Source organism: Mercurialis annua, linkage group LG7 (genome assembly GCF_937616625.2).
Source record: "Mercurialis annua linkage group LG7, ddMerAnnu1.2, whole genome shotgun sequence".
Lineage (NCBI taxonomy): Eukaryota > Viridiplantae > Streptophyta > Magnoliopsida > Malpighiales > Euphorbiaceae > Mercurialis > Mercurialis annua.
Window position 1 is genome coordinate 24,493,802 of NC_065576.1, and position 72,089 is coordinate 24,565,890.

Sequence of the window (72,089 nt, forward strand, 5' to 3'; positions counted from 1 at the left end):
CTAAGCATGGTTCGGTTATGTTACACAAAGTGTGGGTTAAAAGTGACGCTAGTTTAGTATGTCGTGTCTAATGTCTCTTTAACGCGTCGTTCCAAATACCTAAGCATGGCTAGGTTATATTACACTAAATGTGCATTAATTGTGATACTAGATACAAGTCTCTTTAACTCGTCGTTCCGATTACCTATGCATGGTTAGGTTATATTACGCGAAGTGTGCGGTAGATAAGTATGTCACGTCACAAGTCTCTTTAATGCGACGTTCCGATTAGCTATAAGCATGGTTAGGCTATAATACGCAAAGTGGGCGTTAAAAGTGACGCTAGATTATTATGTCGCGTCAAAAGTCTCTTTAACTCTCTGTTCCGATTACCTATGCATGTCTAGTTTATATTACGCAAAGTGTGCGTGAAAAGTGAATTTAGATTACTATGTCCCGTCTCAAGTCTATTCAACGAGTCGTTTCGATTACCTAGGCATGGTTAGGTTATATAACGCAAAGTGTGAGTTAAAAGCGGCGGTAAATTAGTAGTATGTTGCGTCTCAAATCTCTTTAACGTGTCATTCCAATTTCCTAAGCGTGGTTAGGTTATATTACGCAATGTCTGCGTGAAAAGTGATGCTAAATTAGTAGTATGTCGCGTCTCAAGTCTCTTTAACGTGTCTTTCCGATTACCTAAGCGTGGTTAGGTTATATGACCCAAAATGTGCGTTTAAAGTGACGCTAGATTAGTATGTCGCGTCACAAGTCTTTTTAACGCGTCGTTCCGACCTAACAATGGTTAGATTATATTACGTAAACTGTGCGTGAAAAGTGACGCTATATAAGTATGTCGCATCACAAGTCTTTTTAACACGTCGTTCCGATTACCTAAGCATGGTTAGGTTATATTACGCAAAGTGTGCGTAATAAGTGACGCTATATTAGTATGTCACGTCTCAAGTCTCTTTAACGCGTCGTTCTGATTGCCTAAGCTTGTGTGTTAAAAGTGTCGCTAAATTAGTATATCGTGTCTCAAGTCTCTTTGTCGCATCGTTCTGATTACCTAAGCATTGTTTGGTTATATTGCACGAAGGGTGCATGAAAAGTGACGCAATAAAAGTATATCGCGTCACAAGTCTCTTTAATGCTTCGTTCCAATTACCTATGCATGGTTAGGTTATATTACACAAAGTGTGCGTTAAAAGTGACACTATATAAGTATGTTGCGTCTTAAGTCTCTTAGTATATCGCGTCTCAAGTCTCTTTGACGAGTCGTTGTGATTACCTAAGTATAGTTCGGTTATATTACGCAAAGTGTGCGTTAAAAGTGATGCTAGATTAGTATGTCGTGTCTCAAGTCTCTTTAACGTGTCGTTCCGATTACCTAACCATGGTTAGGTTATATTACGCTAAGTGTGCGTTAATTGTGACGCAAGATACAAGTCTCTTTAATGCGTCCTTCCGATTACCTAAGCATGGTTAAGTTATATTACGCAAAGTGTGCGTGAAAAGTGATGCTAGATAAGTATGTCGCGCACAAGTCTCTTTAACACGTCGTTCTGAATACCAAAGCATGGTTAGGCTATATTACGCAAAGTGTGCGTTAAAAGTGACGCTCGATTATTATGTCGCATCACAAGTCTCTTTAACGCGCCGTTTTGATAAGCTATGCATGGTTAGGTTATAATACGCAAAGTGTGCGTGAAAAGTGACTTTATATTGCTATGTCCCATCACAAGTCTATTCAACGAGTTGTTCCGATTACCTAGTCATGGTTAGGTTATATAACGCAAAGTGTGCATTAAAAGTGACACTAGATTAGTATGTCGCGTCACAAGTCTTTTTAACGCACCGTTCTGACCATACAATGGTTAGGTTATATTACATAAAGTGTGTTTGAAAAGTGACGCTAGATAAGTATGTCACATCACAAGTCTTTTCAACACGTCGTTCCGATTACCTAACATGGTTAGGTTATATTACGCAAAGTATGCGCTATAAGTGACGCTAGATTAGTATGTCGCTTCTCAAGTTTCTTTAACGCGTCGTTCCGATTACCTAACATGGTTAGGTTATGTAACGCAAAGTGTGTTTTAAAAGTGTCACTAGATTAGTATGTCGCGTCTCAATTCTCTTTGTTGCATCATTCTGATTACCTTAAGCATGATTAGCTAATTTTACGCGAAGGTTGCGTTAAAAAGTGACACTTGATTAGTATATCGGGTCATTAGTCTCTTTAACTCGTCGTTCTGGTTACCTAACAGTGGTTGGGTTATTTTACGTAAAGTGTGCGTGAAAAGTGACGCAATATAAGTATGTCGCATCACAAGTCTCTTTAACGCTTCGTTTCGATTATCTAAGCATGGTTAGGTTATATTACACTAAGTGTGCGCTAAAAATGACGCTAGATTAATATGTCGCGATACAAGTCTCTTTAACGCGTCGTTCTGATTAACTAACAATGGTTTGATTATATTACACAAAGTTTGCGTGAAAAGTGACGCATAAGTATGTCTTGTCACAAGTCTCTTTAACGCGTTGTTCTGATTACCTAAGCATGGTTAGGTTATATTACGCAAAGTGTGCGTGAAAAGTGACGCTATATAAGTATGTTGCGACACAAGTCTCTTTAACGCGTCGTTCCGATTACCAAAGCATGGTCAGGTTATATTACGCGAAGTGTGCGTTAAAAGTGAGGCTAGATTAGTATGTCGCGTCACAAGTCTCATTAACGCTTATGCATGGTTAGGTTATATTTTGCAAAGTGAGCGTGAAAAGGGACGCTATATAAGTATGTCGCGTCACAAGTCTCTTTAAGGCGTCGTTCCAATTACCTATGCATTATTAGGTTATATTACGCAAAGTGTGCGTTAAAAGTGACGCTATATAAGTATGTCGCGTCTTAAGTCTCTTTAACGCGTCTTTTCTATTACCTAAGCATGGTTCGGTTATATTACGCAAATTGTGTGTTAAAAGTGATGCTAGATTTGTATGTCGCGTCTCAAGTCTCTTTAACGGCTTGTTCTGATTACCTATTGTTTGGTTATATTACGCTAAGTTTGCGTGAAAAGTGACGCTATATAATGTCGCGTCACAAGTCTCTTTAACGCGTTGTTCCGATTAGCTAAGCATGGTTAGGCTATATTATGCAAAGTGTGCGTGAAAAGTGACGCTATATAAGTATGTCGCGACACAAGTCTCTTTAACGCGTCGTCCCGATTACCAAAGCATGGTTAGGTTATATTACGCAAATTGTGCGTTAAAAGTGTCACTAGATTAGTATGTCGCGTCTCAAGTCTCTTTATTGCATCATTCTGATTACCTTAAGCATGGTTAGGTTATTTTACGCGAAGGGTGCGTTAAAAAGTGACACTAGATTAGTATATCGGGTCATAAGTCTCTTTAACTCGTCGTTCTGATTACCTAACAGTTGTTGGGTTATTTTACATAAAGTGTGCGTGAAAAGTGACGCCATATAAGTATGTCGCATCACAAGTCTCTTAATCGCTTCGTTTCGATTATCTAAGCATGGTTAGGTTATATTACGCTAAGTGTGCGTTAAAAATGACGCTAGATTAATATGTCGCGACACAAGTCTCTTTAACGCGTCGTTCTGATTAACTAACATTGGTTTGGTTATATTACACAAAGTTTGCGTGAAAAGTGACGCATATGTATGTCTTGTCACAAGTCTCTTTAACGCGTTGTTCCGATTACCTAAGCATGGTTAGGTTATATTACGCAAAGTGTGCGTGAAAAGTGACGCTTAATAAGTATGTCGCGACACAAGTCTCTTTAACGCGTCGTTCCGATTACCAAAGCATGGTTAGGTTATATTACACGAAGTGTGGGTTAAAAGTGAGGCTAGATTAGTATGTCGCGTCACAAGTCTCATTAACGCGTATGCATGGTTAGGTTATATTATGCAAAGTGAGCGTGAAAAGGGACGCTATATAAGTATGTCGCGTCACAAGTCTCTTTAAGGCGTCGTTCCAATTACCTATGCATTATTAGGTTATATTACGCAAAGTGTGCGTTAAAAGTGACGCAATATAAGTATGTCGCGTCTTAAGTCAATTTAACGCGTCTTTTCTATTACCTAAGCATGGTTCGGTTATATTACGCAAAGTGTGTGTTAAACGTGATGCTAGATTAGTATGTCGCGTCTCAAGTCTCTTTAACGGGTTGTTCTGATTACCTATTGTTTGGTTATATTACGCTAAGTTTGCGTGAAAAGTGACGCTATATAATGTCGCGTCACAAGTCTCTTTGACGCGTTGTTCCGATTACCTAAGCATGGTTAGGTTATATTACGCAAAGTGTGCGTGAAAGTGATGCTATATAAGTATGTCGCGACACAAGTCTCTTTAACGCGTCGTTCCGATTACCAAAGCATGGTTAGGTTATATTACGCAAAGTGTGCGTTAAAAGTGAGGCTAGATTAGTATGTCGCGTCACAAGTCTCATTAACGCGTCGGCCGATTACCTATGCATGGTTAGGTTATATTATGCAAAGTGAGCGTGAAAAGGGACGCTGTATAAGTATGTCGCATCACAAGTCTCTTTTAGGCCGACTTCTAATTACCTATGCATTGTTAGGTTATATTACGCAAATTGTGCGTTAAAAGTGACGCTATATAAGTATGTCATGTCTTAAGTCTCTTTAACGCGTCGTTTCGATTACCTAAGCATAGTTTGGTTATATTACGCAAAGTGTGCGTTAAAAGTGATGCTAGATTAGTATGTCGCGTCTCAAGTCTTTTTAACGGGTTGTTCTGATTACTGAAGCATGGTTAGGTTATATTACGCTAAGTGTGCGCTAAAAGTGACGCTAGATTATTATATCGTGTCACAAGTCTCTTTAACGCGTCGTTCCAATTGGCTATGCATGGTTAGATTACATAACGCAAAGTATGCGTTAAAAGTGACGCTAAATTAGTAGTATGCCGCGTCACAAGTCTCTTTAACGCATCGTTTTGCATACCTAAGCATGGTTAGGTTATATTACACAAAATGTGCGTGAAAAGTGATGCTAGATTAGTATGTCGCTTCTCAAGTCTCTTTAACACGTCGTTCCGAGTACCTAAGTATGGTTAGGTTATATTACGCAAAGTGTGCGTTAAATAGTGACGCTAGATTAGTATGTCATGTCACAAGTCTCTTTAACGCGTCGCTCTGATTACCTAACAATGGTTATGTTATATTACGTAAAGTGTGCGTGAAAAGTGACGCTATATAGTACGTTGCGTCTCAAGTCTCATTAATGCGTCGTTTCGATTACCATGCTTATTTCGCGTCACAAGTAACTCTAATTCGTCGTTCCGGTTACCTATGCATGGTTAGGTTATAGTAGGCAAAGTGTGCGTGAATGGATCAATAGATTAGTATGTAGCGTCTCAAATCTCTTTAACGCATCGTTCCAATTACCTAAGCATGGCTAGGTTATATTACGCGAAGTGTGCGTGAAAAGTGACGCTATATAAGTATGTCGTGTCACAAGAATCTTTAACGCGTCGTTCTGATTACCTAATCATGGCTAGGTTATATTACACAAAGTGTGCGGTAAAAATGAGGCTAGATTAGTATGTCGCGTCATAAGTCTCTTAAAAGCGTCGTTCCGATTACTATGAATGGTTAGGTTATATTGTGCAAAGTGTACGTGAAATGGGACGCTATATAGTTATATCGTGTCACAAGTCTCTTTAACGCGTCGTTCCAATTACCTATGCATAGTTATGTTATATTACGCAAAGTGTGCGTTAAAAGTGACGCTATATATGTCGCGTCTCAATTTTCTTTAACGCGTCATTCCAATTACCTAAGCATGGTTAGGTTATATGCGCGAGGTGTGCTTGAAAAGTGATGCAATGTAAGTATGTCGCATCACAAGTCTGTGTAATGCGTCGTTCCGATTACCTAAATATGGTTGGGTTATATTAGGAAAAGTGTGCATTAAAAGTGACACTAGATTAGTATGTCACGTCACAAGTCACTTTAACGCGTCGTTCCGATTATCTATGCATGGTTATGTTATTTTATGCAAAGTGTGCGTGAATAGGGACGCTATATAAGTATGTCGCATCACAAGTTTTATAATAGCGTCGTTCCGATTACCATGATTACCTCGCGTCACAAGTCTCTTTAACGCGTCGTTCCGATTACCTCTAAGCATGATTATATTACGCAAAGTGTCCTTGAAAAGTGACGTTGGATCAGTATGTCGCGTCTCAAGTCTCTCTAACGCGTCGTTCTGATTTCCTAAGCATGGTCAGGTTATATTACGCAAAATGTGCGTGAAAAGTGAAACTAGATTAGTATGGGCATCTCAAGTCTCTCTAACGCATCGTTCCGATTTCCTCAGCATGGTTAGGTTATATTACGCAAAGTGTGCGTACAAAGTGACGCTAGATTGATATGGCGCGTCTAATGTCTTTTTAACGCGTCGTTCCGATTACTTAAGCATGGTTAGGTTATATTACACAAAGTGTGTGTGAAAAATGACAATAGATTAGTATGTCGCGTCTTAAGTGCATTTAACGCGTCGTTCTAATTACTTAAGCATGGTTAGGTAATATTGCGCAAAGTGTGCGTGAAAAATGACAATTGATTAGTATGTCGCATCTTAGGTCAATCTAACTCATCGTTCCGATTACCTAAGCATTGTTAGGCTATATTATGTGTACGTTAAAAGTGACGCTAGATTAGTATATCACGTCTCAAGTCTCTTTAACGCGTCGTTTTGATTACCATACTTATGTCGCGTCACAAGTCTCTCTAATGGGTCGTTCCGATTACCTAAGAATGGTTAGGTTATATTACGTACAGTGTGCGTGAAAAGTAACAATAGATTAGTATGTCGCCTCTCAAGTCTCTTTAACGCGTCGTTCCGATTACCGAAGAATAGTTAGGTTATATTACGCAAAGTGTGCGAGAAAAATAATGCTAGATTAGTATGTGACCTCTCAAGTCTTTTTAACGTGTCGTTCCGATTACCTAAGCATGGTTAGGTTATATTACGCAAGGTGTGCGTGAAAGGTGACGCTAGATTAGAAAGTTCCGCCTCAAGGATCTTTTATGCGTCGTTCCAATTTCCTAAGCATGGTTAGGTTATATTATGCAAAGTGTGAGTGAAAAGTGAAACTAGATTAGTATGGGCGTCTCAAGTCTCTCTATCGCGTCATTCCGATTTCCTAAGCAGGGTTACGTTATATTACGCAAAGTGTGCGTACAAAGTGACGCTAGATTAATTTGGCGCGTCTAAAGTCTTTTTAACGCGTCTTTTCGATTACCATGCTTATGTCCCGTCATAAGTCTCTCTAACGCATCGTTCCGATTACCTAAGCATGGTTAGGTTATATTACCCAAAGTGTGCGTGAGAAATGACAATTGATTAGTATGTCGCATCTCAAGTCCATTTAACGCGTCATTCCAATTACTTAAGCATGGTTAGGTAATATTACGCAATGTGTTCATGAAAAATAACAATAGATTAGTATGTTGTGTCTTAGGTCAATCTAACTCGTCGTTCCAATTACCTAGGCATTGTTAGGTTATAATATGCAATGTGTACGTGAAAATTGACAACAGATTAGTATATCGCGTATCAAATCTCTTTAACGTGTCGTTTTGATTACCATGCTTATGTCGCGTCACAAATCTCTCTAACGGGTCGTTCCGATTACCTAAGAATGGTTAGGTTATATTACGCAAAGCGTGCGTGAACAGTAACAATAGATTAGTATTTCGCGTCTCAAGTCTCTTTAACGCGTCGTTCCGATTACACGAGAATGGTTAGGTTATATTGCGCACAGTGTGCGAGAAAAGTAATGCTAGATTAGTATGTCGCGTCTCCAGTCTCTTTAACGCGTCGTTCCGATTACCTAAGTATGGTTACGTTATATTATGCAAGGTGTGCGTGAAAGGTGAAGCTAGATTAGTATGTCGCGACTCAAGGCTCTTTAATGCGTCGTTACGATTACCTAAGCATGGTTAGGTTATATTACGCAAAGTGTGCGTGAAAAGTGCCTAGATTAGTATGTGGCATCTCAAGTCTATTTAACGCGTCGTTCCGATTACCTAAGCATGGTTAGGTTATATTAAAGGGTGCGTGAAAAGTGACGCTAGATTAGTATGTCGCGTCTCAAATCTCTTTAACGCGTTGTTCCGATTACCTAAGCATGGTTAGGTTATTTATGCAAAGCGTGTGTCAAAAGTGACGCTAGATTATTATCCCGCGTCTCAAGTCTCTTTAACGTGTCGATCGGATTACCTAAGCATGGCTAGGTTATATTACACAAAGTGTGCGTAAAAAGTGACGCTAGATTAGTATGTCGCGTCTCAAGTCTCTTTAACGAGTCGTTTAGATTACCTAAGCATGGTTAGGTTATACTACGCAAAGTGTGCGTAAAAAGGGACGCTAGATTAGTATGGCGCGTCTCAAGTCTCTTTAACGCGTCGTTTCGATTACCATGCTTATGTTGCGTCACAAGTCTCTTTAACGCGTTCTTCCGATTACCTAAGCATGGTTAGGTTATATTACGCAAAGTGTGCATAAAAAATGACAATTGATTAGTATGTCGCATATCAATTCTATTTACGCATCGTTCAGATTACTTAAACATGGTTAGGTTGTGCGTGAAAAAGACAATAGATAAGTATGTCGCGTCATAAGTCTATCTAACGCGTCGTTCTGATTACCTAAGCTTTGTTAGGTTATTTTACGCAAGGTGTGCGTGAAAAATGAAGCTAGATTAGTATGTCGTGTCTCAAGTCTCTTTAACGCATCATTTCGATTACCATGCTTAGGTCGCGTCACACGTCTCTCTAACGCGTCGTTCCGATTACCTAAGCAGGGTTAGGTTATATTATGCAAAGCGTGCGTGAAAAGTGATGCTAGAATAGTTTGTCCAATCTTAAGTCTCTTTTACGCGTCGTTTTGATTATCTAAGCATGGTTAGGTTATATTACGCATAGTGTGTGAAAAAGTGACTCTAGATTAGTATGATTCGTCTCAAGTCTTTTTAAAGCGTCGTTTCGATTACCATGCTTATCTCGCGTCACAAGTCACTTTAACGCGTTGTTCCAATTACCTATGCATGGTTAGGTTATATTACCCAAGTTTGCGTGAAAAGTGGCGTTAAATCAGTATGTCGCGTCTAATGTCTCTCTAACGCGTCGTTTCAATTTCCTAAGCATGGTTAGGTTATATTACGTAAAGTGTGCGTGAAAAGTGACACTAGAGTATAGTATGTCGCGTCTCAAGTCTCTCTAATGCGTCGTTCCGATTTCCTAAGCATGGTTAGTTATATTACGCAAAGTGCGCATAAAAAGTGACGCTAGATTAATATGGCGCGTCTCAAGTCTTTTTAACGCGTCGCTTCGATTACCATGCTTATGTCACATCACAAGTCTCTCTAACGCGTCGTTCCGATTACCAAAGTGTGCATGAAAAATGACAATAGATTAATATGTCGTGACTCAAGTCCATTTAAAGATGGTTAGGTTGTATTACGCAAAGTGTGCGTGAAAATTAATAATTGATTAGTATGTCGCGTCTCAAGTCTCTTTAACGCGTCATTCTGATTACCCAGGAATGGTTAGGTTATATTACGCAAAGTGTGCGAGAAAAGTAATGCTAGATTAGTATGTCGAGTCTTCAGTCTCTTTAACGCGTCGTTCCGATTACCTAAGCATGGTTAAATTATATTAGCAATGTGTGCGTGAAAGGTGACGCTAGATTAGAATGTCCCGTCTCAAGGCTCTTTAATGCATCGTTCCGATTACCTAAGGGCGGTTGTTGTATTATGCAAAGTTTGCGTGAAAAGTGACGCTAGATTAGTATGTCGTGTCTCAAGTCTCTTTAACGCGTCGTTCGATTACCATGCTTATGTCGCGTCACAAGTCTCTCTAACGCGTCGTTCCAATTACCTAAGCATGGTTAGCTTATTGTACGCAAAGTGTGCGTGAAAAGTAACAATATATTAGTATGTCGCGTCTCAAGTCTCTTTATAGCGTCTTTCCGATTACCTAAGCATGGTTAGGTTATATTATGAAAGTGTGCGTGAAAAGTGACAATAGTATGTCGCATCTCAAATCTATTTAACGCGTCTTTCCGATTACCTAAGCATGGTTAGGTTATATTTCGCAAAGTGTGCATAAAAAGTGACGCTAGATTAGTATGTCGCGTCTCAAATATCATTAACGCGTCATTCCGATTACCTAAGCATGGACAGGTTATTTACGCAAAGCCTGCGTGAAAAGTGACGCTAGATTAGTATGTCGCGTCTCAAGTCTGTTTAACGCGTCGTTTTGATTACCTAAGCATGGTTAGGTTATATTAAGCAAAGTGTTCGTGAAAAGTGACGCAAGATTAGTATGTTGCGTCTTAAGTCTCTTTAACGTGTCGTTCCGATTACCTAAGCATGGTTAGGTTATATTACGTAAAGTGTGCGTAAAAGTGACGCTAGATTAGTATAGCCCATCTCAAGTCTCTTTAACGCGTCGTTTTCGATTACCAAGCTTAAGTCGCGTCACAAGTCTCTCTAACCCGTTGTTCCGATTACCTAAGCATGGTTAGGTTATATTACGCAAAGTGTGCGTAAAAAATGACAATAGATTAGTATTTCGCCTCTCAAGTCTATTTAACGCGTCGTTCCGATTACCTAAGCATGGTTAGGTTATATTACGCAAAGTGTGCGTGAAAAATGACAATAGATTAGTATGTCGCGTCTTACATCTATCTAACGCGTTGGTCTGATTACCTAAGCATGGTTAGGTTATATTACGCAAGGTGGGCGTGAAAAGTGATGCTAGATTAATATGTCGCGTCTCAAGGCTCTTTAATGCGTCTTTTCGATACCTAAGCATGGAATTATGCATAGTTTGCGTTAAAAGTGACACTAGATTAATATGTCACGTCTCACAGCTCTTTAATGGGTCGTTCCAGTTACACCTAAGCATAGTTAGGTTATATTAACCCAAGTGTGCGTTAAAAGTGCTGCTAGATTAGTATGTCGCGTCCCAAGTCTTTTTAAAGCGTCATTTCGATTACCTAAAGGCTATATTACGCAAATTGTGCGTGAAACGTGATGCTAGATGAGTACGTCTCGTCACAAGTCTCTTTAACGCGTCGTTCCATTACCTAATCTTTGTTAGATTATAATACACAAAGTGTGCGTGAAAAGTGACGCTAGATTAGTATGTCGTATCTCAAGTCCCTTTAACGCGTCATTCCAATTACCTAAGCATGGTTATATTACGCAATGTGAGCATGAAAAATGACGCTAGATTAGTATGTCGGGTCTCAAGTCTGTCTAACGCGTCATTTCGATAACCATGTTTATGTCGCGTCACAAGTCTCTCTAACGCGTCATTCCGATTACCTAAGCATGGTTAGGTTATATTACGCAAAGTGTGCATGAAAAGTAACGCTAGATTAGTATCACGTCACCAATTTGTCTAACGCGTCGTACCATTACCTAAGCATGGTTAGGTTATATTATGCAAAGTGAGCGTGAAAAGTGACGCTAGATTAGTATGTTGCTACTCAATTCTCTTTTACGCGTCGTTCCGATTACCTAAGCATGGTTAGGTTAGGTTACACAAAGTGTGCGTAAGAAGTGACGCTAAATTAGTTTGGCGCGTCTCAAGTCTCTTTAATGCGTCATGCTTATGTCGCGTCAAAAGTCTCTCTAACGCGTCGTTCCGATTTACTAAGCATGGTTAGGTTATATTACGCAAAGTGTGCGTAAAAAGTGACGCTAGATTGGTATGTCGCGTCTCAAGTCTCTTTAACGCGTCATACCGATTACCTAAGCATGGTTAGGTTATATTACACAAATTGTTTGTAAAAAGTGACGCTAGATTAGTATGGTGCGTCTACAGTCTCTATAACGCGTCGTTTCGATTACCATGCTTATGTCGTGTCACAAGTCACTCTAACTCGTCGTTCCAATTACCTAAGCATGTTTAGGTTATAACTTTTCAACAAAGTGTGCGTGAAAAGTGACGTTAGATTAGTATATCGCATCACAAGTCTCTTTAACGCCTTGTTCCGATTATCTAAGCATGGTTAGGTTATATTACGCAAAGTGTGCGTGAAAAGTTACAATAGATTAGTATGTCGCGTCACAAGTCTCTTTAAAGAGTCGTTCCGATTGCCTAAGCATTGTTAGGTAGCAAAGAGTGCGAGAAAAAGGACGCTAGATTAGTATGTCGCGTCTTAAGTCTCTTTACCGCGTCGTTCTGATTAACTATGCATGGTTTCATTATATTAAGCAAATTGTGCGTGAAAACTGACGCTAGATGAGTATGTCGCGTCTCAAGTCTCGTTAACGCGTCGTTCCGATTACCTAAGCATGGTTAGGTTATATTACGCAAAGTGTGCTAGAATAGTGACGCTATATTAGAATGCCGCGTCACAAGTCTCTCTAACGCATCATTCCGATTAGCTACGCATGGATAGGTTATATTACGAAAAGTGTGCGTGAAAAGTAACGCTAGATTTGTAAATTGCGTCACAAGACTCTCTAACGCGTCAATCTAATTACCTAAGCATGGTTAGGTTCTATTACGAAAAGTGTGGTGGAAAAGTGACGGTAGATTATTAAGCCGCGTCTTAAGTCTCTTTAACGCGTCGTTCTGATTACCTAAGCATGGTTAGGTTACATTGCGCAAAGTGTGAGTGAAACGTGACGCTAGATTAGTATGTCATTTCTCAAGTCTCTTTAACGCGTCGGTCTGATAATCATGGTTAGGTTATATTACGCAACGTGTGCGTAAAAAGTGACGCTAGATTAGTATGTCGTGTCTCAATTCTATTTAACGCGTCGTTCTGATTACCTAAGCATGGTTAAGTTATATTACGTAAAGTGTGCGTGAAAAGTGACGCTAGATTAGTAAGCCGCGTCTCAAGTCTCTTTAATGCGTCGTTCTGATTACCTAAGCATGGTTAGGTTATATTACGCAAAGTGTGCATTAATAGAGCCACTAGATTAGTATGTCTCGTCTCAAGTCTCTTTAACGCGTCGTTCTGATTAGCTCAGCATGGTTTGGTTATATTACTAAAAGTCTGTGTGAAAAGTTACACTAGCTTAGTATGTCGTGTCTCAAGTCTATATAACTCGTCGTACCGATTACCTAAGCATGGTTAGATTATTTTACGCAAAGTGTGCGTGAAATGTGACACTAGACTAGTATTTTCCGTCTTTAGTCTCTTTAATGCGTCGTTCCGATTATCTAAGCATGGTTAGGTTATATAAGCAAAGTGTGCGCTAAATGTGACGCTAGATTAGTACGTCACGTCTAGAGTCTCTTAAACGTGTTGTTCTGATTACCTAAGAATGGTTTTGTTATATTATGAAAAGTGTGCGTAAAAAGTGACGCTAGATTAGTGTAGCGCGTCTCAAGCCTCTTTAACGCATCGTTTCGATTTCCTAAGCATGGTTAGTTTATATTATGCAAATAGTGCGTGAAAAGTGACACTAGGTACTAAGTCGCATCTCAAGTCTCGTTAATGCATCGTTCCGATTACTTAAGCAAGGTTAGGTTATATTACTAAGAGTTTGCGCAAAAAGTCGCTAGATTAGTATGCCGCGTCTCAAGTGTCTTTAACAGGTCATTTTTATTACCATGCTTATGTTGCTCCAGAAGTCTCTCTAACGCGTCGTTCCGATTACCTAACAATGGTTAGGTTATAATATGCAAAGTGTGCATGAAAAGCGACGCTAGATTAGTATGTCACGTCACAAGTCTCTCTAACGCGTCGTCCCGATTACCTAAGCATGCTTAGGTCATATTTTGCAAAAAGGCGCTAGATTAGTATGCCGCGTCTAAAGTGTCTTTAACGCGTCGTTCCTATTACCTAGGGATGGTTAAGTTATATTACGCAAAATGTGCGTGAAAACTAACGCTAGATAAGTATGTCGCATCTCAAGTCTCTTTAACGCGTCGTTCCGATTGCCTAAGCATGGTAGGTTATATTACGCAAAGTGTGCTTGAAAAGTGACACTAGATTAGTATGTCGCGTCTCAAGTCTATTTAACGCGTCGTTCAGATTATCTGAGTATGGTTATGTTATATTACGCAAAGTCTGCGTAAAAAGTGACGGTAGATCTGTAAGGCGCGTCTTAAGTCTCTTTAACGCGTCGTTTCGATTACCATCCTTATGTCGTGTCACAAGTCTCTCTAATGCGTCGTTCCGATTACCTAAGCATTGTTCGGTTATATTACGGAAAGTGTGCGTAAAAACTGATGCTAGATTAGTATGTTGCGTCACAAGTCTCTCTAACGTGTGTTCTAATTACCTGAGCATGGTTAGGATATAATACGCAAATAGTGCGCGAAAAGTGACTCTAGGTTAGTAAGTCACGTCTCAAGTCTCTTTAACGCGTTGTTCCGATTGCCTTAGCATGATTAGGTTATATTACGCAAAGTGTGCGTTAAAAGTGCCGCTAGATTAGTATGTCGCGTCACAAGTCCCTTTAACTCGTTGTTCAGATTAACTAAGCATGGTTAGGTTAAATTATGCAAAGTGTGCGTGAAAAGTGACGCTAGACTAGTATGTCGCATCTCAAGTCTATTTAACGCGTCGTTCCGATTACTTAAGCATGGTTAGGTTACTTTACGCAAAATGTGCGTGAAAAGTGACGTTGGACTATTATGTCTGGTCTCAAGTCTCTTTAACGCGTCGTTTCGATTACCTAAGCATTGTTGGGTTATATTACGCGAAGTGTGTGTGAAAAGGGATGCTAGATTAGTATGTCCCGTCTCAAGTCTCTTTAACGCGTCGTTATGAATGCCTTAGCATTATTAGGTTATAAGGAAAGAGTGCGAGAATAATGACGCTAGATTATTATGTCGCGTCTTAAGTCTCTTTAACGCGTCGTTCCGATTATCTAAGAATGGTTAGGTTATATTACTCCAAGTGCGCGTTAAAAGTGCTGCTAGATTAGTATGTCACGTCACAAGTGTCTTTAACGCGTCGTTCTGATTACCTAAGCATGGTTGCATTATATTAAGCAAAGTGTGCGTGAAAACTGACGCTGGATTAGTATGTCGCGTCTCAAGTCTCTTTAACGCGTCGTTCCGATTACCTAAGCATGGTTAGGTTACATTACGCAAAGAGTGCGAGAATAGTGACGCTATATTAGTATGCCGCGTCACAAATCCCTCTAACGCGTCATTCCGATTAGCTACACATGGATATGTTATATTAGGAAATGTGTGCGCAAAAAGTAACGCTAGATTTGTAAATTGCGTCACAAGTCTCTCTACGTCATTCTGATTACCTAAGCATGATAAGGTTCTATTATGCAATATGTGGTGGAAAAGTGACAGTAGATTATTATGCCGCGTCTTAAGCCTCTATAACTCATCGTTCCGGTTACCTAAGCATGGTTACGTTATATTGCGCAAAGTGTGCGTGAAAAGTGACGCTAGATTAATATGTCACTTCTCAAGCCTCTTTAACGCGTCGTCCCAATTACCTAAGCATGGTTGGGTTATTTTATGCAAAGTGTGCATGAAAAGTATTATTAGTATATCGCATCTCAATCTCTTTAACAAATTGTTCCGATTACCTAAGCATGGTTACATTATATTACACAAAGTATCCGTGAAAAGTGACACTAGATTAGTAAGTCGCGTCTCAAGTCTCTTTAACGCGTCGTTCCGATTACCTAAGTATGGTTAGGCTATATTTACGCAAATTGTGCGTGAAAAGTGATACCAGATTAGTATGTCGCGTCACTTGTCTCTTTAACGCGTCGTTCTGATTACCTGAGCATTGTTAGGTTATATTACGCAAAGAGTGCGAGAATAGTGACGCTAGATTAGTATGCCGTGTCTCAAGTCTCTTTAACGCGTCGTTCCGATTACCTAAGCATGGTTAGGTTCTATTACGCAAAGTGTGCATGAAAAGTGCTGCTAAATTAGTATGTCGCATCTTAAGTCTCTTAAACGCGTCGTTCCGATTTTCTAAGCATGTTTATGTTATATTATGCAAAGTGAGCGTAAAAAGGGACGCTAGATTAGTACGGCGCGTCATAAGTCTCTTTAACGCGTCGTTTCGATTACCTACCTTATGTCGTGTCACAAGTCTCTCTAACGCGTCGTTCCGATTGCTTAAGCTAGGTTAGGTTATATTACGCAAAGTGTGCGTGAAAAGTGACGCTAGATTAGTATGTCACGTCACAAGTCTCTCTAACGTGTTGTTCCGAATACCTAAGCATGGTTGGGTTATATTACGCAAATAATCCGTGAAAAATGAAACTAAATTTGTAAGTCGCATCTCAAGTCTCTTTAGCGCGTTGTTCCGATTACCTAAGCATATGGTTAGGTTATATTACGCAAAGTGTGCGTCAAAAGTGCCGCTAGATTAGTATGTCGCGTCAAAAGTCTCTTTAACGTGTCGTTTTGATTACCTAAGCATGGTTAGGTTATACGAAGCAAAGTGTGCGTGAAAAGTGACGCTAGATTAATATGTCACTTCTCAAGCCTCTTTAACGGGTCGTTTCGATTTCCTACGCATGGTTAGGTTATTTTATGCAAAGTGTGCGTGAAAAGTGACGCTAGATTAGTATGTCGCGTCTCAAGTCTTTTTAACGCGTCGTTCCGATTACTTATGCATGGTTAGGTTATTTTACGAAAAGTGTGCGTTAAAAGTGACGCTAGATTAGTATGTTGCGTCTCAAGTCTCTTTAACGCGTCGTTCTGATTAGCTAAGCATGGTTCGGTAATAGTACGCAAAGAGTGCTTGAGAAGTGACGCTAGATTAGTATGTCATGTTTCAAGTCTCTTTAACGCGTCGTTCCGATTACTATGCATGGTTCGGTTACATTAATTTGGTGTGCGTGAAAAGTGACGCGAAAGTACTATGTTGCATCTCAAGTCTTATAACCCGTCGTTTCGATTAGCATGCTTATGTCGCGTCACAAGTGTTTAACGCGTCATTCTTATTACCTATGCATGGTTAGGTTATAGTGATGCTAAATTAGTATGACGCGTCTCAAGTCTCTTAAACGCATTGTTTCGATTACCATGCTTATGTCGCATCAAAATTCTCCCTAACGCGTCGTTCCTATTACCTAAGCATGGTTAGGTTATATTACACAATGTGTGCGTGAAATGGGACGCTAGATTAGTATGTTGCGTCACAAGTCTCTCTAACGCGTCGTTCCGATTACCTAAGCATGGTCAGGTTATATTACGTAAAGTGTGCGTGAAAAGTGACGCTAGATTAGTAAGTCACGTCACAAGTCTCTCTAACACGTCGTTCCATTACCTAAACATGGTTAGGTTATATTACGCAAAGTGTGCGTGAGAAGTGATGCTAGATTATTATGTTGCATCTAAAGTCTCTTTAACGCGTCGTTCTGATTACCTAAGCATGCTTTGGTTTGGTACCCAAAGTGTGCATATGAAGTGACGTTAGATTAGTATGGCGCGTCTCAAGTCTCTTTAATGTGTCATGCTTTTAACGCGTCATAAGTCTCTGTAACGAGTTGTTCCAATTTCCTAAGCATTGACAGGTTATATTACACGAAGTGCCAATGAACCAATGGTTAACCCTCTTTTTTAGTGGTTGCCGTACACAGACAAGTTCGCGCTTTCTCCTTAGAAGGAAAGCCTCTTCATTCCAATAATCATGATGAAGAATCCAATAGCTCCTCTCAGGACCCACAATCATCTATCTTTGAGAAAGATTTGAAACCGGAGCCTCCGAACAAGGCAAACAAACGGCAGCACCTGGGTAAGATAAGAGCGCGACTACTAGGACACAGTCCAAACTTGAGGCTAAGCCCCACCCCACTATATTTCAAAAATTTCCACAATTGCAATTGTTTCGAGCGTCAGAAATGACCCCACGCGTAGACGTCTCGACGATCTTGCTCGGACCGGGCTTTAGTCTTTGGTTGTCATCCTGATACCAGGTCCAACTATGTATCAAAATGGAAGCGGAAATTTCGTATGGATGGATGAATGTCGAACATCTCGGATGAATCCCCTGCCAATATCTTGGTCTTTTGGAGAGAAGATATCCTTGACCTGTATATGATCGAAGCAAATGCCCAATTCAATTCATTTCTACCAATGCTAAGATAAAATCTAAAAATGCTCTTGTCCTTTCTACTACAATTATCCCTGCTCTTCGCCCCCCGCCCCGAAACTGACGTACAGGGCCCATTCGCTTCGCGCGCGGGAAGGGTAGGAAGTTCTCCAAGAAAGTAAAGGACTTCGTCTTAGTCTATCTACTTGTTGGTCATTGAAGAGTTCGTCCTTTGAGTCAGTGGATTCTTGCTGCCTTCTTAAGGCCCGGCTCCAAGCTGTGTAAGAAAGTGAGTCAAGTTTCCTGGCCTTCATTCTGGTCAAGGAAGTGGGCGATCGTATCCCTCGAAGGCAAAAGGGTGACCAATCAGCGCAGTCATTCCAGGACATCGAGCCATCGAAGTGTCCCCGGCCCTTTGAAAAGATGAGTCCGAGTGTGAGTCTGTGCAGACAATCTCTTTTTTCTTCTCATCACAAGAAAGTAAGCCCGAGAGCTTTTTGGCTGCTTTCCTTCCCCCTTTATTTACAAAGACCCCTCAGTGCTGGACTTGAAAAGAGAAAGTCACTATCAACGATGGATTGATCAGCCAATGGAGGAAGAAAAAGCGCAACTGTTAAGGAGAGTCTGGTAGGAGTAACTCGAGTGAAACGTTTGGGAGGGGTTTGGTCCTTCCTTAGCCCGATCAGAGAGAGTAGTCATTTTGGTTCAGAGAGCTCAGCTAGAAAACATAGTCCTCAGATTTTGTGCTAGAGTTCTAGCTAGGGCTAACGCGCACCTAAGCTCTTTCTGGATGAGTTGGATAGAAGCAATCTTTCTAAGACCGAAGGAATTTCATAACCTTCTTCATTGTTTTTAGTTTTTCAGGATCTTCAGTGTAGACCGAAATGTGCTTCCTTTTTCCTTTTTTGGCGAAGTAAAGTCCTTCGAAATGAGCTCAAGAAGTCTCGGATAACATAACTATAGGGGAGAACCTCAAACTTCTAGCTTTCCTAAATAAGTTTTCTAATCTTAGCCAATAGGAGTCAGAGAATCCTGGAAAGGCTGGGGATGAAGACCCCGGAATGACTGCTACTTCAAGGGGATTGGCTTTTCTGAGTTGGTGGAAGATGAATTAGGCCTTAATTAAGGAATAGCATAATCATTAGATTCGCCAGTACTGAAAGACGAATATTGTACGCATTTCCAGGGCGAGCAAGCGCTTTCTCTTAAGAAGAAGAAGACAGAGAAAAAGCAGCAAAACCTGATAAGACTAAGACAAGCTAACCCAAAGATCTACCAGTGGGACTACCGAGTTCAGTGCCTGGGGGGCAGAGCAGCAAAGCAGACTTACCAAAGTGGGGATAAGTCTTTAAAAATCTCTTTACAGGACTCTGATCAGATGGTTGGCTTGGAGAAGAAGCAAAATTCGGCAAGGAGAGAACCCAGGTGACGCCTATTGTAGTGTAGCACCTGGGGCCGCGCGACTTAGACAGACTCTCTACCCGTGCGCGTGTCTATTTCGCTTTAGGAGGTATCAGAGCAGAGTTTTTTGTAAATCCCTTTCGATTTCTGCTAATTCATTTTCTATCTTTCTTTTTGCACCATGTCCAAGCTTGATGATAGCAGTGGAGCGCTGTCTGCGACGGCTGTTGCTAAGGAAAGACTAAAGGATCGAGTGACCCAACTTGATGGCAAGGTCGACCATTTGGGCGGACAAGTGTAGACTATGGCAGAAAGGCAGTAGAATCAGGAATCGTTGGTCACCAGACGCTCGCTAATGAGTACTGCGTCTTCCCAGTGAAGGAGAGCCGTCTTCATGGGGCCTCAACGATCCCGGTGGCGATGTCCAAAGCGTGACGGACCAGGTAAAATTGAAGAGCTTGCTGTAGAGATAGGTCTTCGGTTTGTGAACCGAATGTTTCACCTAGCGACTCCAGACGCATTTGAGTCCTGGAACCACAGCCATTCAACGGGATTCGAAATGCCAAGGCTCGAAGACCTCTGGGCCATGGAAGAGTACTTTAATTAAAGTTGTTCGTGCCCCTTTTGACGACCAAGTCACAATGGCAACAATGTCTCTCTCTGGGGATGCGAAGCTGTGGTGGCGGACGCGATATGAGGACGTGCTGGAGGGCCGTTGCGAGATCAACGCCTGGGAGGAACTAAATAGAGAGCTCAAGGAAAGGCTTGGTTTAGAAGGGGAACGTTGCATGGCTCGCACGAGAGTCCCTGATGCAGGCCGGAACTGTTCGAGAAAATAAAAGCGGACCATGGGGGACTGACCCGAGCTATAGACAAAAAAAGACTTTGATAGATAAAATAAGGCACTCAGACATCAAAAAGAGATATGGAATCCGAAGGGGAGGGGGGTTTTCTTCGGGGGCTCGAGAGATGGAATAGATAGTCAAACCCTATGAAAAGTCTACAGGCTTCAAGTGCAGACGAGTACAGACTTTACTTGATGACTAGAGTAGGCTTTCAACTAACTGGAAACCGATATCCAACTAGCTCTCTCTCTCTCTACGGGTCCCTCCTTTCTATAACGGGGTACGCATAAGGAAACAGGGACTGTCGCTTGAGAGCTGTCGTACGGGACCTAGGCACTTGCTAACGAGCAGGCGGGACAAGACGCTCTACTTGAAAGGCAATGTCTTAGTCGAAGAGTCTTTATCCGCTGTTGATCAATGGGCTATAGTGAAATGGCCACATTCCCGATCCAATCAATGCTATTGATCCAATCGAAGAACCTGCTCCAGAGCCACCAAGCAAGGGACCTGCTCTGTTGGAGACAAAGAAGCCTCTTAGTTCGTCGAAAGGTATGGGATCGATCTCCGCATCGTATAAGGCCTTTCATCTTTGTCCGCTCTCGATTTTTTTTCATTTTTTCTTAGCGGATTAGCGCCCCCTCAACCAACAAGTCAAGCGAATCGACCTGAACCAATCGACGATTCGTCCGTCGTCAGATCCTCATAAACGATAGGCGGCTGGCTTTGCTCATGGCATAAGAAGAAAAGAAGCTACTCAACTACTAAAGCGAGGTTTTAAATCCTTTTTTATATATTATATATATTGAATAGTTCTTCCTGCATGGCTTCTTTCCAACATGACTGAGATGCAGCTTCAGAATCAGATTAAGGCTCAACAATGGAATGAACAGAAAGGCAAAAAAATGGGAAGAGGAAAAGAATCATATGTGAGACGATCAGGAGGACGAGAGATAAGAGAGGAGCGACGTACCTCAAAATAAAGAGGAGTAGGAGTAGAACCTGTGACCAAAGGAGCAGCTGATGACGAAGCGAAGAGAGTTTGGTGAGCTGAATCTGTCCGGAGTTGCGCCTCTGATAAGTAAAAACTAAGAGGCTGACGGAATCAAGGGACGGATCCAGCCTTGGGTTACTACGGCATGTTCAGTAGCTATTCGCTTACGAAGTGGCTCTCTTTTAAAGTACCACTTCTCGCAGATCTTAGGATACTGCCTTCCCTATCCTTGCTAGGCTTCGTCTTTTTTTTGGATTTCTCAGATGAAATAAAAAATTTACCTATCCATTGTTTTTACATTGAGGTCGGTAACGTTGGTGAATTAGGTGAAGGTACGGAAAGAGAGGGATTTGAACCCTCGGTAAACAAAAGCCTACATAGCAGTTCCAATGCTACGCCTTAAACCACTCGGCCATCTCTCCTAATCTATTCATGTTTGTGAAGACGGCGCTCCCGTCTTTTTTTGATATCTATACTGGCTTAAATCAATGAATTGGAACTGGCTGCGAATGATAAATTCTTCCTGACCTGGTGGTATTGACTGATGCTGTCTGTAGCACAAGGTCAGGGTATTGATGCAAAGATCATATCATCAAGCCTCAATGGAATGGGCCTAGCCAAGGTGGTAAAACGCTTGACTGGACATGTCATATGGATTGCAATTAACCCATAAGGGTGCTGATAGTTCATTATGCAATTCAGTGACACAGGAGATAAGTCCACGGTCACATTCCTTGCATAAAACTTCTTAGCGAATTCCAAACACCCATTGTTAGAGGCAAAGATGAGTAGTATCCTAAAGGCTGTCCAGCCGCAAAGTCCACAACCTTCCCTTTCTTTGGTGTCAGGGTACTGAGAAGAAGTTTGTTGCCAAACCAAGCTCCACAGCAGACCAACTAAACGCCTTTCCAAATATCTGACTAACCATTGACACAGAAGCTGGAGATTGGCCATCGGTCAGTTGCAGATTTTAAGTCAAAAGAGTAGCCATATTTGGAGCCAACTAGCCTTTCAATCGGCTTTGTTTGATTAAAAGTCCCATCCATTGGTATCAGACCAAGAACAGCCATCAACCAATCATGAAAGGGCTTCTGAAGCCTTTGATTAAACCAGTTACCAATGGCAAAGATAGGTCTCTTTCCTCCTCCCTCAATTGAACACCCAAGCCGCCCTGTTGGAGGACAACCTTGTATACCAAGTTCTGTCAACGGCCTTTTTCCGAGCTCACTTCGGGAAATCTGTCGTTATTGACATCAAAGGCGTATCTAGTATACTCAGGCCACAAGGCCCCCTGGAACGTACCCAGGAAAGGATTAGTAAACCCTAACTGGATATGTACATGGGCAATAAGTTGACACCAAGCTTCCATTTCAAAGAAGAAACATTTAAACATGGATTTCGCCGAAGCTACTTTCCTATCAATCCCCCTTGAAATGAGAGCATTAGTAGCCCACCTATTGGTTGTCAGAGCTTTCCAGGTGGGATCCCAAGTCATACCCTGAAGTAGGGGTATTTCCGAGATCCTAGGAATATACCTCCTTCGGAGTATTTTGCTCCACTTAGTAAAAGCTTTGTGAAGCATCATGACACCCTCTTCAGATTCGGGAGGTTGAACGATACTAGAAAGTGTACTTGCATTTACTCGCTTTGCAAGTTTTATCAACTTAGCAACAGTGAATAAAGACAAAGAATACTTATTAACTAGTATGTCCGCCCTCTCATCCCGTCCTCGTATTATCTTTCTATGAAAAGGAGGGATTATCCGAGGTAGTCCCATGGTTAGGTTATATTACGCAAAGAGTGCGAGAAAAGCGCCGTTAGATTAGTATGGTGCGTCATAAGTTTCTTCAACTTGTTGTTCCGATTACCTAGGCATGATTAGATTATATTACGCGAAGTGTGCGTGAAAACTGACACTAGATTAGTATGTCGTGTCTCAAGTCTCTTTAACGCGTCGTTCGGATTACCTAAGCATGGTTACGTTATATTATGCAAAGAATGCATAAAACGTGACGCTAGATTAGTATACCGCGGCCCAAGTATCTTTAACGCGTCGTTCCGATTACATAAGCATGGTTAGGTTATATTACGCAAAGTGTGCGTGAAAAGTGACGCTAGATTAGTATGTCGCGTCTCAAGTCTCTTTAACGCGTCCGTTTCGATTACCTAAGCATTGTTGGGTTATATTACACGAAGTGTGCGTGAAAAGGGACGCTAGATTAGTATGTCGTGTCTCAATTCTATTTAATGCGTCCTTAAGTTCACCTAAGCATGGTTAGGTTATATTACGCAAAGTGTACGTGAAAAACGACGTTAGATTAGTATGGCGCGTCTTAAGTCTCTATAACGCGTCGTTTCAATTGCCTTAGCATTATTAGGTTATAAGCAAAGACTGCGAGAATAATGACGCTAGATTAGTATGTCGCGTCTTAAGTCTCATTAACGCGTCGCTCCGATTACCTAAGAATGGTTAGGTTAGATTACTCCAAGTGCGCATTAAAAGTTCTTCTAGATTAGTATGTCACGTGACAAGTTTCTTTAACTTGTCGTTCTGATTACCAAAGCATGGTTGCATTATATTAAGCAAAGTTTGCGTGAAAACTGGCGCTGGATTAGTATGTCGCGTCTAAAGTTTCTTTAACGCGTCGTTCTGATTACCTAAGCATGGTTTGGTTATATTACGCAAAGTGTGCGAGAATAGTGACACTATATTAGTATGTCGTGTCACAAGTCTCTCTAACGCATCATTCCGATTAGCTACGCATGGATAGGTTGTATTACGAAAAGTGTCCCTGAAAAGTAATGCTAGATTCGTAAATTGCGTCACAAGTCTCTCTAACGCGTCATTCTGATTACCTAAGCATGCTTAGGTTCTATTACGCAAAGTGTGGTGGAAAAGTGACGGTAGATTATTATGCCGCGTCTTAAGTCTCTTTAACGCGTCGTTCCGATAACCTAAGCATGGTTAGGTTACATTGCGCAAAGTGTGCGTGAAAAGTGACGCTTGATTAGTATGTCACTTCTCAAGTCTCTTTAACGCGTCGTCCCGATTCCCTAAGCAAGGTTGGGTTATTTTACGCAAAGTGTGTATGTAAAGTATTATTAGTATTTCGCATCTCAAGTCTCTTTAACGCGTTGTTCCGATTACCTAAGCATGGTTACATTATATTACACAAAGTGTCCGTAAAAAGTGACGCTAGATTACTATGTCGCGTCTCAAGTCTCTTTAACGCGTCGTTCTGATTACCTAAGCATGGTTAGGTTATATTTACGCAAATTGTGCATGAAAAGTGATGCCAGATTAGTATGTCGCGTCACAAGTCTCTTTAACGCGTTGTTCCGATTACCTGAGCATTGTTAGGTTATATTACGCAAAGAGTGCGAAAATAGTGACGCTAGATTAGTATGTCGCGTCTTAAGTCTCTCTAACGCGTCGTTCCGATTAAATAAGAATGGTTAGGTTCTATTACTCCAAGTGCGCGTTAAAAGTGCTGCTAAATTAGTATGTCGCATCTTAAGTCTCTTTAATGCGTCGTTTTGATTACCATCCTCATGCTGCGTCACAAGTCTCTCTAACGCGTCTTTCCGATTACCTAAGCATGGATAGGTTATATACACAAAGTGTGCGTCAGATTTGTAAGTTGAGTCACAAGTTTCTCTAACGTGACATCCTGATTACCTAAGCATGGTTAAATTATATTACGCAAAGTGCGGTGGAAAAGTGACGCTAGATTAGTATGTCACGTCACAAGTCTCTCTAATGCGTCGTTCGAATAACCTAACCATGATTAGGTTAAATTAAGCAAAGTGTAAGTGAAAAGTACCGCTAGATTTCTATGTCGCGTCTTAAGTCTATTTAACCCGTCGTTTCGATTAGCATGCTTATGTCGTGTCACAAGTGTCTCTAACGCATCGTTCTTATTACCTATGCATGGTTAGGTTATATTACACAAAGTGTGCGTGAAAAGTGACAATTGAATAGTATGTTGCGTCTCAAGTCTCTTTAATGCGTCCTTCCGATTACCTAAGCATGGTTAGGTTATTTTACACAAAGTGTGCGTGAAAAGTGACGCTAGATTAGTATGTCGTGTCTCAAGTCTCTTCAACGTGTCGTTCTGATTACCTAATCATGGTTAGCTTATATTACGCTAAGTGTGCGTAAAAAGTCACGCTAGACTAGCATGGCGCGTCGCAAGTCTCTTTAACAGGTTGTTTCGATTACCATACTTATGTCGCTTCACAAGTCTCGTTAACGCGTCGTTCCGGTTACCTAAGCATGATTAGGTTATATTACGCAAAGTGTGCGTGAAAAGTAAGGGTAGATTAGTATGTCGTGTCTCAAGTCTCTTTAATCCGTCGTTCCGATTATCTAAGGATGGTTAAGTTATATTACGCAAACTGTGCGTGAAAAGTGACGCTTGATAAGTATGTCGCGTCTCAAGTCCTTTTAACGCGTCGTTCCGATTTCCTAAGCATGGATTACGCAAAGTTTGCGTGAAAAGTGACGCTAGATTGGTATGTCCCCTCTCATGTCTCTTTAACGCGTCGTTCCTATTATCTAAGCATGGTTATGTTATATTACGCAAAGTGTGCGTAAAAAGTAACGCTTGATTAGTATGGCGCATTATAAGTCTCTTTAACTCATCGTTTCGATTACCATCCTTGTGTCGCGTCATAAATCTCTGTAACACGTCGTTCTGATTACCTAAGCATGGTTAAGTTATATTACGAAAAGTGTGCGTTAAAAGTGCCGCTATATTAATATGTCGCGTCACAAGTCTCTTTAACGCGTCGTTTCGATTACCTAATTAGGTTATATTATGCAAAGTGTGCGTGAAAAGTGACGGTAGATTAGTATGTTGCGTTACAAGTCTCCCTCACGTGTTATTCTGATTACCATGGTTAGGTTATATTACGCAAATAGTGCGTGAAAAGTGGCACTAGATGAGTAAGTCGCGACTCAAGTCTCTATGACGCGTTTGTTCCAATTCCTTAAGCAAGGTTAGGTTATATTACGCAAAGTGTGCGTGTAAAGTGACGCTAGATTAGTATATTGCCTCACAAGTCTCTCTAACGTGTCGTTCAGATTACCTAAGCATGGTTAGGTTATATTGCGCAAGTAGAGCGTGGAATGTTACACTAGATTAGTAAGTCGCGTCTCAAGTCTCTATTACGCGTCGTTCCGGTTGCCTATGCATGGTTAGGTTATATTAAGCAAAGTGTGCGTTAAAAAGTTCCGCTAGATTAGTATGTCACGTCACAAGTCTCTCTAACTCGTCGTTCCGATTACCTAAGCATGGTTGTGATATATTATGCAAAGTGTGCGTTAAAAGTGCTGCTAGATTAGAATGTCGCGTCACAAGTCTCTTTAATGCGTCTTTTCGATTACCTAAGCATGGTTAGGTTGTATTACGCAAAGTGTGCGTGTAAAGTACCGCTAGATTAGTATGTTGCCTCACAAGTCTCTCTAACGTGTCGTACTGATTACCTACGCATGGTTAGGTTATATTAACGCAAATAGACCATGGAAAGTGACACTAGATTAGTAAGTCATGTCTCATGTCTTTATAACACGTCGTTCCGTTTACCTATGCTTGGTTAGGTTATATTACATGAAGCGTGCGTTGAAAGTGCCGCTAGATTAGTATGTCACATCACAAGTCTCTTTAACTCGTCATTCCGATTACCTAAACATGGTTGTGTTATATATTATGAAAGTGTGCGCGAAAAGTGACGCTAGATTAGTATGTCGCGTCTCAAGTTTATTTTAATGCGTCGTTCTGATTACCATGCTTATGTCTCGTCACAAGTCTCGCTAACGCGTCGTTCCAATTACATAAGCATGGTTAGGTTATATTACGCAAAGTGTGCATGAAAAGAGACGTTAGATTAGTTTGTCCGGTCACAAGTCTCTCTAACGCGTCGTTCTGATTACTATAACCACTCAAAGTGTGCGTGAAAAGTTACGATAGATTTGTATACCGTGTCTCAAGTCTCTTTAACGTGTCGTTCCGATTATCTAAGGATGGTTATGTTCTATTACGCAAATTGTGTGTGAAAACTGACGCTAGATAAGTATGTCGTGTCTCAAGTCTCTTTAACGCGTCGTTGCGATTTCCTAAGCATATTTAGGTTATATTATGCAAAGTGTGCGTGAAAATGACGCTAGATTAGTATGTCGCCTCTCAAGTCTCTTTAACGCGTTGTTCCGATTATCTATGCATGGTTATGTTATATTATGCAAAGTGTGCGTAAAAAGTGACGCTTGATTAGTATGGCGCGTCTCAAGTCTCTTTAACGCGTCGTTTCGATTACCATCCTTGTGTCGCGTCATAAGTCTCTCTAACGCGTCGTTCCGATTACCTAAGCATGGTTTGGTTATATTACGCAAAGTGTGCATGAAAAGTGACAGTAGATTAGTATGTTGCGTCAGAAGTCTCTCTAACATGTCATTCCGATTACCTAAGCATGTTATATTACACAAATAGTGCGTGAAATGTCACACTAGATTAGTAAGTCGCGTCTCAAGTCTCTATATGTGTCGTTCCTATTACCTATGCAAGGTTAGGTTAGTTATATTACGGAAAGTGTGCGTTAAAAGTGCTGCTAGATTAGTATGTCGTGTCATAAGTCTCTTTAACGCGTCATTTCGATTACGCTGGTTAGGTTATATTACGCAAAGTGTGCGTGAAAAGTGACGGTAGATTAGTATGTTGCGTTACAAGTCTCCATCACGTGTTATTCTGATTACCATGGTTAGGTTATATTACGCAAATAGTGCGTGAAAAGTGGCACTAGATGAGTAAGTCGCGACTCAAGTCTCTATGACGCGTTTGTTCCAATTCCTTAAGCAAGGTTAGGTTATATTACGCAAAGTGTGCGTGTAAAGTGACGCTAGATTAGTATATTGCCTCACAAGTCTCTCTAACGTGTCGTTCAGATTACCTAAGCATGGTTAGGTTATATTGCGCAAGTAGAGCGTGGAATGTTACACTAGATTAGTAAGTCGCGTCTCAAGTCTCTATTACGCGTCGTTCCGGTTACCTATGCATGGTTAGGTTATATTAAGCAAAGTGTGCGTTAAAAAGTTCCGCTAGATTAGTATGTCACGTCACAAGTCTCTTTAACTCGTCGTTCCGATTACCTAAGCATGGTTGTGATATATTATGCAAAGTGTGCGTTAAAAGTGCTGCTAGATTAGAATGTCGCGTCACAAGTCTCTTTAATGCGTCTTTTCGATTACCTAAGCATGGTTAGGTTGTATTACGCAAAGTGTGCGTGTAAAGTACCGCTAGATTAGTATGTTGCCGCACAAGTCTCTCTAACGTGTCGTACTGATTACCTACGCATGGTTAGGTTATATTACGCAAATAGACCATGGAAAGTGACACTAGATTAGTAAGTCATGTCTCATGTCTTTATAACACGTCGTTCCGTTTACCTATGCTTGGTTAGGTTATATTACGCAAAGCGTGCGTTGAAAGTGCCGCTAGATTAGTATGTCACATCACAAGTCGCTTTAACTCGTCATTCCGATTACCTAAACATGGTTGTGTTATATATTATGAAAGTGTGCGCGAAAAGTGACGCTAGATTAGTATGTCGCGTCTCAAGTTTATTTTAATGCGTCGTTCTGATTACCATGCTTATGTCTCGTCACAAGTCTCGCTAACGCGTCGTTCCAATTACATAAGCATGGTTAGGTTATATTACGCAAAGTGTGCATGAAAAGAGACGTTAGATTAGTTTGTCCGGTCACAAGTCTCTCTAACGCGTCGTTCTGATTACTATAACCACTCAAAGTGTGCGTGAAAAGTTACGATAGATTTGTATACCGTGTCTCAAGTCTCTTTAATGTGTCGTTCCGATTATCTAAGGATGGTTATGTTCTATTACGCAAATTGTGTGTGAAAACTGACGCTAGATAAGTATGTCGTGTCTCAAGTCTCTTTAACGCGTCGTTGCGATTTCCTAAGCATGGTTAGGTTATATTATGCAAAGTGTGCGTGAAAATGACGCTAGATTAGTATGTCGCCTCTCAAGTCTCTTTAACGCGTTGTTCCGATTATCTATGCATGGTTATGTTATATTAAGCAAAGTGTGCGTAAAAAGTGACGCTTGATTAGTATGGCGCGTCTCAAGTCTCTTTAACGCGTCGTTTCGATTACCATCCTTGTGTCGCTTCATAAGTCTCTCTAACGCGTCGTTCCGATTACCTAAGCATGGTTTGGTTATATTACGCAAAGTGTGCATGAAAAGTGACAGTAGATTAGTATCTTGCGTCAGAAGTCTTTCTAACATGTCACTCCGATTACCTAAGCATGTTATATTACACAAATAGTGCGTGAAATGTCACACTAGATTAGTAAGTCGCGTCTCAAGTCTCTATATGTGTCGTTCCTATTACCTATGCAAGGTTAGGTTAGTTATATTACGGAAAGTGTACGTTAAAAGTGCTGCTAGATTAGTATGTCGTGTCATAAGTCTCTTTAACGCGTCATTTCGATTACGCTGGTTAGGTTATATTACGCAAAGTGTGCGTGTAAAGTGACGCTAGATTAATATGTTGCCTCAAAAGTCTCTCTAACGTGTCGTTCTGATTACCTAAGCATGCTTAGGTTATATTACGCAAATAGAGCGTGGAATGTGACACTAGATTAGTAAGTCGCGTCTCAAGTCTCTATAACGCGTCATTCTGGTTACCTATGCATGGTTAGGTTATATTACGCAAAGTGTGCTTTAAATTTTTTTGCTAGATTAGTATGTCAAGTAATAAGTCTCTTTAACTCGTCGTTCTGATTACCTAAACATGGTTGTGTTATATTACGCAAAGTGTGCGTTAAAAGTGCTGCTAGATTAGTATGTTGCGTCACAAGTCCCTTTATCGCGTCGTTTCGATTACCTAAGCATGGTTAGGTTATATTACGCAAAGTGTGCGTGTAAAGTACCGCTAGATTAGTATGTTGCCTCACAAGTCTCTCTAACGTGTCGTTCTGATTACCTACGCATGGTTAGGTTATATTACGCAAATAGAGCGTGAAAAGTGACACTAGATTAGTAAGTCATTTCCAAAGTCTCTTTCCGGTTACCTATGCATGGTTAGGTTATGTTACGCGAAGTGTGCGTTAAAAGTGCCGCTAGATTAGTATGTCATGTCACAACTCTCGTTAACTCGTTTTTCCGATTACCTAAGCATGGTTGTGTTATATTACGCAAAGTGTGTGTGAAAAGTGGCGCTAGATTAGTATGTCGGGTCTTAAGTCTCTTTAATGCATCGTTCCGATTACCATGCTTATGTCGCGTCACAAGTCCCGCTAACGCGTCATTCCGATTACATAAGCATGGTTAGATTATATTACGAAAGTGTGCGTGAAAGGTGACGCTAAATTAGTTTTTCCGGTCACAAGTCTCTCTAACTCGTCTTTCTGATTACCAAAGTATGGTTAGGTTATATTTCTCAAAGTGTGCGTGAAAAGTGACGATAGTTTTGTATGTCGTGTCTCAAGTCTCCTTAACGCGTCGTTTCGATTATCTAAGGATGGTTAGGTTATATTACGCGAAGTGTGCATGAAACCTGACGCTAGATAAGTATGTCGTGTCTCAAGTCTCTTTAATTCGTCGTTTCGTTTTCCTAAGCATGGTTAGGGTGCTAGATTAGTATGTCGCCTCTCATGTCTCTTTAACGCGTCGTTCCGATTATCTAAGCATGGTTATGTTATATTATGCAAAGTGTGCGTAAAAAGTGATGCTAGATTAGTATGGTACGTTTTAAGTCTCTTTAACTCGTCGTTTCGATTACCATCCTTGTGTCGCGTAATAAGTCTCTCTAACGCGTCGTTCCAATTACCTAAGCATGATTAGTTTATATTACGCAAAGTGTGCAAAAAAAGTGATGGTAGATTAGTATGATGCGTCACAAGTCTCTCTAACGTGCCGTTCCGATTACCATGGTTTGGTAATATTACGCAAATTGTGCGTGAAAAGTTACACTAGATTAGTAAGTCGTGTCTCAAGTCTCTTTAACGCGTCGTTCAGATTACCTAAGCAAGGTTAGGTTATATTACGCAATGTGTGCGTTAAAAGTGCCCCTAGATTAGTATGTCGCGTCACAAATCTTTTTCACGAGTCGTTTCGATTACCTAAGCATGGTTAGTTTATATTACACAAAGTGTGTGTGAAAAGTGACGCTAGACTGTTATGTCGCGTCTCAAGTCTCTTTAACGCGTCGTTCTGATTACTTATGCATGGTTAGGTTATATTACGCAAAGTGTGCGTGAAAAGTGACGCTAGATTAGTATGTCAATTCTCAAGTCTCTATAACACGTTGTTATTATTACCTAAGCATGGTTAGGTTATATTACGTAAAGTGTGCGTCAAAAGTGACGCTAGATTAGTATGGCGCGTCTCAAGTCTCTTTAACGCGTCGTTTCGATTGCCATGCTTATGTTGCGTCAAAAGTCTCTAACGCGTCGTTCCAATTACATAAGCCTGGTTAGGTTATATTACGCAATGTGTGCGTGAAAAGTGACGCTAGATTAGAATGTCGCGTCTCAAGTCTCTTTAACGCGTCGTTTTTATTACCTAAGCATGGTTAGATTATATTACACAAAGTGTGCGTAAAAACTAACGCTAGATGAGTAGGGCGCTTCTCAAGTCTCTTTAAGGCGCCGTTTTGATTGCCATGCTTATGTCGCGTCTCAAGTCTATTTATCGCGTCGTTCTGATTACCAAATCATGGTTATGTTGTATTACATAAAATGTGTGTGAAAAATGACAATGGATTAGTATGTCGCGTCTCAAGTCTATCTAACGCGTCTTTCCGATTACCTAAGCATGGTTAGGTAATATTATGCAAAGTGTGCGTGAAAAGGGACGCTAGGTTAGTATGTCGAGTCCCATGTCGCTTTAATGCGTCGTTCGATTACCATGCTTATCTCGCGTCATTAGTCTCGTTAACGCGTCGTTACACTTACCTGAGCCAGGTTAATGATACGAACCTTCAGCGATAGGCTATACGAACCCTTAATGCAACGCCCAAGAACCCGAATAATCACTAACCTAAAAACCCAATACCTATCTGATTCAAAACCCTAGGATCACTCTAGATCAGATTATGAAGATCAAGTGTAAATAGAACCTAAAAGATTAAGTCTTTTAATCCTAATTACTAGCACGCCACAAAGATTGATCAGATCCTTGATAAGTGAAAAGCATTCAATATGAATACAAGAATAAAACAAGGGTTTCTATGAAACAAATATCAATATATCATAATCTGATTGTAAAACCCTAAAACAAAGTATTTATAATCTCAGCCACCAATGGCATACTTGTAAATAAGTAAAATTCGAAATAATAAACCCTGGTCTTGAATATGGGCTTTAAGTATGTTATACAAAGCCCATTCTTCAGAATCTTCATTTGAATAAGTTTGAAGATTAGCCCAGCCTTGTATATAACCATTTAAGGTCTCTTGAAGCTTCTTGGTCCGTGACCTTGTAATTGGTCCTTGGGATAAACTCAACGGATCTTGGATATGCATTCTGCCCTCTTCATCAAGCCCATCAAAATTAGCATATTCAAGCTTTTGAAGTCCTAGCCCATCCGTAACATTCCCTCCTTCTTTTGGATGATTCGTCCTCGAATCAAGCTCATCGCCTACATCAAAAGGAGTTAAGTCAGCAACATTGAATGTACCACTAACATTATACTCACCCTTTAAATCAATCTTGTAGGCATTGTCATTGATTCTTTCCAGCACTTGAAATGGACCATCTCCCCTTGGACTCAGTTTTGACTTTCGCTGGTTTGGAAACCTTTCCTTTCGAAAATGAACCCAAACCCAATCACCAGGTTGGAAAATAATGCGCCTTTTTCCTTTATTCATTTGCCTAGCCACGTTTTCATTTTGCTTCTCAATTCTTTCTTTCACCTGTTTGTGCATCTTTTGAGCCAAATCAGCCTTAAAAACACCATCAGCACTAACAAGGTTAGTCATAGCCAAAGGAATTAAATCAATTGGAGACAACAGATTAAAACCATACACAATTTCAAAAGGTGAAGTGTGTGTAGTGCTATGAACAGCCCTGTTATATGCAAATTCGACATATGGTAATAAATCCTCCCAAGATTTTAAATTCTTAGAAATTAAAGAGCGAAGCAATTGCACCATGGTTCTATTAACCACCTCAGTTTGCCCATCTGTTTGTGGATGGCAAGTAGTAGAAAATAGTAATTTAGTACCCAATTTAGCCCACACAACACGCCAAAAATGACTGAGAAATTTTGTATCCCTATCACTGACAATTGTCCTAGGTATTCCATGTAAACGCACAACTTCCCGAAAGAACAAATCAGCAATATGACAAGCATCATCAGTTTTATGGCATGGTATAAAGTGTGCCATCTTGCTTAAACGATCAACCACAAAAAATATATTATCCTTACCCTTCCTAGTTCTTGGCAAACCAAGTACAAAGTCCATAGACAAATCTGTCCAAGGCATATCATGTATGGGTAAAGGTGCATATAATCCATGAGGTTTCAGTTTGGACTTAGCTTGCATGCAAACAATACATTTACTACACACTTTATGAACATCTCATTTCATGCCGGGCCAAAAGAAATGATCACAAATAATAGCATAAGTCTTACTAACCCCCCAAAGTGACCCATCAGTCCACCACTATGTGCTTCGTTTATCAGCAACAAACGCAAAGAACAACTAGGCACACACAACCTGTTCTTTTTAAACAAAAATCAGTCAAAAACATAAAAATCATCAAATGCATTCCCATTAATACAGGTTCCATACACATTGCGAAAATCAATATCATCTTTGTACAAATCCTTAATATACTCAAAACCTAACAATTTAGAATCAAGAGTATTAAGAAGTGCATACCTTCTTGAAAGTGCATCAGCAACCACATTTACTTTACCTTTCTTGTACTTGATGACATAAGGAAAGGTATCGACAAACTCCATCCATTTAGCATGTCTTCGATTCAATTTATCTTGCCCTTTTAGATGTTTGAAGAATTCATGATCTGTGTGAATCACGAAACTCCTTAGGCCACAAATAGTGTTGCCATGTCTGAAGTGCGCGTACCAAGGCAAACAACTCCTTGTCATATGTTGGGTAATTCAAGGCTGCCCCATTTAGTTTCTCACTAAAGAAGAAAATTGGACGCCCCTCTTGCATCAATACAGCCCCAATTCCAACGCCACTTGCATCACATTCAATCTCAAAGATTTTATCAAAATTAGGCAAAACTAACAAAGGTGCACTACACAATTTTTCTTTAAGTAAATTAAAAGCATGTTCTTGTGCATCACCCCAATTAAAAGCAACATTTTTCTTGACTAATTCATTCAAAGATGCAGCTAAAGTACTAAAATCTTTAATGAAACGCCTGTAAAAGCTAGCCAATCCATGAAAACTCCTTAATTGACTCACATTTGTTGGTTTTGGCCATTCATGAATAGCTTTCACCTTTTCAGTATCAACCTCCAAACCATTAGAACTAACAATAAATCCAAGAAAATTGACTCGATCTAAACAAAAACTACACTTCTTCAGATTGGCGAACAACTTGTCTTTTCGAAGAACTTCTAAAACAGCCCTAACATGGATTATATGATCAGAATCAGACCAGGAGTAGACTAAAATATCATCAAAATAAACAACCACAAATTTACCAAGAAATTCACGCAAGACATGGTTCATCAATCTCATGAATGTACTAGGTGCATTTGTAAGCCCAAATGGCATAACTAGCCACTCATACAGCCCATACTTGGTCTTAAAGGCAATTTTCCACTCATCCCCATTTTTCATGCGAATTTGATAATAACCAGATCGTAAATAAATCATAGTAAAAACACATGCACCATGCAATTCATCAAGCAATTCATCTAACCTAGGGATAGGATGACGATACTTTACCGTTATCTTATTAATTGCACGACAATCCACACACATTCTCCACGTGCCATCTTTTTTTGGAACCAGAATCACAGGAACCGCACATGGACTTTAGCTCTCTTTAACATATCCTTTTTCCATTAAATCATCCACTTGCCTTTGAAGTTCCTTTGTCTCTTCAGGGTTACTTCTATAGGATGGTCTATTTGGTATGGCAGCCCCGGGTACAAAATCAATTTGATGCTCAATGCCTCTTTCAGGTGGTAAACCACTTGGCATATCATCGGGAAAAACGTCATCAAATTCCTGCAACAAATCACAAAATTCTCTTGGCAAGGCAAGATCAAGATCAGAAGTGTTCAAATATATATCCTTGTAAGTAACCACAAACACTACCCTATTAGAATACAATGCATGCCTAATTTCGCCTTCTCTAGCTAAAAAGCTACTCCCGTTGTGTTTTGATTTCTCACTTGATTGAATACCATTATTTTTATCACTCTTTAGTGATTCGTCAATGCATTTGCTATTTTCAGTTTCAGGTCTTTCTCTCTCAATTTTGCACTGATCATCATACATATCCTTAGGAGAAAGAGGTGTTAATGTAACTTTTCTTCCATCCTTTGCAAAACTATATCTATCAAGGAAACCATCATGTGTAGATTTTCTATCAAATTTCCATGGTCTACCTAATAAGATATGTCCAACATGCATTGATACTACATCACATAGCACCTCATCAGAATATCTACCAATTGTGAATGGTACAATAACCTGTTTAGTCACTTTAATCTCACCACAATTATTAAGCCAAAGCAATCTATATGGTCTAGGATGAGGTATGACATTCAAATTTAACTTTCGAACCATAGCAATACTAGCAACATTAGTACAGCTACCACTATCAATAATAAGGTTGCAAATCTTACCTTGTACATGGCATCTTGTGTGAAACATGTTGTCCCTTTGCTGCTCTAAGTCATTTCCATCCTTCATTTGTACACTAAGTGTACGTCTAGCAACCAGCAAATCGCCTCGCATTGGTTCTTCAATACCATCATCACTACAATTTTTCTAGTGATGGAATCTCTTCATTATCACTTTCATCACTTTCAGTCTCAATATCACCATGATATTTGAGCACCATTGCTCTTCGATTTGGACATTGTGAAGCAATATGACCATTACCTAGGCACTTGAAACATTTTATATCTCGGTTTCTTGCCATAGGTGTCTCAGATTTGAATGAACTTTTTGGATCTGCCACTCCTTTTTGCTTAGAATCCTGCAAAACAGATTTGTTAGAATCAAATTTTCCGCCCTTTGAAGATCCACCCCAATTAGGTTTTGAATTTTAAGTAGCACCCCAATTCGAATTGGAATTTGCATTTGATGTCCAATTAGATTTGGCTATCCAGTTTGGTTTTAATTGCTTCTCAATCTTGATGGCGAGATGCACCATCTCTTCAATCTCTCTATAATGGTTTAATTCAACCCGGTCAGCAATCTCCTTATTCATTCCTCTAAGAAAACGAGACATGGTTGCTTCCATTTCCTCATGTAAATCTAGCCTAACCATTAACATCTCCATTTCCTAATTAAAGTAATCCTCAATATTCTTTGTACCTTGTCTTAAGTACTGAAGTTTTTGATACAACTCTCTTTGATAATATAAAGGTACAAATCTTCTTTTCATCACATCCTTAAGACCTACCCAACTATTAATAGCATTTTCTCCGCTTCTGCGCCGAGCTTTTGCCATTTGTTCATACCACATAATGGCATATTCAGTAAAATGACTAACCACTAACTTCATTTGCTTCTCATCAGAAAAATTATGGCAATCAAAAATGAGATCTACCCTTTTCCCCCACTCCAAATAGGCTTCAGGGTTAGTCTTACCGGCAAAATTAGGAATTTGAAATTTGATGCTACCTAGATTTTTGTCCACATCATCGTGATTATTATGCCAATTGCCACCATAATGACCATCTGGATTGCCTCTACCAATATTAGGGTTTCTCCTCGTACCGGGACCAGCAACAAATCCTCTACCTAAGTTAGGTTCATGCCGACCAAACTCATGATAATCGTCATAATCAACATGTTGATGATGAGCATTATTATGAACTCCCATGTTCACTCCCACATTAGGTACATTAGCTCTCCCATTTATTGCATTTACACCCGAATTTGGAGCATTTTCCCTCACTTCTTGTCGATTTGCACCTACTAACCTAGTTGTATCATCACCAACTCGTTCACCCGTTGATCCACTAGACATAGTGACCCTGAAAAAGAAAGATGGCAGAATAGCAAAACAAAACAAAACAAAAATTAAGAGCAAACAGATTCCTCACACACTCCCTCACGTGTTTGCACTCAAAAGATGGGGTCGTTCACTCGTGTTTAACACACAAAAATAATGATCTCACAAGGCTTAACTCACACCACTCAAGCTTTATATCAAGTATTCTTATGTGAATCAGTTCAACTACAAATTTCCAACCAAACCTTATGAAATACTAATAATCAAGTTTTAAATACTTAAGAAGCAAAAACGCAATATATATCAAGAAAACAACAAATGTGTATCCAGATCAAAGAAAACAGAATTGAAAGAAAAGAAAACTCAAATGGAATCAAAAGACAAATAAAAGAAATATCTAGATGCAAAAATATGTCTAGGAAACAAGAAAGAAAAAAAAAGGTAAAGAAAAGCAATTTGGAAAGTAATCAAAGAAAGCCTAGAAAACTTTAATCTGATTTGAAAAGATCTTATATGGTGTCAATCTTTTCAAATTCGAATTTCTCAAATAAATCACTTAAAACAGCCTTAAACTCAATACAAATCCCCTTTAGATTAGAAAAAAAATTCAGAACTGATTTGCCAATTAATAACCCCTTTAAGGCTCTTGATTTCCACCACTTCACTTGCACACATTAATTTTTGCAATCAAACTCACAAATATCAAAACCAACAAAAGACCTTATAACTTCTTCAAGATTTCAGATTCCTTTTCTTTTTTTTTGTACTTTTTTTCTCTTTTTTTTGATCTGAAATTTCAAGAACAGAATTTCAGATTCCTTTTCTCTCTCTTTTTTTTGTTTTTTTCTTTAAACAGCAAATTTAAGAATAAGAACACTAAATCAAACACATGAAATAAATGGATAACCAACCTGATTTTCAAGAGCCAAAACTCTGATACCAAATGATACGAACCTTCAGCGATAGGCTATACGAACCCTTAATGCAACGCCCAAGAACCCGTATAATCACTAACCTAAAAACCCAATACCTATCTGATTCAAAACCCTAGGATGACTCTAGATCAGATTACAAAGATCAAGTGTAAATAGAACCTAAATGATTAAGTCTTTTAAATCCTAATTACTAGCACGGCACAAAGATTGATCAGATCCTTGATAAGTGAAAAGCATTCAATATGAATACAAGAATAAAACAAGGGTTTCTATGAAACAAATATCAATGCATTCAATATGAATACAAGAATAAAACAAGGGTTTCTATGAAACAAATATCAATATATCATAATCTGATTGTAAAACCCTAAAACAAAGTATTTATAATGTCTCAGCCACCAATGACATACTTGTAAATAAGTAAAATTCGAAATAATAAACCCTAGTCTTGAATATGGGCTTTAAGTATGTTATACAAAGCCCATTCTTCAGAATCTTCATTTGAATAAGTTTGAAGATTAGCCCAGCCTTGTATATAACCATTTAAGGTCTCTTGAAGCTTCTTGGCCCGTGACCTTGTAATTGGTCCTTGGGATAAACTCAACGGATCTTGGATATGCATTCTGCCCTCTTCATCAAGCCCATAAAAATTAGCATCTTCAAGCTTTTGAAGTCCTAGCCCATCCGTAACAGTTAGGTTATATTAAGAAAAGAGTGCGTGAAAAGAGGCGGCAGATTAGTATTTCACGTCTCTAGTTCTCAAACGCGTCGTTCCGATTTCGTAAGCATAGTGTTTGCACCGGCCCAAAAGGGTTGCTGGATCAGGAGTTCCATGTGGGCTTACAAGGGCGTCAGGCCCAAAAGAAAGCCTTTTTTATTATTATTGCCTTTTCTATTTATTAAGAATATGTAGCTCAATAGGAGTGATTTTCTCTTAGAGTTTTAGTCTTAGTCGAATTAGGAGTCTTGATTATGAGGAGCTATAAATAGCTCAGAGCTTCATTATTCATGTATCAACAAATCAATCAATCAAAAACCAAGCGCAGTGCTTTTTATCTCGCAATCCCCGGATTGTTTTAATTTAGGAGTAGTTTTCGGTATTAATCTCGCCTGAGTTCGTAGCTCCCAGATTATTACTTTTAAATCACGTGGTTAAGTGTTTTTAACCAAACAAGCCCTGTGAATATCTACACAGGTTCGTTAAAGTATCAAACCTCAAACCGATCCCGATTATAAATTCAAAGATTCGAGTCCGGAATATTTCCAGGCGAACATCGTTTGGCGACTCCACTGGGAATTAGTTTATGGTTAGCACAAAAACGGACTTTAAGGACGATTCCAGGCACGCTCGGTCTATACGCCGACAACAGCTGAAGGGGGGTGACGTAGTAGACGAATCTGATTCGGATAAATCTGAAACCATGGCCAAGGACAAACAGGTGAACCAATCAAACAAGGTGCCGAATACAACGGATACCGAGGGGAACCTGCCTAAGGACAAGAATGACAACGCGACCGATGATACGATGGATTACTCACGTCAGCTTCCTCCTTCTCGCCCATCTTTATCACAGGCCGATTTCTCGGCCATGAGGGGCGAGATAGCACAGGAAAACAAGCAGATGTTCGATGGTTCTATGCATCAGATGTCCGAAGTAATGAAGAACATCATGGCCGACCAAACGTCGGTCCAAAGGCAGATCCAGGGAAACTTGGACGGCCTCAACAAGGCGATGGAGAACCTAGGGCGATTATTTTCCGGGCAATCCACTGCCTATCAGGGTTACAGGAGGGCCGAACAGAACCAAACACCGAATCGTTTTGGTAATCCAGGTGCTTCGGCCGAAACAGCGCAACAACCCAACAAGATGGGATATACATATGGTTCCGTCAAACTCTTGACAAGGAATGAGGCCGAATTTGCAGGAAGGGCCGATCACCAGGGGGCGAGCTCTTCGAGTCCTCAAGGCGAAACCAGACCAAAAGGAGCAGCTACTGGAGCCAACACCCAAGAGCCTAACGTGGGCGAACGAACATTCTCAGAATTGGGCGATCCAAATATATATAACCAAGGGCAGCTAGTGGACATGCTAGAAAGACTCGGAGTAGACTTGAGGCCTATGCCTCGCCCATCGTACATGAAACCGTATCCAGATTGGATCGACAAGTTATACCCTTTCCCGAGGGGTTATAAAGTGCCTGAGTTCAGTCTATTTTCAGGCGAGGAGAAGGGGCAATTGACGGTCGAACATGTCGCCCGGTTCTCGGCTCAATGTGGCGAAGCGGCGGCTCACGATTTTTGGAAGCTCCGGTTGTTCGCCAGCTCTTTGACAAAAATGGCGTTTACATGGTATTCCAGACTGTTGCCAAATTCAGTGGATACGTGGAAAGACCTCGAAATCCTTTTCCATGAGGAATTTTACAGGGCACCACCTGATGTCACCCTGGCCGACCTCGCCCGTATCTCGCAGCTACCAAGCGAATCGGCAGAAAAGTATATCGGCCGTTTCAGAAACCTCAGGACTAGGTGCTCCACCAAAATGTCCGAGGCCGATTGCGTTCCGATGGTGGTGAGAGGTATGAGCTTCGCCATGAGGGAACACTTCGAGGGCTACCGGTTTCGTGACTTGTTCGAGCTAACGAACAGGGTGACGAGCTACGAGAGACTCCTCCAAGAAAAGGAGCAGAGGAGAGGCGCATCCAAGGGAACCTACTACAAAGACCAGCTGGACGTGGCCGTTGTGTCTGACAGCGAGGATAGTGGTTCCGAAGATGAAGTCAACATGGCCGAATTTTTGGGAACAAAGCCCCTGGAATGTTCGGCCTTGCGGAAGCCTGGTTTTGTTAAGAAAAATAAAACCGCGGTGGTACAGAAGGAGTATTCGTTCGACCTAACCAAAGCCGACGACATATTTGATGCCTTGTTTAAGGATGGACAGATCACCCTAAGCAAGGGACATGTAATCCCGCCACCTGAGGAACTGGTCGGCAAGGATTATTGCAAGTATCACAACTCTTGGAGACACAACACGAACAACTGTGTGAACTTCAGAAATGTGATCCAGAAGGCGATCAACGAGGGAAAACTTCTGTTTCCAACAAAGAAAGAGGCCGATGTAAAATACGTTTCTATCAACACTGTTCGGCCCCACTTTGATAGCTTCCTAGAGCAAGGGCAAATACGGAGCAAGTGGAATCCTAGAAGGCCCAAGCCTAGAGTGGAGACCGATGGTTCAAAGTGGCAAGGAGAAAGAGGACGGTCTCAGCAACAGAAGAGGAAGCGCCACAGCTCGCCCACTGCAGATATGACTTGCCCATCATGCAGTACGTATTTCAAGATCAAGGGAGGCGAGAACACGAGGGAACATCCCAAGACCTTTAAACCAAAATCGCCTACGGAACAGTGGCAGAGGCATGAGCCACAACGGAGGTCTAGCACCAACGTATTTAAAAGGATATTTCGGCCAACGGAGGAGACCCCTCGTATGACGAAAACCCAGAAGAGGCGAATGCAAAGGCTGCGACAAGAGTCGCGGGTGAATCACGGGGCAGAATCGGCTCCCAGAGAAAAGCAAGGAAACAGACCTATAATCGAGAGATAGGGGGTAAGGACCCAGGCCGATATGGATACCAAGTCGCCTGAACGGCGAAATACCAAGGTTAGGAAAATATGGGTACCAAAGTGTGAGAAACGAGTAGATGATCTGGCCGACACGACAACGGTTCACAAGGATGAAAAAGATTCCGGCGGCAAACCGTCTTACAAAGACGTACTCGTATCGCACCAGGGTGGCCAGTTGAAAGCGAGATTGCCCAAAGACCGCGAGGTCATTGTTTCGCACAAGAAGGGAGTGCTAAAAGCTTGGGTCCCGGTGGTAAGGGACGAATACAGAGTGAAGGTGGTCACACTCCCCGACTCGTACAGAAGTAAGCCCGGACAGAAGGCGACGTCATCGTTCCAGAAGGAGATAGCGCCGACAGTACAGCGGTAGTATCTCTTAGCAAACCTCCAACGAGGATGACAAGGCACATTCGGCCACTGTACATCAAGTCCGATTTGAACGGGGTGTCAATCAACAGGGTCCTTATCGATAACGGGGCTGGCGTTAACATACTACCGGAGAAAATGCTAAAAAAATAGGGCATAACGCGGGATCAGCTTGACCCGACTGATGTTTACATGACTGATTTCGCATGAGGCGAAACGCCGGCCGAGGGGTACATCACCCTCCGAATCAAGGTCGGGCGAGTAGAAACCGAAGAAGGATTTTTTGTGGTCAATGCCTGGAGCAACTACAACATCTTACTCGGCCGAGATTGGATACACTCCAACATGTGTATACCATCGACCATGCATCAGATGCTCTTCATATGACGAGATGACGGCGAGGCCGAAGTCGTGCAGGGCGACCCCAACCCCTTCGGCGAAGACCATAACGTGCTCGAAGCACGTTTATATGACGAGGAAGTGCGCAACATACAATCCCTTAGTTCAAAAGGGGAGACGAGCGTTCCTCGCCTACTTGTTAACTCAGATCGGCCAGTATCAGTGACCCTCGGGGGCAAAGGCCGATCTACCATCCTCAAAAGTTTACAATGATAGCACGAAATAAGGAATTGAGGGAGAAGATTAGGCAGTTAGCCTCGCTGTACGATATTGCATCGGCCGAATGCATCTACGAGGACCAAGATCAAGACCCAACAGGATCGGTGAGAGTCGGGGACATACAATTAGCGACAGGGAAACTGGAAGATGATCCCGCTCAAGTACAAGACGAACTTCTCGAAGTAAATTTGGGGACAGATGAATCGCCTAAGCCTATATATGTCAACGCAGGACTGGACGAGGGATTCAGAGGACAACTGATCGCTTTACTCATTAAGTTTCGCGACTGTTTTGCCTGGTCGTACGACGAGATGCCGGGCCTTGACCCTGACATCGCCGAGCACAAGCTTCCATTGAAAAGTGGATTTCGGCCATTTCGGCAACCTCCCCGGCGAATGTCCAGGGAAGTGGATAACCTCATCCAGGACGAAATTAAGCGGCTGGAAGATGCTAAGTTTATTCGGGAAGCCCAGTACACCGAATGGCTCTCTAACATCGTACCAGTGATGAAGAAAAACGGAAAGCTAAGAGTATGCGTGGATTTTCGAAACCTCAACCTGGCCACACCTAAGGACGAATACCCGATGCCGGTGGCCGATATGGTAATAGACAGGGCAGCAGGACACACGATACTCAGTTTCCTCGACGCACACTCTGGGTACAACCAAGTACCAATCAGCAAATAGGACATCTCCAAAACAGCCTTCCGATGCCCCGAGCCGATTGGAGCGTACGAATGGGTCGTGATGCCTTTCGGCTTGAAAAACGCGGGGGCAACATATCAGAGAGCGATGAACAAAATGTTCAGAGGCCTCGACTGCCTTGAAGTTTACATAGACGACGTTGTGATTAAATCAAATACCAGCGAAGTCCATCTGTCCGACCTTCGGGAAGGTTTCGAACGCATACGACGTAATGGGTTGAAGATGAATCCTCTAAAATGCGCATCCGGTGTTTTGGCTGGAAACTTCTTGGGTTTTTTGGTTCACCAGCGGGGAGTAGAAATAGACAAGAACAAAGCCAAGGCGATCATCAATGCTGAACCACCCAAAACCAAGAAGCAGCTCCAGAGGCTCATCGGTCAAATCAATTTCCTCAGGAGATTCATAGCAAACACAGCAGGCCGACTTCGCAGCTGGAGTGTTTTGCTAAGAGGAAAAGAGACCGGTGAGTGGATATGGACGGACGAGCAACAGAGGGTGTTCGACGATTTAAAAGGTTACTTGGCAAAACCTCCGGTTATGACCCCTCCAAAGCCGAATAAACCATTGTTGTTGTATCTATCGGATGCACACGAATCCCTAGGCTGTATGCTCGCCCAAGAGGACGATGGGGTTGAAAGAGCAGTCTACTATCTGAGCCGAGGACCGACGGATACAGAGATTCGCTATACCGACATAGAAAAAATGTGTCTGTGCCTATACTTTACATGCTGCAAGCTGCGATACTATATGCTGCCGGTAGTGGTGTACGTACTATCCCAGACCGATATTATTAAGTATGTTCTATCAAAACCATACCTAAGAAATCGGATTGGGAAATGGGCGATTGCGATGTCCCAATTTACATTGGTATATGTCCCCCAGAGGGCGGTCAAAGGACAGGTATTAGCTGATTTCTTAGCCGATCATCCTGGCATTACCCTCACGGAGAAAACAATCAGTTGTTGCGACATCGCTGTTTGGGAGATGTGGTTCGATGGATCCAGGACTAGCCAGGGGGAAGGCGCCGGAGTGCATATTATCTCACCCCTAGGTGCATCATACCAGCTATCATTCAAACTCCAATTTGAATGTACCAACAATCAGGCAGAATACGAAGCCCTAATTTTTGGCCTTGAGATCCTGGCCGAACCGGGGGCAAGAGCGATGAACGTCAGAGGCGATTCGTTGTTAGTCATTAAACAAGTGACAGGAGAGTTCAAATGCGAGTCTGAGTTGTTGATAAGATATTGCAACAAGGCAAAGCACCTGATCGAAGTCTTTCAGGACAGGAGGATAGAATACACAGAGAGGACCGATAACAGCGTTGCGAACGACTCAGCACGGTAGTGGGTACAAGGTAAACCTCCAGTTCGACGTTATAGAGAGGGAGACGTCGAATCTCCATACCGGGGGCATCACTGTCGACGAGAAACAATTCTCGGTTTACCAGCTGGATGTCACCCAAGATTGGAGAGTCGAGCTCCTGAAGTGGTTTGAAGAGCCAGATCCCCCGAATAGAAGGTTGAGGACTTTGGCCCTAAATTACGTTGTGTTAGCCGGCGAACTATATAAGAAGGGCTTTGAAGGGCTACTCTTCAGGTGTATCGGTCCAAAAGAAGCGATGCTTGCGATGGCCGAGGTACACGAACGAATAGCGGGCGCTCACCAGGCGGGCCCCAGAATGAGGTGGCTGATCCATAAATACGGCTTTTATTGGCCGAAAATGGAACAGGACTGCATAAGGTATGGCAAAGGTTGCGAAGCATGTCAAAGATTCGGCCTGATACAGCACGTCCCGGCCGAAGACCTGCACTCCCTCATCAAGCCATGGCCATTCAGAGGATGGGCAGTCGACCTAATAGGGAAGATATACCCTGGCTCGTCAGATGGTCATACTTTTGTAATTATCGCCACTTGCTATTTTACCAAATGGGTCGAAGCTAAGCCCTTGAAGTCGCCAACGCAAGAAGCTTTAATCAAGTTTTTCAAAGAGTACATCGTCCACCGACACGGGTTGCCCGAATCTATAACCACAGATCAAGGGACGATGTTTACGGGAGGCGATATAGTTTGGTGGGCTTCTCAAATGAAGATAAAAAATGTTACATTCAACGCCATACTACGCCCAAGCCAATGGACAGGCCGAAGCCACGAACAAAGCTATCAAGCTTATAGTTCAAAAGATGATTGAAGAGAACCCGGGACAATGGCATGTGCTCTTATCAGAAGCAGTTTGGGCGAATAGAACCAGTCAGAAGTCGGCCACCGGGACTTCGCCTTTCAGATTGGTGTATGGTTATGATGCGATGTTGCCAATGGAATTGACTGTCACGTCTACTCGCCGCAGATACCAGAACGAATTATCCAAGGACGACTACTTTGATAAAATGGTGATAGACGCTTTAGACCTCGACGAAGAACGATTGACGGCGTTGGATCATCTTGAAGCTCAGAAAAGAAGCGTCGAAAGGGCTTACAACAAAAGAGTGAAACGGAAAGCATTTATGGTGGGCGATATAGTATGGAAGGCAGTTTTGCCTATCGGCCATAAAGATAATCGGCTCGGAAAATGGAGCCCGAATTGGGAAAGTTCCTTTATCGTGGTCAACAAGTTAACCGGCAGTGCTTACCTGCTAGCAAACATTGATGGAGAAGAGCACGACAGGGCGATCAACGGTCAGTTCCTAAAACATTACGTCCCTAGTTGTTGGGAGAACGTTGACCGACGACTGTTTGGAGCCAACGAGGAGTAATTACGACCATAGAACTTCCGCCGAAGCATCCTGAAACAGTAAAATTCATGGAATGCTCGGCGACATGATGTAAACGCCGATCCCTTGATGGTACCAATTAAGTTTCGGCGGTTCATGATAGTTGAGTTTTTTCAACGGGCCCTCCGTTTTTCTCAACATTTTCTAATTGATGTTTTTAAATAAAATAACATTATTTCATATCGGACCAACTACGGGCCGATAATATGAGAATAATCAAACGTTAAAAATATGCGATCATTGAATTATGATAAAACTTTCGGCTCTCTGGCCGAATGGCATTAGAAACGTCAATCAAACATATACGGCCCCAAGCCGATCAAAAAGTACTAAAATTCAGAACATTAACAGGGAAAAATACAAGACATTGTTCTGGGCGAAAAAGACTAAAAATGGCTGAAAATGTCGCCAATTTCGCTGCGAACGGTGCTGAACGATTTGCAGGCTTCATCCACTTTGGGCTTCTTTTTTTGCGAGGCGTTGCTTCAGATGGTTTCGGCTCTTCTTGACATCAACACCCTCGAGTAAATCCTTGTCCATTGAAATTTCTAGCTCGCCGATGCCTTTTTCTTCTGCCTCGAGCTCAAGTTTCATGGCAGCAATTTTCTCACTAAGCTCTTTGGTGCGGTCTCGGCGAGTGTTGAGAGAAGAAACCGCTGACTTCACAGTCACCTTTAGCTCTTCCAACCTTTCTCTCGCCTTTGCTTCCTGAAGTGTTAGCTCGTTGTGCTCAGATTGAATCGCCATTGATTCATCATAAATCTTCTGGAAGGCAGGAAGTGAGGCAGATAGTTTGGCCATGGCACCACGAGCCTTCTCACTTAGAATTTCGGCGGGAGCATCAGCCAGGGCAGTAGATGATTTTTTCAGCCTCTCAAAGTCTTTCTGCGATTTGAAAATGGAGGTACCTTGAGATTTCAGCTCAGTGACTACGTCCAGATGATCGCCCCAGTTTTCAGAATGGCCGCTGGAAACTTCTACCAAAGATACGCCCTCAGGTGTCGGCAAATCCTCGTCTTCGCTGTCAGAATTCAGGAAAGCTGCTGCCTTTGCCGCAATATCTTCATGATCCGAGGACTCGACTGGTATTTGACAAGTTTTTCCACAGTAAAATATCAGCTGCCAGACTACTGTAAGGCGATGCAAAAAAAAACTGGGGTACCTTAGTTTTGGCAGCAAGGCGTGTCGGAAGATTAACCAGCGAAGAGCTCAGAGGCGATAGTAGTGGACGCAGCGGCGAAAAGGTCAGCATTTGAGAGACAGTAGGAGTCTCATCAGCTTTGTTCGAAGGCGACGGAAGAGCCGAACGACCCTCATCGCCAGTCTGCTCGTCCGCAGTCTCAGTATCGCCCTGCGATGATGAATGCGCGCTAGAGGGTTGCGCAGGGGGAACTTCGTTGGGGGATGGGTCGAACATCCGAGACCCAAATGTCTCTTTCTTCGCCTTCTTCGCCTTGGGCTCTTTCTTAGATGGCTTTTTACTAGCAGGGCGTTTTACTCTTGCTTTCCTCGGTTCTGTGTTCTCCTAGCCGTCGGTATCAAAGACGTCGCCCTTGTTCCACTTCGGGACGCCCACTGAAAGAGAACATAGTTAGAACAACGTTTTTGGACAAGTTATCAAAATGACTCGATGAGATTACCTGGTATTCTATTATAACCGGTTTTGACCAGTTCGGCTATCGCCTCGGCATCAGAAGGGGATCTGATGCCTGTATAAGTCACACCTTCACTGGTTATGTCAGGTTTACGTTTTTTCGCCCTTTTCTTAGGAAATTTAATTGGGTCGACAGTAGACATGTTGACTTTTGGTACTGGCGGGCTTTTATAATTGAACTTAGGGCGAATATGGGCGAGGTAAAATTCATACGAGTACTTAGGCTCATAGTGTTCTTGCCAGACTTTTTTCATTTTTTCATCATATTTCAATCTAGCCTCTCGCCTATGTTTTTGCATTTTTAAGTTCATACCGAGGCGATCTAACGGGTCATACTTAAATTTATAGAAACGTTCAAACTTAGCTATTTCATAAAGGTGAAAGAGGTTACCTTCATATTTGGATCGTTTTGGTGCTTGCAAAAGAAACAGATCGGCATGAGTAGGGTTCCGAGATAAAGGAGGTAAAGAAAAATTCTGAAGACTGAGGATTTCTTTTGGCGAGAGGTCGAAATAGGACTCTGTGACCGAAGCCCACCAGCTTTCGTATTCAGGGGTATGGGTTGGAGACACAGAAGGGCGAGAAATTTCGGAGATAGGAGGAAGGTAAGCCCTGTTCAGGCGACAGATGAATTGAAGGTCAGGGTAATCTTCTAGAGGGTCTGTAGGTCCCGCGATTATTGACGGAGATCAATAAAGGACAGGGGATTCCTTGGCAAAAACCAAACTGACGGGCGACGTAATTAGGGCAATACGTCTCCAGACTACTGCGATTGTATTCTAGACCGGCGATTAAGTTACGGGATTTCAAAGAACTGCCCCAGTATTGGCCGCCACGTTTGAATTGTGGATCGGCCCTCGCTGCCTCCGAGTCTTCACAGTCCGAGGCGAGGAATAACCAGGAAGGGGGATACTTAAGAGACAAGACCGGGCAAAATAACTCGGGGGCCCTTATGGAGTTATTAAAAACTTCCAGGACATCCAGAACACGAGGAAGGCGAGTTCCTGCGGCAATGAGTTGGTAACCACATAGTTCGGCCTTAATCTGAGGACCGACTTCAAAGAGCTCTGGGAAGTAAAGGGCGAGCCATAATTGTAAAACCCAGAGGGGACCGCTTGGGCATTGGAAAACCCTTTTATCGCCATGTGGGGCGATCTCATTGAGGCTTCTATATAAGTGAGCAAGCATAAATTCCCCCAGGTTACACTTGCGACCTTCAGCGAGAACAATGGTGAGAGTGAAGCAATCAGTGGTGACCCTGAATGACGGAGTGCAGAGGACGTATTTAGCTATGAAAAACGCAAGGAAGGCGATATGCTCTCGCGTGTCTGGCTTGTAATGCTCTTCGCCCATAAAGAGGTTGACGAAAGGTCCATAACTCCTTTGGGCTTTTGTCCGTTTGAAAACTGGAACTTCGGCGTCTAAATTGGGCGAAATACGCTCGCCGATGACAGCGATATTCAACAGTCACCATATCAAGAAGCGTTATGGTCATCATGCCGAACTTGAAACAGAAGCAGTGGACGGCGGTCGACTAGAATAGGAAGGCACCCATGATGTAATGTTTCGCAATTGGTGTACTCGCTTTGCACAGACCGATCATGTCATAAATTCCCACATCTTTCCATAGTTGGCCGAAGTGTGGTTTTAGTCTGTTTACCCATTCTTGATACCCTTTATGACCAATCGGTCAGTTCCTGAACATTGTGTTGACCCAGATGGAAGACTGATGGGGGAGCGAAAAGCGTGGTGGGACTTCTTCGTGGAACGGAGTGGCTATCTCACACAGGTGGCTGGGCGAAACATTCCTTGTCATCGTTGGTTTTGACTATTACCTGAAAGTCCGTGTTCGGAGCAGCAGCATGGATCTCGTTTATCTTGTCGGTCACTTGAGCGGCGATAGCATCATTTGGAGCAGCCACTGAGAACTGTAAAACAAGGGTACCTCAGTTAGGCAAATATTTAAATGGGGCGATTCAAAAGGGTGGAAAGACGAAGGCGAGCGCTTACCAGGAGAAGATTTGTGGAGCACTTGAAATTGCTGAAGAGAGAGAAAGCTCGATAAATGCAGAGAGGGTAGGTAAGTGAGGAAATGAGATGGTATTTTTTCTTAAAAGATAAAATCAGAGGAAGCCGAAAGGTCGTGGGGCAAGGACGTGACATCGTGGAGAACAGCTGGCAATGACGTGGCATGAAGGGGGTACCGAGAAGTCAATAGATGCAACCCTTTAAGAAATCTGCTTGCAGTGATTTGGGCTTCAGTGATTGGGCCGGGTAATATTAGAAGAAGGATTAAGGAAAGAACAAGCCCGAAAATAAATATTTCAATCTTGTTGGGGGCATTGTTTGCACCGGCCCAAAAGGGTTGCTGGATCAGGAGTTCCATGTGGGCTTACAAGGGCGTCAGGCCCAAAAGAAAGCCTTTTTTATTATTATTGCCTTTTTTATTTATTAGGAATTTGTAGCTCAATAGGAGTGATTTTCTCTTAGAGTTTTAGTCTTAGTCGAATTAGGAGTCTTGATTATGAGGAGCTATAAATAGCTCAGAGCTTCATTATTCATGTATCAACAAATCAATCAATCAAAAACCAAGCCCAGTGCTTTTTATCTCGCAATCCCCGAATTGTTTTAATTTAGGAGTAGTTTTCGGTATTAATCTCGCCTGAGTTCGTAGCTCCCAGATTATTACTTTTAAATCACGTGGTTAAGTGTTTTTAACCAAACAAGCCCTGTGAATATCTACACAGGTTCGTTAAAGTATCAAACCTCAAACCGATCCCGATTATAAATTCAAAGATTCGAGTCCGGAATATTTCCAGGCGAACACATAGTTAGGTTATATTACGCAAAGTGTGTGTTTAAAGTGACGCTAGATTAGTTTGGCGACGTTGTTTCGATTACCATGCTTATTTCGCGTCACAAGTCTCTCTAACGCGTCTTTCCAATTACCTAAGCATGGTTAGGTTATATTACGCAAAGTGTTCGTGAAAAATGACAATAGATTAGTATGTCGCGTCTCAAGTCTATCTAACGCATCGTTCCGATTACCTAAGCATGGTTAGGTTATATTACGCAAAGTGTGCGTGAAAAGTGAAACTAGATTAGTATGTCGCGTCTAAATTCGCTTTAACGCGTTGTTCCGATTACCTAACCATGGTTATGTTATATTACGCAAAGTGTGCGTAATGAGTGACGCTAGATTAGTATATCGCATCTCAAGTCTCTTTAGCGCGTCGTTCCGATCTCCTAAACATGGTTAAGATATATTACGCAAAGTGTGCGTAAGAGGTGACGCTAGATTAGTATGTCGTGTCTCAAGTTCTCTAACGCGTTGTTCCGATTTCCTAGGCATGGTTAGGTTATATTACACAAAGTGTACGTGAAAAGTGACACTAGATTACTATGTCGCGTCTCAATTCTCTCTAACGCGTTGTTCCGATTACCTAAGCATGGTTAGGTTATATTGCGCAAAGTACGCGTGAAAAGTGACATTAGATTTGTATGTCGCGGCTCAAGTGTCTTTGACGCATCGTTCCGATTACCATGCTTATGGTGCGTCACAATTTTCTCTAACGCGTCGTTCAGATACCTAATCATGGTTAGGTTATATTACGTAAAGCGTGCGTGAAAAGTAACAATAGATTAGTATGTTGTGTATCAAGTCTCTTTAATGCGTCGTTCCGATTACCTAAGCATGCTTAGGTTATATAAAGGAAAGAGTGCGTGAAAAGTGATGCTAGATTACTATGTCGCGTCTCAAGTCTCTTTAACGTGACGTTCCGATTACCTAAGCATGTTTAGGTTATATTACACAAAGTGTGCATGAAAAGTGACGCTAGATTTGTATTATGCGTCTCAAGTATCTTTAATGCTTCGTTTCGATTACCATGCTTATGTCGCGTCACAAGTCTCTCTAACTTGTCGTTCCGATTAACTAAGCATGATTAGGTTATATTACGCGAAGTGTGCGTAAAATGACAATAGATTAATATGTCGCGTCTCAAGTCTATTTAACGCGTCGTTCCGATTACTAAGAATGGTTAGGTTGTATTACGCAAATTGTGCGTGAAAAATGACAATAGATTAGTATGTCGCGTCTCAAGTCTATCTAACGCGTCGTTCAGATTACCTAAGCTTGTTTTGGTTATATTACGCAAAGTATGTGTGCAAAATGACGCTAGATTTAGTATGTCGCCTCTCAAGTCTCTTCAACGCGTCGTTTCGATTACCATGCTTGTTTCGTGTCACAAGTCTCCTTAACGCGTAGTTTCAATTAACTAAGCACGGTTAGGTTATATTACGAAAGTACGCGTGAAAAGTGACGCTAGATTAGTATGTCATGTCTCAAGTCTCTCGAACGCGTCGTTCCGATTACCTAAGCATGGTTAGGTTATATTACACAAAGTGTGCGTGAAAAGTGACGCAAGATTAGTATGTCGCGTCTTAAGTCTCTTAAACTCGTCGTTTTGATTACCATGCTTATGTCGCGTCACAAGTCTCTCTAACAGTGTCGTTCTGATTACCTAAGCATGGTTAGGTTATATTACGCAAAGTGTGTGTGAAAAGTAACAATAGATTAGTATGTCGCGTCTCAAGTCGAGTTAACGCGTCTTTCCGATTACCTTAAGCATGGTTATGTTATATTACGCAAATTGTGCGTGAAAGGATAGATTAGTATGTCGCATCTCATTTCTCTTAAACACGATGTTCCGATTTCCTAAGCGTGGTTAGGTTATATTACGCAACGAGTGCGTGAAAAGAGACGCTAGATTAGTATGTCGCGTCTCAAGTCTCTTTAACACGTCGTTCTGATTACCTAAGCATTGCTAGGTTATATTACACAAAGTGTGCGTGAAAAGTGAGGCTAGATTAGTATGTCGCGTCTCAAGTCTCTTTAGCGCGTCGTTCCGATTACCTAAACATGGTTAAGTTACATTACGCAAGGTTTGCGTGAAAAGTGACGCTAGATTAGTATGTCCCCTCTCAAGGCACTTTAATGCGTCGTTCCGATTACCTAAGTATGGTTAGGCTATATTACGCAATGTGTGCTTGAAAAGTGACGCTAGATTAGTATGTTAACGCGTCGTTTTGATTACCATGCTTATGTCGCATCACAAGTCTCTCTAACCCGCCGTTCTGATTACCTAAGAATTGTTAGGTTATATTACGCAAAGTGTGGTTGATAAGTATAAATAGATTAGTATGTCATTTCTCAAGTCGATTTAACGTGTCGTTCCGATTACCTATGAATGGTTAGGTTATATTACGCAAAGTGTGCGTGAAAAGTAATGCTAGAGTATGTAACGTCCAATTACCTAAGCATGGTTAGTTTATTTGACGCAAAGTGTCGTAATAAATGACGCTAGATTAGTATGTCGCGTCTCAATTCTCTTTGACGAGTTGTTCCGATTGCCTAAGTATGGTGTGGTTATATTACGTAAAGTGTGTAATAAGTGACGCTAGATTAATATGTCGCGTCTCAAGTCTCTTTAACGCGTCGTTCAGATTACCTAAGCATTGTTAGGTAATATATTACATAAAATGCGCGTGAAAAGTGATGCTAGATTTGTATGTCGCGTCTCAAGTCTCTTTAATGTGTCGTTTCAATTACCATGCTTGTTTCGCGTCACAATTCTCTCTAACGCGTTGTTCCGATTACCTAAGCATGGTTAGGTTATATTATGCAAAGTGCGCGTAAAAAATGACAATAGATTAGTATGTCGCGTCTCAAGTCCATCTAACGAATCGTTCCGATCACCTAAGAATAGTTAGGTTATATTACGCCAAGTATGCGTGAAAAGTAACAATAGATTAGTATGTCGCATCTCAAGTCTCTCTAACGCGTCATTCTGATTTCCTCAGTATGTTATAGTTTATACTACGCAAAGTGTGCCTGAAAAGTGACGCAAGATTAGTATGTCGCTTCTCAAGTCTTTTTAATGCGTCGTTCCAATTACTTAAGCATGGTTAGGTTATATTACCTAAAAAGTGACGCTAGATTAGTATGCCGTTTCTCAAGTCTCTTTTTCCGCGTCATTTCAATTACCTAAGCATGGCTAGGTTATATTACTCAAAGTGTGCGTTAAAAGTGATAATAGATTATTATGTCGCATCTCAAGTCTATTGAACGCATTGTTCCGATTACCTAAGCATGGTTAGGTTATATTACGCCAAGTGTGCGTGAAAAGTGACGCTAGATTAGTATGTCGCGTCTCCATTCTCTTTAACGCGTTGTACCAATTACCTAAGCATGGTTAGGTTATATTACGCAAAGTGCGCGTGAAAAATGAAAATAGATTAGTATGTCTCAAGTCTATTTAACGCGTCGTTCCGATAACCTAGCCATGGTTAGGTTATATTACGCAAAGTGTGAGTAAAAAGTGACGCTAGATTAGTATGTCGCGTCACAATTCTCTAACGTGTTGTTTCGATTACCTAAGAATGGTTAGGTTATATTGCGCAAAGTGTGCGTAAAAAATGATAATAGATTAGTATGTCGCGTCTCAAGTTTATTTAATGCGTCGATCCGATTACTTAAGCATTGTTAGGTTGTATTACGTGTGAAAAGTGACGCTAGATTATTATGTCGCGTCTCAAGTCTCTTTAACGCGTCGTTCTGATTACCTATGCATGGTTAGGTTATATTTCACAAAGTGTGCGTGAAAAGTGACGCTAGATTAGTATGTCGCGTCTCAAGTCTCTTTAACGCGTCGTTCTAATTACCTATGCATGGTTAGGTTATATTACGCAAAGTGTGCGTTAAAAGTGACGCTAGATTAGTATGGAACGTCTCAAGTCTCTTTAATGCGTCGTTTCGATTTCCATGCTTATGTCGCGTCAAAAGTCTCTCACGCGTCGTTCCAATTACATAGCCATAGTTAGGTTATATTACGCAATGTGTGCGTGAAAAGTGACGCTAGATTAGAATGTTGCGTCTCAAGTCTCTTTAACGCGTCGTTCTGATTACCTAAGCATGGTTAGGTTATATTACGCAAATTTTGCGTAAACACTGACGCTAGATTAGTAGGGCGCTTCTCAAATTGTTTTAACGCGTCGTTTCGATTGCCATTCTTATGTCGCGTCAAAAGTCTCTCTAACGGGTCGTTCCAATTACCTAAGCATGATTAGGTTATATTACGCAAAGTGTGTTAAAAGTACCGCTAAGTGACGCTAGATTAGTATGTCTTGTCTCAGGTCTATTTAACGCGTCGTTCCGTTTACCTAAGCATGGTTATCTTATATTACGCAAAGTGAGCGTGAAAAGTGACGCTAGATTAGTATGTCGCGTCTCAAGTTTCTTTATCACGTCGGTCTGATTACCATGGTTATGTTATATTACTCAAAGTGTGCGTGAAAAGTGACGCTAAATTAGTATGTCGCGTCTCAAGTCTCTTTAACGCGTCGTTCCGATTACCCAGGTATGGTTAGGTTATATTACGCAAAGTGTGCGTGAAAAGTGACAGCATATGTCACTTCTCAAGTCTCTCTAAGGCTTCGTTCTAATTACCTAAGCATGGTTAGGTTAATTACCTAAGCATGGTTAGGTAATCGGAACGACGCGTTTGAGAGACTTATGACGCGACCTACTAATCTAGCGTCACTTTTCACGCACACTTTGTGTAATTTAACCTAACCATGCTTTGGTAATCTAAACAACGCATTAAAGAGACTTGGGAAGCAACATACTAATCTAGCGGAACTTTTCACGCACACTTTGCGTAATATAACAAAACCATGCTTAGGTAATCGGAACGACGCACTATAGAGACCTGAGACGCGACTTACTAATCTTGTGTCATTTTTCACTCACTATTTGCGTAATATAACCTAACCATGCTTAGGTAATCGGAACGCTACGTTAGAAAGACTTGTGACGCAACATGCTAATCTAGCGCCACTTTTCACGCACACTTTGGGTAATATAAGCTAACCATGCTTAGGTAATCGAAACGATGCGTTAAAGAGACTTGAGACACGACATACTAACCTAGTGTCACTTTTCACGCACACTTTGTATAAAATAGCCTAACCAAGCTTAGGTAATCGGAAGGACGCGTTAAAGAGACTTGAGACGCAACATACAATATTGTCACTTTTCACGCACACTTTGCGAATTCGAAAAGAATCAAGAAAATGTATTGATTCCTCTAATAAGATCAAGAAAAGAAAACAAATTGAGCGAGAATCAAGAAACAGAGCAAAAAGCTTTGTTGTCATATGTTGATACATTGATGGATCTTGAACTTTCCTGATAACAAAAGAAAGCTTGAAGAACAAGAAATAGTTAGTTTATTATCAGAGGTTTTTAACGGAGGTACAGAATCTACAACTGCAGCTCTGTAATGAATCATGGCAAATTTAATTAAGTATCCACAAATTCAAGAAAAGATGTACATGGAAGTTAAAGAAGTAGTAAATGAAACCATAATAATCAAAGAAGATGATTTGCAGAAGATGCCATATCTAAAAGCGGTTGTTTTAGAAGGTCTCCGGCGGCATCCGCCGGCGCTTATGGTGGTGCCTCACGCAGTTAGTGAAGATACAATGCTAGAAAACTATGTGATACCAAAGAATGGGAGCGTAAACTTCATGGTCGCAGAGATGGGGTGGGATTCAAAGGTGTGGGCTGATCCGGCGGCGTTTAAGCCGGAGAGGTTCATGACCGGAGAAGTGTTTGATATGAGCGGAAGCAGAGAGATAAAGATGTTGCCATTTGGAATGGGAAGGAGGATGTGTCCTGGGTATGGCTTAGCAATGCTGCATTTGGAGTATTTTGTGGCTAATTTGGTGTGGAGTTATGAGTGGAGAGCAGTGAATGAAGATGACATTGATATGTCGGAGAAACACGAATTTTCTGTGGTCATGAAGTTTCCGTTGCAGGCTCAAATTATTTCTCGCCGAAGTTAAAAGTTCTTACAGTAAAATAAATCCAAATCTTTGCGGGTTATAGGAAAATAGGGAATAAAGATGACATTTATTTGTTGGAGAAGCTCCAATTTTCCTTGGGTTGTTGTAATTCTATTCATAGGTAATAAGAACGACGCGTTAGAGAAACTTGTGACACGACATAAGCATGCTAATCGAAACGACGGGTTAAAGAGACTTAAGACGCGACATAGTAATATAGCGGCACTTTTCACTTACACTTTGCTTAATTTAACCTAACCATGCTTAGGTAATTGGAACGACGCGTTAGAGCGACTTGTGACGCGACATACTAATCTAGCGTCACTTTTCCACCACACTTTGCGTAATATAACCTAACCATGCTTAGGTAATCAGAATGTCGCGTTAGAGAGACTTCTGACGCAACTTACAAATCTAGCGTTACTTTTCACGCACACTTTGTGTAATATAACCTATCCATGCTTAGGTAATCGGAAAGACGCGTTAGAGAGACTTGTGACGCAGCATAAGGATGGTAATCAAAACGACGCGTGAAAGAGACTTAAGATGCGACATACTAATTTAGTAGAACTTTTAACGCGCGCTTGGAGTAATAGAACCTAACCATTCTTATTTAATCGGAATGACGCATTAGAGAGACTTAAGACGCGACATACTAATCTAGCGTCACTATTCTCACACTCTTTGCGTAATATAACCTAACAATTCTCAGGTAATCGGAACAACGCGTTAAAGAGACTTGTGACGCGACATACTAATCTGGCATCAATTTTCACGCGCACTTTGTGTAAATATAACCTAACCATGCTTAGGTAATCGGAACGACGCGCTAAAGAGACTTGAGAAGCGATATACTAATCTAGCGTCACTTTTCACGAAACTTTGTGTAATATAATGTAACCATGCTTACGTAATTGGAACAACGCGTTAAAGAGACTTGAGATGCGACATACTAATTTAGCAGCACTTTTAACGCGCACTTGGAGTAATAGAACCTAACCATTCTTATTTAATCGGAACGAAGCGTTAGAGAGACTTAAGACGCGACATACTAATCTAGCAGCACTATTCTCGCACTCTTTGCGTAATATAACCTAACAATGCTCAGGTAATCGGAACGACGCGTTAAAGAGACTTGTGACACGACATACTAATCAGGCATCACTTTTCACGCACAATTTGCGTAAATATAACCTAACCATGCTTAGGTAATCAGAACGACGCGTTAAAGAGACTTGAGACGCGACATACTAATCTAGCCCCACTTTTCACGGACACTTTGTGTAATATAATGTAACCATGCTTAGGTAATCGGAACAACGCGTTAAAGAGACTTGAGATGCGATATACTAATAATACTTTAAACACACGCTTTGCGTAAAATAACCTAACAATGCTTAGGTAATCGGGACGACGCGTTAAAGAGACTTGAGAAGTGACATACTAATCTAGCGTCACTTTTCACGCACACTTTGCGCAATGTAATATAACCATGCTTAGGTAATCGGAACGACGCGTTAAAGAGACTTATGACGTGGCATAATAATCTACCGTCACGTTTCCACCACACTTTGCGTAATAGAACCTAACCATGCTTAGGCAATCAGAATGACACGTTAGAGAGACTTGTGACGCAATTTACAAATCTAGCGTTACTTTTCAGGCACAGTTTTCGTAATATAACCTATCCATGTGTAGCTAATCGGAATGACGCGTTAGAGAGATTTGTAACGCGGCATACTAATATAGTGTCACTATTCTCGCACTCTTTGCGTAATATAACCTAACCATGCTTAGGTAATCAGAACGACGCGTTAAATAGACTTGAGACGCGACATACTAATCTAGCGTCAGTTTTCTCGCCAACTTTACTTAATATAATGCAACCATGCTTAGGTAATCAGAACGACGCGTTGAAGACACTTGTGACATGACATACTAATCTAGCCAGCACATTTAACGCGCACTTGGAGTAATATAACCTAACCATTCATAGGTAATCGGAACGACGCGTTAAAGAGACTTAAGACGCGATATACTAATCTAGCGTCATTATTCTCGCACTCTTTGCCTATAACCTAATAATGCTAAGGCAATCAAAACGACGCTTTATATAGACTTCAGACGCGCCATACTAATCTAGTGTCGCTTTTCACGTACACTTTGTGTATGCTTAGGTAAACTTAACGACGCGTTAAAGAGACTTGAGACGCGACATACTAATCTAGCGTCCCTTTTCACGCACACTTCGCGTAATATATAACCCAACAATGCTTAGGTAATCGAAACGACGCGTGAAAGAAACTTGAAACGCGACATAATAGTCTAGCGTCAATTTTCACGCACATTTTGCGTAAAATAACCTAACCATGCATAGGTAATCGGAACGACTCGTTAAATAGACTTAAGAAGCGACATACTAGTCTAGCGTCACTTTTCACGCACACTTTGTGTAACTTAACCTAACCATGCTTAGGTAATCGGAACAACGAGTTAAAGGGACTTGTGAGGCGACATACTAATATAGCGGCACTTCTAACGCACACTTTGCGTAATATAACCTAACCATGCTAAGGTAATCGGAACAACGCGTTAAAGAGACTTGAGACGTGACTTACTAACCTAGTGTCACTTTTCGCGCACTATTTGCGTATTATATCCTAACCATGCTAAGGTAATTAGAACGCACGCTAGAGAGACTTGTGACGCAACATACTCATCTAGCATCAGATTTTATGCACACTTTCCGTAATATAACCGAACAATGCTTAGGTAATCGGAACGACGCAATGGAGAGACTTATGACACGACATAAAGATGGTAATCAAAACGACGCGTTAAAGAGACTTAAGACACGCCTTACAAATCTACCGTCACTTTTTACGCACACTTTGCGTAGTATAACATAACCATGCTCAGATAATCTGAACGACGCGTTAAATAGACTTGAGAGGCGACATACTAATCTAGCGTCACTTTTTCACGCACACTTTGCGTAATATAACCTAGCCATGCTTAGGCAATCGAAACGACGCGTTAAAGAGACTTGAGACGCGACATACTTATCTAGAGTTAGTTTTCACGCACACTTTGCGTAATATAACTTAACCTAGGAACAACACTTGAGACGTGGCATACTAATCTAGCGTCTTTTTGCGAAAACTTTGAGTAATATAACCTAGCCATGCTTAGATTATCGGAACGACGCGTTAGAGAGACTTGTGACGTGAGATACTAATCTACCGTCGCTTTTCACGCGCACTTTGCGTAATATAACCTAACCATGGTTAGGTGATCGGAACGACCCGTTAGAGAGACTTGTGGCGCAACATAAGCATTGTAATAGAAACGACCTGTTAAAGACACTTGAGACGCGGCATACTAATCTAGCGACTTTTTGCGCAAACTTTTAGTAATATAACCTAACCATGCTTAGGTAATCGGAATGACACGTAAAAGAGACTTGAGACGCGACTTACAAACCTAGTGTCACTTATCACGAACTATTTGCGTAATATAACCTAACCATGCTTAGGCAATCGAAACGATGCGTTTAAGAGACTTGAGACGCGCTATACTAATCTAACGTCACTTTTTACGCAAACTTTGCATAATATAATCTAACCATTCTTAGGAAATCAGAACAACGCGTTAAAGAGACTCTAGACGCGACATACTAATCTAGCGTCACTTCTCACGTACACTTTGCGTAATATAACCTAACCATGCTTAGGTAATCCGAACAACGCGTAAAAGAGACTTGAGACGCGACATACTAATCTAACGTTACTTTTCATGCGTACTTTGCGTAATATAACACAACCATGCTTAGGTAATCGGAACAACGCATTAAAGAGACTGGAGACGGAAAATACTAGTCTAGCGTCACATTTCACGCACACTTTGCGTAAAATAATCTAAACATGCTTAGGTAATCGGTACGACGAGTTATAGAGACTTGAGATGCGACATACTAAGCTAGCGTAACTTTTCACGCAGACTTCGCGTAATATAACCTAACCATGCTGAGCTAATCGGTACGACGCGTTAAAGAGACTTGTGACGAGACATACTAATCTAGCGGCACTTTTAACGCACACTTTGCGTAACATAACCTAACCATGCTTAGGTAATCGGAACGACGGGTTAAAGAGACTTGAGATGCGGCTTAATAATCTAGCGTCACTTTTCATGCACACTATAGATAATATAACCTAACCATGCTTAGGTAATTGGAATGAAGCTTTAGAGAGACTTGAGAAGCGACATACTAATATGTTGTCCCTTTTCACGCACACTTTGCGTAATATAACCTAACCATGCCTAGGTAATCGGAACGACGCGTTAACCCTCACCATGGTAATCAGACCGACGCGATTAAGATACTTGAGACGTGACATACTAATCTAGCGTCACTTTTCAAGTACACTTTGCGTAATAGATAACCATGCTTAGGTAATCGGAAAGACGCGTTAAACAGACTTGAGACACGACATACTAATCTAGCGTCACTTTTCACGCACACTTTGCTAATATAACCTAACCATGCTTAGGTAACCGGAACGACGCGTTAAAGAGACTTATGATGCGACATACTAATCTAGTGGTAATTTTAACACACACTTTGCGTAATATAACCTAATCATGCTTAGGTAATTGGAACGACGCGTTAGAGAGACTTTTGACGCGACATAAGCATGGCAATGGAAACGACGCGTTAAAGAGACTTGAGACGCGACATAATAATCTAGTGTCACTTTTCACACACACTTTGTGAAATACAAACTAACCATGCTTAGTTAATCGAAACGACGCGTTAAAGAGATTTGTGACGCGACATACAAATCTAGGGGCACTATTAACGCACACATTGCTTAATATAACCTAACCTTGCTTAGGTAATCTGAACGACGTGTTAAAGAGACTTGAGACGCGACTTACTAATCTAGTGTGACTTTTCATGCACTATTTGCGTAATATTACCTAACCATGCTTATGTAATCGGAACAACATGTTAGAAAGACTTGTGACGCAACATACTAATCTATCGTCACTTTTCATGCACACTTTGCGTAATATAACCTAATCATGCATAGGTAATCGGAATGACGCGTTAGATAAACTTATGACGCGACACAAGGATGGTAATCGAAACGACGAGTTAAATAGACTTAAAACGCGCCATACTAATTTAGCATCACTTTTTATGCACACTTTGCGTAATATAACATAACCATGCTTAGATAATCGGAACAACGCGTTAAAGAGACTTGAGAGGCGACATACTAATCTAGCTTCCTAACCATGCTTATGAAATCGAAACGACGCATTAAAGACGCTTGAGACACGACATACTTATCTAGCGTCAGTTTTTCACGCACACTTCGCGTAATATAACCTAACCATCCTTGGGTAATTGGAACGACGCGTTAAAGAGACTTGAGACACGACATAAAAATCTATCGTCACTTTTCACGCACACTTTGAGTAATATAACCTAACCATACTAAGGTAATCAGAACGACGCGTTAGAGAGACTTGTGACCGGAAAAACTAATTTAGCGTCACTTTTCACGCACACTTTGCGTAATATAACCTAACCATGCTTATGTAATCGGAATGACGCGTTAGCGAGACTTGTGACGCGACATAAGCATGGTAATCTGAATGATGCATTAAAGAGACTTAAGACGCGACATATTAATCTAGCGTCACTTATTCACGCACACTTTGCGTAATATAACACAACGATGCTTAGGTAATCGGAACAACGAGTTAACGAGACTTGTGACATGACATACTAATCTAGCGGCACTTTTAACGCACACTACACGTAATATAACCTAACCATGCATAGGTGACCGGAACGACGCATTATAGAGACTTTGTACGCGACTTACTAATCTAGTGTCACTTTCCACGCTCTATTTGCATAAGATAACCTAACCATGCATAGGTAATCAGAACGACACGTTAGAGAGACTTGTGAGGCAACATACTAATCTAGCGGTACTTTACGCGCATACTTTGCGTAATATAACCTAACAATGCTTAGCTAATCGAAACGACGCGTTAAAGGGACTTGTGACGCGACATACTAATCTAGCAGCACTTTTAACGCACACATTGCGTAATAAAACACAACCATGCTTAGGTAATCGGAACGACGAGTTAAAGAGACTTGTTACTTGACATACTAATCTACGGAACTTTTTAACGCACACTTTGCGTAATATAACCTAACCATGCATAGGTAACCGGAACGACGCGTTGTAGAGACTTGAGATGCGACTTACTAATCTAGTGTCACATTCCACGCTCTATTTGCGTAATATAACCTAAGCATGCTTAGGTAATCCAAACGACACGTTAGAGAGACTTTTGAGGCAACATACTAATCTAGCGTCACTTTACACGCACACTTTGCGTAATATAACCTAACCAGGGTAATCGAAACGATGCGTTAAAGAGACTTGTGACACGACATACTAATCTAGCGGCACTTTAACACACACTTTTCGTAATATACCTAACCTAAGCTTGCTTAGGTAATAGGAACGACATGTATAGAGACTTGAGACGCGACTTACTAATCTAGTGTGACTTTTCACGCACTATTTGCGTAATATAACATGCTTAGGTAATCGGAATGCCACGTTTGAGAGACTTGTGACGCAACATAGTAATCTACTGTCACTTTTCATGCACACTTTGCGTAATATAACCTAACCATGCTTATGTAATCGGAACGACGCGTTAGCGAGACTTGTGACGCGAGATAAGCATGGTAATCGGAACGACGCATTAAAGAGACTTGAGACACGACATACTAATCTAGCGTCATTTTTCACGCACACTTTCATAATATAACACAACCATGTTTAGGTAGTCGGAACGACGAGTTAAAAAGACTTATGACGTGACATACTAATCTGGCGGCACTTTTAACGCACACTTCGCGTAATATAACCTAACCAAGCATAGGTAAACGGAACGACGCGTTATAGAGACTTGAGACACGACTTACAAATATAGTGTCACTTTCCATGCTCTATTTGCGCAATATAACCTAACCATGCGTAGGTAATCAGAACGACACGTTAGATAGACTTGTGAGGCAACATACTAATCTAGCGGTACTTTACACGCAAACTTTCCCTAATACAACCTAACGATGCTTAGGTAATCAAAACGACGTGTTAAAGAGACTTGTGACGCGACATTCTAATCATGCAGCACTTTTAACGCACACTTTGCATAATATATCGCAACCATGCTTAGGTAATCGGTACGACGAGTTAAAGAGACTTGCGACGTGACATACTTAGCTAGCGGAACTTATTAACGTACACTTTGCGTAATATAACCTAACCATGCATAGGTAACCGGAACGACTCGTTATAGAGACTTGATACGCAACTTACTAATCTAGTGTCACATTCCACGCTCTATTTGCGTAATATAACCTAACCATGCTTAGGTAATCAAAACGATACGTTAGAGAGACGTGTTAAGCAACATACTAATCTAGCGTCACTTTATACGCACACTTTGCGTAATATAACATAACCATTCTTAGATAATAGTGACGAAGCGTTAAAGAGACTTGAGAGGGGACATACTAATCTAGCGTCACTTTTCATGCACACTTTGCGTAATCTATGCTTAGGAAATCGGAACGATGCGTTAAAAAAACTTGAGACGCGACATACTTATCAAGCGTCACTTTTAACGCACAGTTTGCGTAATCTACTTAACCATTCTTAGATAATCGAACGACGGGTAAAAGAGACTTGAGACACGACATACTAATCTATCCTCACTTTTCACGCACACTTTGTGTAATATAACCTAACCATGCTTACGTAATCGGAACGACGCGTTAGCGAGACTTGTGAAGCGACATATGTATGGTAATCGAAACAACCCGTTAAAGAGACTTGCGACGCGCCATACTAATCTAGCGTGACATTTTACGCACACTTTATGTAATATATGCTAACCATTCTCAGGTAATCAAAACGACACGTTAAAGAGACTTGAAACACGACATACTAATCTAGCGTCACTTTTCACGCACACTTTCCGTAATATAACCTAACCATGCTTCGTTAATCGGAACTACGCGTTAAAGAGACTTGAGACGCGACATACTAATCTAGCGTCATGTTTTACGCATTCTTTGCGTAATATAACATAACCGTGCATAGGTAATCGGAACGACGCGTTAAAAAGAGTTGAGACACGACATATTAATCTAGCGTCAGTTTTCACGCACACTTTGCGTAATATAATCTAACCATGCCTAGGTAATCGGAACGACGCGTTGAAGAGACTTATGACGCACCATACTAATCTAGCGTCGCTATTCTCGCACTCTTTGCGTAATATAACCTAACCACGGTTAGGTTATAATAATGACGCATAAAAGAGACTTGTGACCTGACATATAAATCTATTGCAATTTTTCACGCACATTTTGAGTAATATAACCTAACCATTCTTAGGTAATCGGAACAACGCGTTATATAGACTTGTGACGCAATATACTAATCTAGCGTCACTTTTCACGCACACTTTGTGTAATATAACCTATCCATGCTTAGGTAATTGGAACAACTCGTTAGAGAGACTCGTGACGCGACAAAAGCATAATGCATTAAAGAGACTTGAGACGCGCCATACTAATCAAACGTCACTTCTTACGCACACTTCGGGAAACCAAACCAAAGCATGCTTAGGTAATAAGAACGCGCTAAAGAGACTGTAGATGCAACATAATAATCTAGCGTCACTTTTCACGCACACTTTTGCGTAATATAACCTAACCATGCTTAGGTAATTGAACGACGCGTTAGAGAGACTTGTGACGTGACTTACTAATCTAGCGTCACTTTTGACGAACTCTTTACGTAATATAACCTGACCATGCTTAGGTAATCGGAACGACTCGTTAAAGAGACTTGTGACGGGACATACTAATCTAGCGTCCCTTTCACGCACAAGCATGGTAATTAAAACAATGCATTTAGAGAGACTTTTGATGCGACATAAGCATGGTAAGTGAAACAATGCATTTATGAGACTTGAGACGCGTCATACTAATGTAGCATCACTTTTCACGCACACATTGCGTAATATCCTAACCATGCTTAGGTAATAAGAATGACTCGTTAAAGACACTTGTAACATGACATAAGCATGCTAATCAAAACGACGGGTTATAAGACTTGAGATGCGACATAGTAATTTAGCGTCACTTTTCAAGAAAACCAAACTAATATAACCTAACCATGGGGTAATCGTAACAACTCGATAAAGAGACCTGAAACGTGACATACTAATCTAGCATCACTTTTCACGCACTCTTTGCGTACTATAACCGAACCATGCCTAGCTAATCGGAACGACACGTTAAAGAGACTTGAGACGCAACATAATAATCTAGCGTCAATTTTAACGCACACTTTGCGTAAAATAACCTAACCATGGATGGGTAATCGGAACGACGCGTTAAAGAGAGTTGAGACGCGACATACTAATCTAGCGTCACTTTTCCCGCACACTTTGCATAAAATAACCTAACCATGGTTAGGAAATTAGAACGACGCGTTATAGATGCTTGAGAAGTGACATATTAATCTAGCATCACTTTTCACGCACACTTAGCGTTGTATGACCTAACCATGCTTAGGTAATCGGAACGACGCGTAAAAGAGACTTGTGACACGACATACTAATCTAGCGTCACTTTTGACGAACACTTGGTGTAATATAGCCTAACCAACGTGTTAAAGCGACTTGAGACGCGACTTACTAATCTAGTGTCATTTTTCACGCACTATTTGCGTAATATAACCCAACCATGCTTAGGTAACCGGAACAACACGTTATAGAGACTTGTGACACGACATAAGGAAGGTAATCGAAATGACGCGTTAAAGAGACTTAAGACGCGCCTTACTAATCTAGCGTCCCTTTTTAGGCTCACTTTGCATAATATAACATAACCATGCTTAGATAACCGGAACGACGCGTTAAAGAGACTTGAGAGGCGACATACTAATCTAGCGTCACTTTTCACGCACACTTTGCGTAATATAATCTAACCATGCTTAGGTAATCAGAACGACGCGTTAAAAAGACTTGAGACACGACATACTAATCTAGCGTCCGCTCACTTTGCTTAGTATAACCTAACCTTCCTTAGGTAATCGGAAAGACACGTTAAAGAGACTTAAGACGCGATATATTAATCTAGCGTCACTTTTCACGCACACTTTAAGTAAAACAACCAAACCATGCTTTGGTAATCGGAACGACGCGTTAAAGAGACTCGAGACACGACATACTAATCTATTGTAACTTTTCACGTACAGTTTGCATAATATATCCTAACCACACTTAGGTAATCGGAATAATACGTTAGAGAGGCTTGTGACGCGATATACTAATATAGCGTCACTTTTCACGCACACTTTGCGTAATATAACTTAACCATGCTTAGATAATCGGAACGACGAGTTAAAGAGACTTGAGACGCGACATACTAATCTAGCCTCAATTTTCATGCACACTTTGCTTCATATAACGTAACCATATTTAGGTAATCGGAATGACGCCTTACAGAGACTTGAGACGGGACATACTAATCTAGAGTAAATTTTCACGCACACTTTGCATAAAATAACCTAACCGTGCTTAGGTAATTGGAACGACGCGTTAGAGAAACTTATGACGCGACATACTAATCTAGCGTCACTTTTCACGCACACTTTGTGTAATTTAACCTAACCATGCTTTGGTAATCTAAACGACGCGTTAAAGAGACTTGGGAAGAAACATACTAATCTAGCGTCAATTTTCACGCACACTTTGCGTAATATAACCTAACCATGCTTAGGTAATCGAAACGACGAATTATAGAGACCTGAGATGCGACTTACTAATCTTGTGTCATTTTTCACGCACTATTTGCAATATAACCTAACCATGCTTAGGTAATCGGAACGACACGTTAGAGAGACTTGTGACGCAACATACTAATCTAGCGCAACTTTTCACGCACACTTTGGGTAATATAACCTAACCATGCTTAGGTAATCGAAACGACGCGTTAAAAAGACTTGAGACACGACATACTAACCTAGTGTCACTTTTCACGCACACTTTGTGTAAAATAACCTAACAATGCTTAGGTATTCAGAAGGATGCGTTAAAGATACTTGAGATGCAACATACTATTATATTGTCACTTTTCATACACACTTTGTGTAATATAACCTAACCATGCATAGGTAATAAGAATGACGCGTTAGAGACACTTGTGACACGACATAAACATGCTAATCGAAACGACGGGTTAAAGAGACTTCAGATGCGACATAGCAATCTAGCGGCACTTTTCACTTACATTTTGCTTAGTTTAACCTAACCATGCTTAGGTAATTGAACGACGCGTTAGAGAAACTTGTGACGCGACATACTAATCTAGCGTCACTTTTCCACCACACTTTGCGTAATATAACCTAACCATGCATAGGTAATCAGAATGTCGCTTTAGAGAGACTTGTGACACAACATACAAATCTAGCGTTACTTTTCACGCACACTTTGTGTAATATTACCTCGGAAAGACGCGTTAGAGAGACTTGTGACGCAGCATAAGGATGGTAAACAAAACGACGTGTTAAAGAAACTTAAGATGCGACATACTAATTTAGCAGCACTTTTAACGCGCACTTGGAGTAAAATACAACCTAACCATTCTTATTGAATCGGAACGACGCGTTAGAGAGACTTAAGACGCGACATACTAATCTAGCGTCACTATTCTCGCACTCTCTGCGTAATATAACCTAACAATGCTCAGGTAATCGGAACAACGCGTTAACGAGACTTGTGACGCGACATGCTAATTTGGCATCACTTTTCACGCAAACTTTGCGTAAATATAACCTAACCATGCTTAGGTAATCGGATAGACGCGTTAAAGAGACTTAAGACGCGACATACTAATCTAGCGTCACTTTTCACGGACACTTTGTGTAATATAATGTAACCATGCTTAGGTAATCGGAACAACGCGTTAAAGAGACTTGAGATGCGATATACTAATCTAGCAATACTTTTCAAGCTTACTTTGTGTAGATTAACCGAACCATGCATAGGTAATCGGGACGATGTGTTAAAGACACTTGAGAAGTGACAAACTAATCTAGCGTCACTTTTCACGCACACTTTGCGCAATATAACCTAACCATGCTTAGGTAATCGGAACGACGCGTTAAAGAGACTTGAGACGCGACATACTAATCTAGCGTCACTTTTCACGGACACTTTGTGTAATATAATGTAACCATGCTTAGGTAATCGGAACAACGCGTTAAAGACACTTGAGATGCGATATACAAATCTAGCAATACTTTTCAGGCATACTTTGTGTAGAATAACCCAACCATGCTTAGGTAATCGGGACGAAGCGTTAACGACACTTGAGAAGTGACAAAGTAATCTAGCGTCACTTTTCACGCACACTTTGCGCAATGTAGCCTAACCATTCTTAGGTAATCGGAACGACGCGTTTAAGAGACTTAGGACGCGACATACTAATCTATCATCACTATTCTCGCACTCTTTGCTTATAACCAAACTATGATTAGGCAGTCGGAACGACTCGTTAAAGAGATATGTGACGCGACATACCTATTGTAACTTTTCACGCACACTTTGCATAATATAACCTAACCATGGTTAGGTAATGGGAACAAGGCGTTAGAGAGACATTTGATGCGATATACTAATTTAGCGTCACTTTTCACGCACACTTTGTTGAAAAGTTATAACCTAAACATGCTTAGGTAATTGGAACGACGAGTTAGAGTGACTTCTGACACGACATAAGCATGGTAATCGAAACGACGCGTTAAAGAGACTGTAGACGCGCCATACTAATCTAGCGTCACTTTTTACAAACACTTTGCGTAATATAACTAACCATGCTTAGGTAATCGGTATGACGCGTTAAAGAGACTTGAGAAGCGACATACCAATCTAGCATCACTTTTTACGCACACTTTGCGTAAATATAACCTAACCATGCTTAGTTAATCGGAACGACGTGTTAGAGAGACTTGTGACGCGACATAAACATGATGCATTAAAGAGACTTGAGACGCGCCAAACTAATCTAGCGTCACCTCTTACGCACACTTCGTGTAACCTAACCTAACCATGCTTAGGTAATTGGAACGACGCGTTAAAGAGAATTGAGTCGTAATATACTAATCTAGCGTCACTTTTCACGCACACTTTGCATAATATCACCTAACCATGCTTAGGTAATGGAACGACGCGTTAGATAAACTGGTGAAGTGATATACTAATCTAGGGTTACGTTTCATGCACACTTTGCGTAATATAACCTAACCATGCTTAGGTAATCGGAACGACGCGTTAGAGATACTTGTAATGCGACATAAACATGGTTATCAAAATGACGCGTTAAACAGACTTGAGACCCGGCATACTAATCTAGCGTCATTTTTCATGCTCACATTGCGTAATATAACCATGCTTAGGTAATTGGAATGACGCGTTAAAGAGACTTGAGATGCGACATACTAATCTAGCGTCTTTTTTCACGCACACCTTGCGTAATATAACCTAATAATGATTAGGTAATGGAACGACGCGTTAAAGAGACTTGTGACGTGACGTACTAATCTTGCATCACGTTACACGCACAATTTGCGTAATATAACCATTAGGTAATCGAAATGACGCGTTAAAGAGACTTGGGACGCGACATACTAATCTAGCAGCACTTTTAACGCACACTTTGGGTTAATATAACCTAACAATGCTTAAGTGTAATTGGAACGACGCGTTAAAGAGACTTGAGATGCAACATACTTATCTAGCGACACTTTTCGCGCACACTTTTCATAATATAATCTAACCATGCTTAGGTAATCGGAACGACGCATTAAAGAGACTTGAGACGCGCCATATTAATCTAGCATCACTTCATACGAACACCTTCTGTAATATAACCTAACCATTCTTAGGTAATCGGAACGACACGTTAAAGAGACTTGCGACACGACATACTAATCTAGCATCGCTTTTCACGCACACTTTGCGTAATATAACCTAACTATGCTTAGGTAATCGGAACGACGTGTTAAACAGACTTGAGACGCGACATACTAATCTAGCATCACTTTTCACGCACGCTTTGCGTAATATAACCTAACCATACTTAGGTAATCGGAAAAACGCGTTAAAGAGAATTGAGATGCGACATACCAATCTAGTGTCACTTTTCAAGCACAATTTGCGTAATATAACCTAACCATGCGTAGGTAATCAGAACGACGCGTTAAAGAGACTTGACATCTGACATACTAATCTAGCGTCGCTTTTCACGCACTCTTTGTGTAATATAACTTAACGATGCTTAGGTAATCGGAACGACGCGTTAAATAGACTTGAGACGCGACATACTAATCTATTGTCACTTTTTACTCACACTTTGCATAATATAACCTAACCATGCTTAGGTAATCGGAACGACACGTTAAATAGACTTGCGACGCGACATTTTAATCAATTGTAATTTTTAATTCACACTCTGCGTAATATAACCTAACCATGCTTTGGTAATTGGAACAACGCGTTAGAGAAAGTTGTGAGGCGACATAGACATGGTAATCGAAACGACACGTTAAATAGACTTAATACGTGCCATACTAATCTATCATCACTTTTTACGCACACTTGCGTAATATAACCTGACCATGCTTAGGAAATTAGAACGACGTGTTAAAGAGACTTGAGATGTCACATACTAATCTAGCATCACTTTTCACGCACATTTTTCTTAATATAACCTAACCATGCTTAGGTAATCGGAATAATGCGTTAAAGAGAATTGAGACGCGACAAATTAATCTAGCGTCACTTTTCAAGCACACTTTGTGTAATATAACATAACCATGCTGAGGTAATCCGAACGACGAATTAAAGAGACTTGAGTCGCGACATACT

At 41.2% G+C, this 72,089-nt stretch overlaps 2 protein-coding genes, 1 non-coding gene and 2 pseudogenes across 3 annotated transcripts; 2 read left to right on the forward strand and 3 right to left on the reverse strand.

The window, feature by feature from the left end:
* Positions 1-21,600: 21,600 nt before the first annotated feature.
* Positions 21,601-21,687, reverse strand: TRNAS-GGA (transfer RNA serine (anticodon GGA)). The gene has a single exon. It is a non-coding gene; the product is annotated as a tRNA-Ser (tRNA).
* Positions 21,688-21,990: 303 nt separating this feature from the next.
* Positions 21,991-23,042, reverse strand: LOC126656968 (uncharacterized). The gene is made up of 3 exons (XM_050351596.1): positions 22,605-23,042; positions 22,191-22,503; positions 21,991-22,145 (listed from the first exon to the last, which is right to left on the reverse strand). The coding sequence occupies exons 1-3, from the start codon at positions 23,040-23,042 to the stop codon at positions 21,991-21,993; spliced, it is 906 nt and encodes a 301-aa protein (XP_050207553.1).
* A 9,534-nt stretch (positions 23,043-32,576) lies between these two features.
* LOC126656969 (uncharacterized) lies at positions 32,577-39,819 on the reverse strand (annotated as a pseudogene).
* A 3,929-nt stretch (positions 39,820-43,748) lies between these two features.
* Positions 43,749-46,459, forward strand: LOC126656970 (uncharacterized). The gene is made up of 4 exons (XM_050351597.1): positions 43,749-43,921; positions 44,102-44,963; positions 45,046-45,774; positions 45,848-46,459. The coding sequence occupies exons 1-4, from the start codon at positions 43,749-43,751 to the stop codon at positions 46,457-46,459; spliced, it is 2,376 nt and encodes a 791-aa protein (XP_050207554.1).
* Positions 46,460-49,809: 3,350 nt separating this feature from the next.
* On the forward strand, positions 49,810-57,072 carry LOC126656971 (cytochrome P450 89A2-like; annotated as a pseudogene).
* The last annotated feature ends 15,017 nt before the right edge of the window (positions 57,073-72,089 follow it).

Excerpts from the sequence above, each read along its gene's own strand:
- LOC126656968 (XM_050351596.1), bottom strand. The coding sequence starts at position 23,042 with ATGGGACTACCTCGGATAATCCCTCCTTTTCATAGAAAGATAATACGA. Across the intron at positions 22,504-22,604 it reads GGTGTCAACTTATTGCCCAT|ATTTCCCGAAGTGAGCTCGG; the intron begins GTACATATCCAG and ends CAATAACGACAG. Across the intron at positions 22,146-22,190 it reads CTCCAGCTTCTGTGTCAATG|CTTGGTTTGGCAACAAACTT; the intron begins GTTAGTCAGATA and ends TCTGCTGTGGAG.
- LOC126656970 (XM_050351597.1), top strand. The coding sequence starts at position 43,749 with ATGCCTTTCGGCTTGAAAAACGCGGGGGCAACATATCAGAGAGCGATG. Across the intron at positions 43,922-44,101 it reads GAACGCATACGACGTAATGG|GAGATTCATAGCAAACACAG; the intron begins GTTGAAGATGAA and ends CAATTTCCTCAG. Across the intron at positions 44,964-45,045 it reads TGATAAGATATTGCAACAAG|CACGGTAGTGGGTACAAGGT; the intron begins GCAAAGCACCTG and ends CGAACGACTCAG.